This window comes from Microcebus murinus, chromosome 12, assembly GCF_040939455.1.
Source record: "Microcebus murinus isolate Inina chromosome 12, M.murinus_Inina_mat1.0, whole genome shotgun sequence".
Taxonomy (NCBI): Eukaryota; Metazoa; Chordata; class Mammalia; order Primates; family Cheirogaleidae; genus Microcebus; species Microcebus murinus.
The window spans coordinates 30,978,519-31,050,607 of NC_134115.1; the positions used below are offsets into that span (position 1 = coordinate 30,978,519).

Genomic DNA, 72,089 nt, shown 5'->3' on the forward strand with positions numbered 1-72,089 from the left:
TTCAGTCTGTAAACTCTCTCTTGCATGGTACTGAGCATGCATATGATGCAGAGAAAACCAAAAACCTATGGTTCATAACACGTTGATATAAAATCAACATGACAGATGTAATTGAATTTTAGGTCCATGGAGGGAAAAAGTAAAAGTATCCAATTGCCTCATATATAGCAGACCTCTCAGCCAGAACATTGAAGAACAGCAGCGTGGGGTAGGCATAGACCTGCCTGTAATCCTTGTGGGAACCTATTGTCTGTGGCCAGCCTCCCCCTACCCCCATACAGATAGGTAACTGAGGATAAAGAGAGAACTTAGATCTATTTGTTTCAGATTTGATTAGTTATACAGTATCTTTATATTTGAAGGCAGTGTGGTATAGTGCAAAGGCCCTGGACTGTAGGGTTAGACTGATTAGCAGTTAAATCACAGGGTACCACTTTATGAAGTTGGACTAGTTTCTTAATCTTTCTAGGCCTCAATTCCCTCATCTGTAATACCTACACATGGAGTTATTGCGAAGGTTAAATTGAGCAACTTTTGTAAAGTTCAAGGTTCAGTGTAGGTACTTGCTTTGAATTTGTTCCTTTTGCTTCTTGTTGTGGTACCATGCTTGTGGGCTGGGGATGAGATGAGATGAGAGCCTGCTTTCCACCTTAAAACCCTGTAGTTATGGAGTTGTCATTGTAGGTAGATATGATATGATACCAAAGGGAAATAATAAGATCTTTGAGATATGATTAATCCAAACAAATATCTGAATTGCTTAAACTACAACAACTAGATCAGGTCTAAAGCTCCTTTCTACTGATGTGTAAGGACAAGGTGTCTTTGAATCTGGCACTGTGGCAGGTGGGAGCACCTACCATGTTTCCCCGAAAATAATACCTACCCATAAAATAAGCCCTAGCAGGATTCCTAAGCATTTTCACAATATAAGCCCTACCCCGAAAATAAGACCTAGTGACGGGCGTGGCTACTCAGTGTATCTGCACAACCCATGCATTTTGTTGCACAGCGGTGAAGACAAGCAGCCCTTCTCATCTGCCCCATCGTGACAGCTACTATCCCACAGGTGCCCAGAAGGTATGGGCAGCCCCACCAGCAAGGTCGGCTCCCCCTGTCAGGTCCCGGCCATCCTGTGCGTGCAGCAAGCTGAGGCTTTGAGGGGAAAATAACACATCCCCTGAAAATAAGCCGTAGGGTGTCTTCTTGAGGAAAAATAAATATAAGACCCTGTTTTATTTTCGGGGAAACATGGTATCTTCTCACCCAACCTTCCTCTTTATTTCATTATAGGTCATCAGTGCCTTTTTTGAGCCTGCCCAAGACTCATTTCAAATCATTTCTCCTCTTTTTTTAATCCGAGACTCACCACAGCCGCACAAGCCAGTGAGTAAAGCCTATGTGGAAGGGAGGTACAAAACCTTTCAAAGTAAATGAGGAATGGGAAACAACTCTGTCTCCACTCTCGCCGTCAATTCTTGCTGAGCGCCAGAACACAGTCCCACAGTAGACAATGCCATCTTGTGGTTCTTGTGAAAATCATTCCTTGGAAAATTCAAGAAGGTCATTGTTTAAATCTCACCACTAGTGTTCCTTCCCATCATGTTTTCGCAGATTAAACCATCATTCTCTAAGCCTTCACCTAACAAAAACAGGAGAGAGATTATCGATAAAAGCAGCAGGTCACTCTAAAATGGGAAAAATCTCATATGCTGTCTTTAAAATCCTTAGCACATTTGTGCTTTTGACAGAAAGACAGAGGCAGGCGGGCTCTGTGGTTTGTTTACCTTGGGAAGCAGTTACACATTACTCTTTTTATAATAACACAGCCCAGAATACTCTGTCCCATGCCACACTGTCATCCTGCGCGTCAGCACTTTGAGTATTGAATCATGTGCAGAAAGCCCTCGTCCACACTTGTCTGAAAATGTTTCCTCTGGGTTAAAACCCACACATAAAGGTTTCGGCAGCAGCAGCTGTTTGGGCCACTTTTTGGAGTTATGTGAGTACTGTGGGTTCAGTTATATTTCCTTGGAACATAAAAATAGGAGGTTTTGGTTTGTTACCTTTGGAACCTCAGGGAAATCAAAACCAGAGCTCATTTTAGATACTGAAGCGATTAATCCGCGGTGTTCTCTGAGTTGAAGTAATGATTTCATGCACTGAAATAGTTCCTGAAGCAATATCCTATCTCTTTTCTGTTCATAAGTGACCAGAAACAGCATTTAAAAAAATCCTGCAATAGAACACAGAATACTCTTAGGTATAATAAGCATACCAATTAATGTTTCTTTTGTTTATAACCCAATTCCAGTAGAATCTACTAAAAACAAACTTATATAAAAATGTGGTTTAAATTATTAATATTTAAATTTTAATTTGTCATACGATATTAAAACACTCTGATAACATCTATGGGAATAAGCAAACTGTGTTTTCGAAAGCAATTTGCCCTTTCAAGACCTCAAATATTTCTCACAAAATTAACTTACTTATTTAGTCAACAGATATTTTTTGAGAGCTTACTAGGTCCCAGACACTCTATAAGGAACTGGGTACCCAGAAATTAGTAAGGTGTGGCTCTTGCCTTCAAGGAGTTCACAGTGTAATGGGAGCAACAGATAAGTAAACAAGTAATTAAAAATGCACACGGTTAGTTCTGCAAAGGGCGGAATTGGGAGTTACACAGTCAAACATTGGAGCAACACAGCAATCCAACCTTAGGAATCATAGGAGGTTTTTAGATGAAAGTGACAAAATGAAAAATGAGAAAGAGTTCACCAAGTGAAAGAGTAAGAAATAGTATTTTACCCAAAGAGAAGAGCATGTGCAAATATCAAATACAGGGAGGATCTTAGGCTCAGAGAATAAGAAGCACCTGAGCAGTGTTGGGGAAAAGAGTAAGAGATGGGCATGCATCTGAGAGAAAGGGAATAACTGGACCTTCAAATCCATGTCAGTGAATGTGCTGATTATCCCGAGGACAGAGGGAAGCTATGGAGTAGTTAATCAAGCTAGAGGGGCCAACTACCCTGGTTTTCCTGGGACTGTCCCAGTTCTAACACTGAAAGTCTTTTGTTTCAGGAAACCCCTCTGTCCCAGAAAAGCCAGGGTAGCTGATCACCTTAAATGTGCCACCATAAAATTTGGTTTCAGAAATATCATCATTGCTGCAAGGTGGAGACTAGATCAGAAAGAGCATGTCAGAAAGGGGATCAGGCTGTTCAAGCAATATGGGAGAGAGATAATAGTGGCCTGAACTAAAATAGTGGTGGCGGGGATGGGGAGGAGTGAACAGGTTCAAGAAGAGATGCCTAAGATGAAGATTGAATAGAGGACTTGTATGGTGTGGGAGGGAAGGGAGTGGTGAGGAAGTATAAAGCATCTAGAATAATTCTTAGATTTCCTAATGGCTTAGTCAACTCAAGTGGGTAGAAGTGCCAAATAGGAAAGTTTCCAAAGAGGAAACTGAAAGAGCAATGAGTTTGGGGAAGAACATAATGAAAGCATTTTGAAAATATTGAGGAACTTGAGGGACCTGTGAAATTCTAAGTAGAACCATCCTATACTCAGGTAGTTTAGGTAAGAGATTCGGGATAGACATATAGATTTGAGAGTCTTCTATATATGGGTGATGATGTTGCAATGGGTGAGGTCGCCAAGGGAGTATGTAAAAAGAGAAAGAGGAAATAGCTAAAATCTACAATTAGGATTCTGGCAGTGGCAAAACAATGTACAGAGGAAACTTCCAGGGAAATGAAAAGCAGAAGAGTTACAAAAGCTAAGGAAAAGGAAATTAAGCTTTCCAGAAAGAGGAAGCAGTCAACATTATCAAATGATGTACTAACATCTAGTAAGATGAAGATCAAAAGAGCCCATTGGGTCCAATGACATAGAACTTATTGATGACCACATGGAGAGCAGTTTCAGCAGGCAGCAGAGGTAGAGTTGGGTTTGCTGGGAATTAACGACAGGGATTGTAAATGGAAGGTGAAAGTAGAGAGAGAAATTACAGATAGCTCTTTCACAAAGTTTGTTTGAGACAGGATGGAGAGAAGAAGATGGCAGCTAGAAGATGAGCAGGGATCAGGGAAGATGTTTTCTAAGATGGAAGCACTCAACCCCAGACAAATGTGCTGTATCTGAGGTCACTCCAGCAGTGTTGTGATGACTCCACAATTCAGGCAGCCCCGAGTGTGGACTGGCATACCCTGCTTGAGAACCATATGTGTTTCCCTGGAGTTTTACACCAGTGGTAACACTTAAAGTAATCCTCTCAAACTGGTATGATAACCTCTATAGCCTTTCAACTGGGTGCTCTTTCTCCAATATTTCTACCTTCAAACCCATTTTCACCCAGCAGCCTATGACCGTTTAAAAAATATAAACTATGAATCAACCACTAATGAAACCATAAAAAGAGACACACTCAAAAATACTATTAAAAAGTAAGATGGAATTCTTAAAATTGTTCAAGTAACCCACAGGAAGGTAAGAAAAGAGAATCACAGGAACAAGAAACAAAGGAAACAATTGAGAAACAACTAGCAAAATGGCAGACTCCAGCTCTAACATACAAGTGATAACCTTAAATTTAAATGGCTTAAATACACTAATTAAAAGGCAGCAATTGGCAAAGTGGGTAACCTCTTTTTAGATTTAACAACAAAAACATAATACATAAAAAGAAAATTTGATAAAGTTTACCTCATCAAAATTAAAAACTCTTGCTCTACAAAGGGCCCTATTGAGAAGATAAAAAGACAAGCTACAGAATGGGAAAAAACATTTACAAACCATATATCTGACAAATAAGTTGTATCTAAAAATATATAAAGAACACTTAAAACTAAATAGTTATTAAAAACACTATTCAATTAGAATCTGGGCAAAATACATGAGAAGACATTTAATTGAACAGGATATACAGATGGCCAATGAGTACAAGGGAACATGTTCAACATCATTAGCTATTTGGGAAATGCAAGGCAAAACCATAATGCACTAGCACTAAACCTATAAACATGACTAAATTTTTTAAAAAAATAGTTGTAACATAAAATGCTAGAGAAAATGGATCACTCATATTTTTTTTTGCAGATAACGTACTTTATTGTATATTTCAAAATGGCTAGCAGAAAAGCTCTAGACTGTTCCTAACTCAAAGAAATCACACTTGTTTGAGGTGATAGATATCATGATTATACTGTTTTTCAATCATTACACATTATATGCATGTGACAAAATGTCACATGTATCCCATAAATATGTCCAACTATTATGTGTCAATAAAAAAAGAAAGAAGGGAAAATAAATATCATTAAAAGACTAACATTATATATTATTGGCACAATTCAGTTTTTTTTTTCAAATAACATTTTTTTATTTCAGCATATTATGGGGGTACAAATGTTAAGGTTATGTATATTGCCCATGCCTTCCTCCCCCCCTCAAATCAGAGCTTCAAGCTTGACAATCCCCCAAACGTTGCACATCTCACTCATTATGTTTGTATATACCCATCCCCTCCTCCCCTCTCCCATCTGCCCGACACCCGATAAATGTAATTCCTATATGTCCACTAAGGTGTTGATCCATTAATACCAATTTGCTGGTGAGTATACGTGGTGCTTGTTTTTCCATTCTTGAGATACTTCACTTAGTAGAATGGGTTCCAGCTCTATCCAGGAAAATACAAGAGATGCTATATCACCATTGTTTCTTAAAGCTGAATAGTACTCCATGGTATACATATACCACATTTTATTAATCCACTAATGTATTGATGGACACTTGGGTTATTTCCACAACTTTGCAATTGTGAATTGTGCTGCTATAAACATTCAAGGATCACTCATATTTTGATGGAGAGAATATAAAATGGTACAGGCACTCTACAAAACAGTTTGGCAGTTTCTTATAAAACTAAACATGAAATTACTATATGATCCAGCAATTGCATTCTTGGGTATTTATCCCAGAGAAATGAAAACTTAGGTTCACATAAAAACCTGTACATGAATATTTATAGTAACTTTATTTGTAATAGCCAAAGACTAGAAGCAACTCAGATGTCCCTCCGTGAAAAAATGGTTAAACACACTGTGGTATGTTATACTGTAACGTACTATTCAGCAATAAAAAGAAGGAACCATTGCTATAGACAACAATCTGGATGAATCTCCAAAGAATTATAGTGAGTAAAATGATCCAATATACAAATATTGAATACCTAAGATTTCATTTACAGAACATTCATTAAATGAAAAAAAAAAAAAAAAAAAACAGAAATGGAGAACAGATTAGTGGTTGCCAGGGGAGAGGAATGTGGAAGGAAGCAGGAGGGAGGTGGACGTGATTATAAAAGGGCAATCATGAAGAATCATTACACTGATAGAAATTCCTGTATCTCGACTATAATATGAACCTATATCTGTGATAAAATTGCATATAACTCAAGTAATGGACTAGCATAAGATATTTTCAGAAGACATACTAATAAAACACAGTTATCCAAAATATAAAAGGAGCTCTTAAAACTCAACAATAAGTAAATGAACGAATCAATTAAAAAATGAGCAAAACACCTAAATGAATACTTCACAAAAGAGTATATATGGATGGCAAATAAACATATGAAAAGATAACATCATATATTATTGGGGAATTGCAAATTAGAACAATGATATGCCATTACACATACCTATGAGAATGGCCAATGTTAGGTTGGGAACTCATGGCACAGGCTGAGAAAGAATTGTCAACACAAAGATTAGGATAGAAAGAAGTAAAAGGTGTATTTTACTTTCCATGAGAGAAGGTTCTGGGGGAAGGGCTTGGCACATGGAAAAAAGAAAGAAGTGCTGCCCCTGAGCAAAAGGGGCTTGAGATTTTTATGGGCTTAAAGAGAAAAGAAAAGTTTATTGTTGCATAGTAATAGTAGGATATGGCTATGAAACAGCTGTGTTTGTTTTTCCTTTTTTTCCCTCTCTCTTCTCTGTGAGGCTGGCTTATCAGAGTCCTTGGAATGTGGTCTGGGGAGAGCAAGAACTAGGGAACATCATGCTCCTTGTATCTGTTCAATTCTTTTCAAGTGCTGGAAAACAAACTCAAATGAAACAATTTAAGCCACAGGTGGTTAATCTAACAAAGGGGCAGTTGTGCTATGATCTTTGTCTTCACAAAGGGGCAATTATGTGCTGTGAGTTTTCTCCTTTTTTCTGTTGGATAGTTTATTTTTCCTCTATTAGGTAGTTTATTAGTAAGGCCATCCTATCAGCCAACACCTAAAACAATAACAACATCAAATGCTGGTAAAGATGTGGAGCAGTAGGAACTCTCATTCATTGCCGGTGGGAATGCAAAATGGTACAGCCACTTTGGAAGAGAGTTTGGTGGCTTCTTTAAAAATGAAACATATCCTTACCATAAGATCCAGCAATCATGCTTCTTGGTATTTACTCAAAGGAGTCCACACAAAAACCTGCACATGGATATTTATAGAAGCTTTATTCATACCTGCCAAAACCCAGAACCAACCGAGATGTTCTTCAGTAGGTATATGAATAAATACACTGTAGCACATCCAGGCAATGAAATATCATTGAGCACTAAAATAAATGAGCTATCAAGTCATCAAAAGACATGGAGGAATCTTAAATGCATATTACTAAGTATAAGAAGCTAATATGAAAAGGTGACATACTGTATGATTCAATAGATGACATTCTAGAAAAGGCAAAACTATGGAGACTAAAAAAGATCAGTGGCTGGTGGGAGTTGGTGGAAAGGAGGGATGAATAAGCAGAGAATAGAGGATTTTTGAGCAGTGAAACTATTCTGTATGATAGTATAATGAAGAGTATATGTCATAATGTATTTTTTAAAACTCATAGAAGGCATAACACCAAGAATGAACTCCAAGGTAAACTATGGACTTCAGGTGATAAAGATGTGTCAGTGTAGGTTGATCAGTTGTAATAAATGTAGGGCATGATGATAGTGGGGAAGTCTGTGCTTGTGTCATGGCAGGGGGCATATGAGAACTCTTTGTACTTTCTCCTCAATTTTTCTGTGAACCTAAAACTGCTTTAAAGAATAAAGTTTATTGAAAAATTACATAGAACTAAACACACACATGCACACACATGAGTACAAATAAAACTGAGGGAATCTGAATATGACTGGTGGATTGTATTAACGTCAATATCCTGGTGATAATATTGCAGTGTAGTTTTGCAAGATATTACCATTAGGAGAAATTGGGTAAAGGGTTCATGGGATCCATCTATTTTATTTCTTACAACTACAATTGTAACATGGGAATCTACAATTATTTCAAAATAAACAAGTTTAATTAAAAAATGTAAACTAGATCAAGTCTCCGTCCTGCTAAAAAGTATTCCACTGTTTATTCCTCTTAGAATAAAATCAATAAAATGCGTATTGTATATGCTCTTCCATGATCTGTGTTTCAGCTTCTCTGTCTCTCTTCTCTTTCTCTCCCTTTCTCAGTAGGCTCAACCAGAATGATTTTCTTTCTGTTTCTTGGGTATGTCAGACTACTTTCCTCTCTGAGCCTTCACACTTGTTCCTTCTGCCTGGACTCTTCTCCAGATCACTTGTAGGGCTGCCTCAGTCTTATTCATTAGTTCATGTGTCATTATTTCAAGAAGGCATGTTCCTGATCATTCTATTTAAAATGGCTTGCCCAGGCATCTTTATTACTTTATTTTTTCTAGTCATAATTGGAAACTCTGTATACATCTTCATTTGCCTTTTTCCCTTTACACACCATCCTCTGCACAATGCTTGTTCCGTGTCTCCAGGAATGTTTGTCTTGTTTCCTACTGTGCCCAGAACCCAGCTCAATACCTGAATCTTACTAAGTGCTCAGTAAATAACTGCTAAGTAAATGACTTTTTTAAACGCATGAATGTATCAAAGAAGATACTCGTTTAAATATGGGGAAAAGTTAGAGAAAGTAAAAGCTATATAGCTTAGGGCCTTCACAGTGCAGCTGTTTAAATTGCAGTTGCACTGAGAAATAATAGCTTTAAAGGAAGGAAGACATACCGCTTGGTGGGAACCAAAATCAATTTCCCAGTTTTTCTGAACATATTTAGAGGTGATTTTGAAAAGTAATTAACCATGGATTCCCCACTCCCTGTGCTCTGGGTCTGACAGCAAGGTTAATATGCTCTCAGGGAGATTCATCCCTGTGGCCTCCAAAGATGAAGATCCAAGATGTGAAATAATAACAAAGTATGCATTTTGGGTACAGGGTGGTAGGATGTTTTATTCTAGTTCATTGTTAAACCTATTATTTGCCTGCTGCTTGCCTGATAGCTCGCTCATTTCACCAGGTTTGATGCAGGGAATCTATGGGAGCATAGTGATGCATGAGAGAAAGAGAAAATGTTCAACTTTTGGGAAAAAATGTGTTTACTCACCACAGCAGCACTTTGACCTGACTCCATCATGTAAAAACTGTTCAAAAGCAAAACTCAGAAGAGGAAGGCAGGTGTTTTATATCCTTGCCTCTCACTGCACGTTCTCCTGAATTTTCCTGCGGCTGCTGGGCCACTGGCTGAATTAGGGATGGCTTCTCCATTTCCTGCTGTTTTAGTCAGTTCAGAGTACTATAGTAGGATATCAGAGTGGGTAGCTTAAACAACTAAAATTTATTTCCCTTAGTCCTGGAGGCTGGGAGTCTAGGATCAAGGTGCCAGCTGATTTGGTTCCTGGTGAGGGCTTGCTTCCTGTTTGTGTCCTAAAACGTAACCAGATTATGTCCTTGTGGGATGGGGGCAAAGAGAGAGGAATCAAGCTCTTCTGTCTCTTCTTACAAGGGCTTGAATCACATTATAAGGACCACACTCTCATGACCTAATCACCTCCCCAAAGCCTTACCTCCAATACCATCACATTGGGGAGTAGGGTTTCAAGATATGAATTTGGGGGTCCACAGCACCTGCCAAACCCTTCTCTCTTCTTCCTCCATGGTGGGTTTACCAAAGAGTTATTCCTCAATCTCTAGCTTCCAGCTGGAACCTGAGAGCATGAGAAATTTATAAGCAGTGAAGCTTTAGTCAGAAACCTCAAACTTTCCCAGTGGATGGGACAGCTGTCCCTGACAAAGCCCAGAGTTCAGGAAGAATTCTCTACCAAAGGATAGAATTCGAGCACCCCCAACACCATGTCCTAAAACAGCAGGGTTTTAATATGTGTTCTTTGTCGGCGTCTTTGGATGATTCAATTTAGAAATAATTTTTGAAAGAGTTATACTTTTGTACGACAGAAGTTCGAAAGCATCTCTGGCACATTTCTGATTTTACTCCTGGTTTAATAGGAACGAGTCTTCTTTGCTGGATTTCCCCCCTAACCCAAACTTCCACGCATGGGCTCAGTCCTTGGTTTTCATTTCTCCCACTATTTGCCTGGGTATCCGTCCAGTCCCTCGACTTTAAAATATGTCATCGGCCCTGACATTGCCTCTGAACCCCCAACGTCCCCATCTGCCAGCCCGTGAAGCTTTCCCACTTGAATGTGTGTTAGACAGCTCGAGTCTAACATGTCTGAAACTGAACTCCGGATACAGCCATCCATACCGTATTCTTGACTGTTCTCCGTTTCACACCCCGTATTCCATCCCTCAGCAAGTCCTGAGTCTGCTCTGTCTTCAAAAGACACCTGTCATGTCTCACCACCTCACCACCGGCTTCCCCCTGGTCTCCTGTGATTCCCTGCTGTGGCATCCTAACTGTTGCCTTTGTTTCTGCCCCTGACCCTCTACAGTCGCCACAGAGCAGCCAGAGAAACAACTTTGAACTATATGAATGCGATCATAGCAATCCCCCGCTCAAATTCTTGAGCGGCTTCTTGTTTCAGAGTGAATAAAAATACCGGCGTCCCCAGCTCTGGCCGCAGGCCCCGCCCACGCAGGCCCCGCCCCTTCCCCAGGATTCCTTCCTGAGGCACGCAGCTGCGTGCCCCCGCCACCCAGGCCTCCCTGTGGTCCGCAGGCCCGTCCACCAGGTCTTTGCGCCAGTCTTGCCTTCTGCCTGGGCCCCGCCTCCCCCAGCTATTCACATTCTCCCTCCCTGGCATCTTCGGGTTTCTTTCTGCTCAAGTGTCCTCTCCTCAGAGGGGCCACTCCGGACTGACCCTTCGTCTGAAGTAGCAACCTCACCCTCATTCTCTGCTCCCCTCACACTGCTGTGCTGAGGGCCCCGACTCTCGATGGTTCCACGTGGGATTCTTCGACTTCAGCATGGTGCGAAAGACGTACGCATTCGGTAGAGACCGTCCTTCGAATTTGGAGTGTTGATCTTTTCCCTGGCTGGCGGTCTGCAGCACGGTACTCCCTCTAACGCTGGGCAGTGGCCGCGACCTGCTGCTCCGGGGCAGCCGCGGGGTCACGAGGAGAAGCGACCATCTCTGCAGTGCGCTCTGTTGCCACACGGTTCATGGAGACGAGGCTAAGGTACGATTCTTAGTGTGTTAGGTGTATTAAAGTGAATTTTCGACTTGGGCTGTTTTCAGCTTATAATGGGTTTATCAGGATGTAACCACATCAAAAGTAGAGGAGCTCCTGTATTTCTCTTCTTAATACTATCAAGCCTGATTATTATATTATATTATATTATACTCTGTTTGTTTATCGTCTGTCTGCCTCACTAGAGTGTTAACTTCAGAAGGGCAAGGAGTTTCTCTTACTCATTCTTTCTTCTCCAGCCCCTAAAACAGCACCTGGTATGTGGTAAGTGGTTAATAAATAGTTGCAGAATAAATGAATTCCCTCAACTTTTCAGATAAGAAAATTGAGACCCAGAAGATTAAAGCACTAAGAGGTAGAAAACTGAAGCAATTGCTTAAGATGGGTAATAATTCAGCATTTCTCTTCTTACCTGGTTATTTTAGAGAACTAGTATTTCTGGAGGCAAGAGGTACAGAACTTTATAGAGATTCTTCTCGATTTTTCACTAATGCAAGAAATGATCAAGTTGAGACAACATGCAAAGCAAAATAAAATAATTTGGAAACTGGGAATATGAAGGAGGCGGAAATTGTGCAGCAGTGTCTCAGTAATAGAAGTCCTGTTTCTAAAGTGACACACCTCTACTTTGAGATGCAGTGGTCTAAGAAGAATCCAGTTGGGAGTAAAAGGGGGTCCAAGCCACATCCCTTTGTTCCCTGTAAGCAAAAAATGGATGTGGATGCCCAAACGAAGTAGCCAGCAAAGTTTCAGGCTTAAAATAAATGGCTGAGGCTAGGTGTTTAGGGCAAAGAGTAGATATGTCTGATACATATCCTACCTTATTTGTAGTAATATATCAAAGGTTCATTTAGCTTCATTATAAGCAATGTATGAAAAAATATACATATATCTACAGATACTTTGCTCTCCTTTATAGGATAATTATTTTACAAAGCAAATAGAGTCTTTGCACTAATTTCTTCATAATTAAACAATTTTGTTTTCTTCCAATGTATTCATCCTGTGGACATTGCTCCATAGATAAAATGGCAGGAATGCCTCCAGACAGGTCAGCTGGTTGTCTCTGTTGAATCATCAATGAATCTGTTGATTTGGGCTTATCAATTTCTTTGGCCTGCAACGTTGCTCTGACTGTTAGACCATTTTTTTTTTTACAATACACCCCTCCCCACCTTCACACACACGCACGCACACACACACACACACCCTTCACACCACACACTCACTACAACTAATTTCACTTGCAGGCAATTGCTGGGACAAATGTTCTGCACATATGTTTACATCTGGTGCTAATAGAAGTCCAGGTCTTCCTAGGAAATGCTGTGACATAATGGTGGGAGTCCAAACAAGCTTATCCTGAATCATGAAGTATTGCCCTATCTAACATCTTAATTGAACTCCTGGAAGAGAAAACAATTTTCTCTTCAGCAGTTTTGGTATTTGCAAAATCTACTTACTCTTGGAAAAGAAGTGCTGAGAAACATTGTATACCATTGAACTTGACAAGGCCTGACTTTTAAAACTGGGTTTACTAAATTCTTCTATAATGAAGACAGCAGCATAAAGAGATAATGATCATGGGTCAAACTGTCTCCTTTGACATCCTTTTCATATTGTATTCTTTTTTCTTTGTAAGTTCATTTCAGTAGCCATCTCCTATAAGGAATCTTCCGACATTGTCACAAAACCATTTAGAAATATAACCAGTTCGCTTGAGCCCTGTCACTGAAGCACAACCTGTTACATTATACAGGTATGCACTCCTCGGTTCCTTATGGATGAAGGGGGCTTACCTGGCTTATCTTCCCATTGCACAGTATGCTCTGAGGGAAGGTTCATGTTAAAATCAAAATTTAAAAATATATGTAATCTAGCATTCTCTAGGACCTCATATGGGGTCTGGTATAGAAGCAATGGTCTTAACCATGGCTGCCCATTAAGATGACCTGGAAAACTTTTAAAACATGCCAATGTTTGGATGCTATCTTCAGGGACTCGGACTTAATTGATTGAGGGTAGAGGGAGTATTATTTTTAAAGCTCCCTAAGGACTTCCTATTTGCCCTAAGGGGTTGACACTACTTGGGTAGGACAGGTTTGAAAGCAATTTTCATCATATACTAAATGCATTTTTATCCTGACCAAGTTTACTTATCTTCTAAAAAAACAAAAACAATTAATGCTTCCCTAGGTGGTTATTCCCTGGATGGGATCATATCTTCCCCATTTGGAACCCATTACTGCTTAAACTCTCTACACTACTGTTTAACCTCTCTAAGCCTTGGAGTTCCCTTTTGTAAAATACAGATTTAAGTATTAACATACAGGTTTGGTGTGAGGGTTAAATTAGATAATGTGTGAAAAGTACTTAGACTAGTACTTGGCATGTATAAGAATTCTGCAGGCCTTAGCCACTCCGTGCACTGCCTACAGAGTGTCTGGCCCAGGGTAGACTCTATATCAATGTTAATCCTTTCTTCTGTTTCCCTTCCTTCTATTGCTATACTTTACCCTGAGCTCTACCCTTATAAGTGGGGCCTTTGGTATTTAGTAAACAAATCCCTCTGAAGGAGACCAAGATGTCTAAATACAATTTTGAATTTTGTCTCTTTGAAAATGATGATAAATTAAAGAAGACATGGTGTGTGCACTTGTGTGACAATGAATATACTAAATATAGTTAAGATATTACTCAGCTTCTGGCTCTTAAAGGCAAAGCATTGAAACATTGGTTAATGCTAGGCACCTTATAGGAATTCAAACACTTCTTAGGACCTTATTTCTCAAAGTGTGATCCTTGGACCAGCATCATCAGCATCTCTTGGGAGCTTGATAGGAAAGCATAATCTCAGGCCCCACATCAAATCTACCAGATCAGAATCTGCATTTTAACAACCTGCCCAAGTGGTTTTGGGTGTCCATTAAAGTGTGAGGAGGACCCTCATACAATGATGAAATGATGGCTGAGAATTGAAAGTACCCATGGAGCTAGTTTACAGAGATTTCAATATCATTTTTTCATTGCCGGTATGCCAAATCAGTTACTAGGATCACACTGTCGCATTGTCAGGCAAAGCTCTGAGTCTGAAGCAGCTCTAAACCCATACCATGCATCCAGCCCCATTAGTGTGAACTCTGGTCATGCTCAGGAGCTGTTCCTTGAACTCCATCACCTTTTGCCCATACCCAGATTTCCAGATCTGATCCTTGTCTCGTGGCCTTCTGACTCGTTGCCTCAGGAATGAGAATTCTTGTATTCCAGGATCTGACAGATGGTGAAACTCACTCCTGATTCTTCACTTTCCCCCTTTGTCTACAATTGTCTCTTCTCATTTTCCCTTCTTCTTCCCCCCTCTGGAAAGTAGCTCTACTCAGGCTTGCCTAAGGGGAGAGGACTCTAGAACTGGCCACTGAGAGAGGAAATCTGGCCAAGGAGTCAGAGTCAGGTGGACCTTTGAGGGCTGCTTTGACCCTTTCAGAGTCATCTGATCTTCAGTGTGGCTCTTCAGTGGTGCAAGGCTCTCTGGAGCAATGTTTATTAGTGTGTTAAGTTTGGGGTGGGAGAGGGAGGCTGTGAACATATTTAGAGAGTAGTGGTATTTTGATAGAGTGCTACATTGGCTGACACTACTCCCAGTTTCCTCTTTAGAAACTGCCATTTTGGAATGGCCTTTCAGGTTCTGGCCTTTTTCTCTATCTGTATTTCTGTCTCAACCCAATTGGTTAAATGAAAGACATTCTACTTTGCAAACCACAATTACAATGGGAATGAAAGTCAATAAAAGCTGCATCTGATATGTACAACAATAGATCATTCACTCAGCAGTAGCTAAAGAGAATCCACCACGCCGCCCTCGCTTGTTTTCCTGCAGATATGATATTTTGGTTTATTTTAGTGCATATTGTTTGGCATCTTAAAATTATGTATTTTTTTATTCCAGTCATTTCACAAGCAAAGCTGACTTCACTGATAATTAAATTCCCCTCACAATGGCAATTTCACCACTTATTTTCATTTTACTACAAGATGCCTGTGGATTATTAAGCGAGTGTCAGTTCTCACCCGCCCACGTACCTTCAATGCAATTGGAAAGAGGTGTCAACATTTCTAAGGTGTGCCCAGATGATATGTAGTTCCCACAATTTCATATTCACAGGCATATATCATGCTATTTATGCATATGGGCTAGCTCAATAATTATTTGGGATTTGTTTTAGAGGTTACTAAATTAATTTGGGGAGCTCTGAGTACAAAGATAAAGCTCTTAATTGGCTGTGTTCTATTAATATATAATTTTACATTAAATTAAAATATACTGTTATTTATATTATTTTAGCTTGTAAATAATATTTTGTACTCCATAAGGTCCATATAAGCAGGTATTTGACTAGAACAAATAATAGTCTATGAGACGGCAAATTCAGGAAAATGTAAGGTGGCACTTTACATTTGTAAGTTCAGTTGATGTGGTGGGTTGGCTTGACCCATTCTGTTTAACTACTCCCATCCTAATCACACTGTCCTCCACTGCAGTAACACTCACATATCGCCAGTTGAACAGATCCTTCTTTATCCAGCCCCTAATACAGTATTTTTCAAAGTGCCTGTTGCAATCCTTTAGTGAGTCATGAAAACAATTTAGTGAGTTTCATACAGTATCTAAAAAAAATAGAAAAGATCTGAATGCCTCACGTGCAAATTTCAGTGATGTGTGTGTGTGTATAATTACATGGTAATATAGATTCTATTGCTTATTGTGGTTTGTAGTAAGAAAGAAAAAAGAGTTTGAATTACATTAACAGACTTGATATTGGTTCCCTCTTGAAATGATTCCAAGATCTGTAGACCAAGGATTTTCATCTCTTAAAAAGCAGGAGTGTTTCGCTTGCTACTAAGCTAATGGCCATTGCCAGGACCAAGGACCAGCTCTGAATCCTCTAGTTAAGTAATAGTACTTACTGAGAATTATCTAATTATCAAAATCTGCAGTTCTCGAAGTGTGGACACAGCACTAGTAGCGTCAGCATCACCTGGGAACTCGTTAGAAATGCAATTTCTCCGGTCCTACCCAGACTTATTGAATTAAAATTCTAGGAAAGGGGCCAGCACCGTGTGTTTTAATAACCCTCCAGGTGATTCTGATGCATGGTGACATTTATGGACCACTGGTCTATTACTACATGTGACCCAAGTTTGATATGGATTTCGATTTGACCTTATCCGTCTGAAATCCCACCCCAAGTATTTCTTCAGGGCCTCGGGTTTCTTTCCACATGACTACATGATGATTAAGTCTATTCAGTTATTATGTGACTTCCAACAGTATTTTTCCTCTTGTCTTGCCCCCAGCCTCCTCTCCTTGGTTCTGCTGGGGCCTGTTGGGTAATGAGACTACCTCTGTCTGGGCTCACCATCTCCCATTGGTGCGATGGAGGCCCAGAGGTGCTGATGTCTGACAAAGCTACTTGGCAAAGAGCGAGAGAACACAGCATAGTCAGGCGGAAACTTATTTTATACTGAACTTTACAAGCTCATACTATAGAGTTTTGTTTTGAAAACATTGTAGTCCATCCTATTCATTGAATGCTTTTTAATAACAATTCAATGTGCCAGTAATTCTTGTGTGATATTACATCTATTTTTATGCACTTTGTGGATCTTGAACAGAGATAGCTTATTTATTAATATTTCCATAAATCCTGTGGGGACTAAGTGAGATAACCTAGATATAAGTGATTTGTATGTGTATGGTACAAAGTAAGCATTCAGTTTCTCTGTGCTAAGACAAAGGCTCCCAGCTATTAGTTTCACAAGACACAAGAATCTTCCTTAAACATGAGTGATTCAGTTTCCACAATATTAGCCCTAGGGTTTGGGGGGCCACACACACATATTTGCATGAAGTTTTCAATCTGTAGGGGCTAAGGAGAATTTTTCCGATGGAAATCCCAGTGTTTACTTATACAATCCCAGTGTTTGTTGGTATACAATTGTTCATATTTTTTTTATAATTCTATTTCTGTAAAATTGACAATAATGTCCTCTATTTTGTTTCTGATTTTAGTTGAGTCTTCTTTTTTTTTCTTTAGTTGATCCAGCTAAAGCCTTGTCAATTTTGTTGATGTTTTTAAAGAAATGAATCTTGCTTTTTTATTTTAAAAAAATTCTCTATTGTTTTTCTCTCCCCTATTTTGTTTATATCTGCTGCAATCATTATTATTTCTTTCCTACTGGTAGCTTTGAGTTCAAATTGTTTTTCTTTCTCTAATTCCTTAAGGTGTAACCTGAGGATTCAAAGGGCAGAAAAGATTAAGCCTTCAGGCCAGAGAATTGTGTCATCATACCACACCCTCCCCACCACCATAGACCACACTGCAAACATACCACATACTCACATCCACACCACACATTACCCATTACCTACCCCCACCACACCCTGCACCACACACATACTACACACCACACACCACACACACATTCAGGAGTATCTCACTTCCATGAATTGAATTCGCTTTGCTTCTGAGCCTGCTTCTCTTAGTCGCTTGAGAGGTGAAGCAGCCATGTCCTTTCCTTGCCCTCTGGCCCTGGGGACAGGTGCAAAGATATAAAGTGTGGGTTAACAAAATCTGAAAAGACCATTTACTATGGAAAAATATTAAAAATAGTTAGAAAACTAAAGAGTCTTCAAGTCTGGTGGTATTACAAAAGAGTTTTCTAGCCTGTGAAGAATAGATATTTCTCTCTATATAAATTATTCCAGAACACAGAAAAAGAGAAAACTTCCCAATTCACTTTACAAAATTAATGTATCCTAGAAACCAAAGCCAGATAAAGAAATGACAACAAAACATATCATTGTACCAATGATTACAGGTGTAAAATTCCAAAATTAAATGTTAGCAAATAGAATTCATCAGTATATTAATGAATGATAACATGACAATGTAGTGCTTTAATTGCAGAATATAAGGAAAGTTTCAACATAAAGAAATCTAGTAATATTATCCATAATGTTTGTAAAATAAAATAGAAAAATATATGGTCATAGATATATGTGAAAAAGCATTTTGATAGAAGTCAAAATCCATTCTTTTTTTCAATTTTTATTGTGCTAAATCACAAAAAAGTATATATTTTTCTATCATTCTTTTAATGTGGTATATTACATTGATTTTAATGTATTGAACTGTCCTTGTATTTCAGAAAGAAATCTCACTTGGTTATGGTATATAAGCCTTTTAATGTGCTGTCGAATTTAGTTTGCTATTACTTTGTAGAAGATTTTGTATCAATATTCATCAAGGATATTGGTTTTTCATTTTCTTGTATTACCTTGGTCTGGCTTTGGTATCAGTGTCTTGCTGGCCTCAGAGACTATTTCCTTCTCTTTAGCTTTTTGGGAAAGTTTGAGGAGGGTTGGTTTAACCAATACTCTTCTTTAAGTATTTGGTAAAATTCATCAGTGAAGCCATTGAATCTTGGGCTTTTTGTTGTTGTTGTTGCTGTTGGAAAGGTTTTGAATACTCATTCAGTATTACTAGTTAGAGGTCTGTTAGGTTTTCTATTTCTTCATGATTCAATCTTGGTATGGTGTATATTTCTAGGAATTTATCATTTCATCTAGGCTTTCCAATTCATTGGTACACAATTGTTCATATTTTTTTTATAATTCTATTTCTGTAAAATTGACAATAATGTCCTCTATTTTGTTTCTGATTTTAGTTATTTGAGTCTTCTCTTTTTCTTTAGTTGATCCAGCTAAAGCCTTGTCAATTTTGTTGATGTTTTTAAAGAAATGAATCTTGCTTTTTTATTTAAAAAAATTCTCTATTGTTTTTCTCTCCCCTATTTTGTTTATCTCTGCTGCAATCATTATTATTTCTTTCCTACTGGTAGCTTTGAGTTCAGATTGTTTTTCTTTCTCTAATTCCTTAAGGTGTAAGTTTAGGTTGTTGATCTGAGAACTTCCTTATTTATTAATGCAAGGGTTTGTAGCTATAAATTTCCATCTTGGCACTGCTTTTGCTGCATGTTGTTAGTTTTAGTATTATTTTTCATTTTCATTTGTCTGAAGATACATATATGTACATATATATATATATATATATATATATATATATATATATATATATGTAGTTGTTATTTTGTTTAAGAGACAGGGACTTACTCTGTCATCCAGGCTGCAGTGCAGTGGTGTGATCGTTGTAGCTTACTGGGACCTCAAACTCCTGGCTCAAGTGATCCTCCCACCTCAGCCTCCCAAGTTGCTAGGACTACATGCCCACACCACCATGCCCAGCTAATTTTTAAAATATTTTTTGTAGAGACAAGATCTCACTGTGTTGTCCAGACTGCTCTTGAACACCCTAGACTCAAGTGATCCTCACTCCTCAGTCTCTCAAAGTACTGGGATTACAGGCATGCGGCACCACACCAAGCCTGTCTGAAGATACTTTATAATTTCCTTTGTGATTTATTACTATTTTATTCACCCAATACTTGTTTAAATTCTCCCGTGCATTAATAACTTCCTTGTTTATCATTCTGTATTCATACCTTTTTTTCTGGAATCATTTTTTTTTTCTTCTGAAGTTTGTCCTTTAGGAGTTCTGGTGAATTAGAGAACAAACTCTATTTTAATTGCTCTGAAAATATCTTTATTTCATCTCATTTCTTAAAAGTGGTTTTAGCAGATATAGAAGTCCAGGTGTCAGTATTTTTAACATACCATGCTACAGTCTTTCATCTTCCAAATTTGCTGTGGTAGGCAGAATAATGATTCCCAAAAATGTCCTCATTCTCCTCTCTGGCACCTGTGAATATGTTACCTTACTTGATAAAAAGGACTTTACAGATATGATTAAGTCAAGGATGTTAAGATGGGGAGGTTATCCTGGATTTTTTGCATGATCCCAATAATCACAAAAGTCATTATAAGAGATAGGTAACAGCAGGCTTCCTCAAACTACAGCCCTCGGGCCACATGCGGGTGATTTTGCCTGTTTATTTTTTTACTTCAAAATAAGATATGTGCAATGGGCATAGGAATTTGTTCATAGTTTTTTTTAAACTATAGTCCGGCTCTCCAACAGTCTGAGGGACAGTGAACTGGCCCCCTGTTTAAAAAGTTTGAGGACCCCTGGGTAAGAGGATCAAAGTCAGCAGTAGGAAATGTGATCAGAGATTGGAGCTATCCAGTCAAGAAATGTTGGTAGCCTTTAGAAGCTGGAAGAGACAAGGAACAGGTTTTCCATTGGAATCTCCAGAAGGAACCAGACCTGCCGACACCTTGATTGCAGCCCTGCAAGATTCGTTTTGAACTTCTGACGTCCAGAACTGTAAGGGTATACATATGTGTTTTTTTGAGCCGCTGAGCTTGTGGTAATTGTCACAGCAGCAATAGCAAACTAATTTAATCTGTTGTCAGTATAATTATAGTTGTATTATTGATCATTTGTTTTTTTCTCTCTGTACTGTAAGTCCTCAATTTTTATTTAGTATTCTACAACTTTATTTTGATGTTGAATTTGGGATATCTTTTTATTTATCATGCTTGAAATTCACTGGGTTTCCTAACTGGTGTCTTTGATTGTTGCTGGGAAATTTTCAACAATTGCCTCTTCTAATATCATCTATCCTCTGTTCTGTTATCTCCTTCTGAAAACCCAATTATGTTTGCAGGTCTTTTCTACTCTATTTTCCCTGTAAATATGAAACCTTTATTTCACAGCTCTGTTTCTGAGTGCTATATCCTCTTTAATTTCTCAAATCTATTTTCCATAGCCCCTCTTCAGCTGTATCCAATCTTCTGTTTATTCTACCCGTTGGCTTTTTAATGGAAATGGCTGTATTTTACACTTTTAAAAGTTCTATTTGGTCCTTTTTCATATACATCTAGTCAGTTTTTGATAGCCTTGTGTTCTTTAATCATACATTCAAGATGCTGTTTTACTTATATAAACATAAAACATACTGATTTTATATTCTGTGTTCAATCATTCCATTATCTACACTTTTTATAGATCTAATAACGTGCTCTGTTGTTTCTCGTGACTCTTGCTCATGGTGGTTTGTTCCCTCCTGTGCTCAGTGAGTTTTTGAGCTCTTGTGCCTTGGAAATTTTATATATGGATTTATGGAAATTCTTTTAGGCATGTGTATGAAGTATGTTTCTCCAGAAAGAATTCTCGGTTTTTTTTGCTAAGCACCTTGGAGAATTATCAATCAGGAAAGACTTTAAATTGAATTTCAGTTTAAGATTTTGTGTGTCACATAGTTAGTATTAGTTGAAGCCCCAAACCTCTGTTTTTTGTGAGCTCGTGATTAGGGATTTTAATGGGAGACTTTAATCAGTTTTTAATCTTTTTCTGCTCTATCCAGGGGTAAGCCAAAGACACTAATGCTATCCCCTTCTGCATGGTGGATTTTTTTCCTAGGTCACCTACTGATTATGTCACATTTTCGATGACACGTGGGTCTGGGTGGGGGTTTCCAATCAGATTTCCCAAACTTCTTAGGCCCAAGGCTTTGCCTCTATCATCAGTCTATTAAAACCCAGGGCATAAGCCACCAGGGACTGGAGGATGTCTCCAGGGCAAAACAGACTAATTAATTTGCTTATCAATTACTACATTTTTACTTCTTGTCATTTCTGAGGATTCCTTTATTTTCCTGGCAGTTCATGTGCATTAAGAAAATTATGTCATCTATATTTTATGCAGCATCTTTAGGTGTGAGGTCTACAAAAATCTCCTTATCATATTGTTATAAAGCTCTTTATATTATCGTGTTTCCCGGAAAATAAGACCTCCCCATAAAATAAGCCCTAGCAGGATTTCTAAGCATTTGCTCAATATAAGCCCTACCCAAAAATAAGACCTAGTGATGGGCGTGGCTATGCAGTGTATCTGCAGAACCCATGCATTTCATCACGGAGCGAAAAAGAAGATGAGTAGCCCTTCTCATCTGCCCCATGAGAGCTCTATTGCTCGACATGAGAGATTGGGGCCAATGGTTCTAAAGGAAATAGAATGGCAAGAAATTCAGGATGGAATTCAGGGTTTGGAGATATATGATGATGTTCCAGGAGAAGACGACTTAACTATATTTGAATAAATGTAGATTGTTGTACTGTACTTAAAAAAAATAACAATCCCCTGAAAATAAGCCCTATGGTGTCTTCTTGAGGAAAAATAAATATAAGACCCTGTCTTATTTTAGGGAAATCATGGTAGTTACCCATTGCTATGTAACAAATTATCCCAGTAGTTAGCATATTCAAATGACAAACAACTATTATCTCATGGGTTCTCTGGGTCAGGTATTTGTGTGCAGCTCATCTCTCTGCAAGGCTGCAATCAAGGTATAGGCCTAGGCTTCAGTCATTTCTAGGCTCAAGTGGGGAAGGATCTGCTTCTAAGCAAAACACAGACTATTCACTTCATGGCTCACTCACCTGGCCGTTGGCAATGCTCACATCCTCACTGGCTATTAGTGGGAGACATTAGTTCCTTGCCATGTGGTTCTCTACAAGGGGCAACGTACAACATGGCAGCTTGCTTCTCCCAGAGTAAGGCCTCTGAGAGAGTGAAAGAGTAAGAGGAAGTGAGCAACATGGCAGTCACAATATTTTTGTAACCTAATTTCAGAAGTGACATCTCGTGACTTTGCCATCTTCTCTTCATTGGAAGCGGGTCACCCTTTCCAGCCCATACTCAGTGGGGGCAGGGTTGGGTAATGTGATTATACAATGTGAATACCAGGAGGCAAGGATCATCAGGAACCACTGCCTACCTCACTTCTATAAATCAGTCTTTTTAAAAAATGAACATCAAAGTGGAAAAAATATTGAGAGTGGATAGCCATTGTTTTCAAAGAAGAAACTTAGTCTGATAAATATATGAAAATGGTACAACTCTCTAGTAATCCATGCCATTTAAAATAGCAATTAGATAAAAATCTTTACTTTCAGATTGACAAAGTTTTTTTGATGTCAAGTGTTACAAGAATAAAGAGAAACTAGCATCCTCAAGCAATGCTAGTGGGAGTATAAATTAGTATATATTTTGTAGTTTAATTTGGTAGTATGTCTTAATACCCTTAAAAATCTAGATATCCTTAAAATTATATATATAAAATCCATATTAAAAATTTACTATCCCCAAGATTTCATATTGAGTTACTTACCCTAAGGAAAAATTATAAAGGCATTAAAATAGTTATGTAAACTATGCCCATTTTTATGATAAAACCATTGGATATAAATGTCTAAAAGAAATCATTGGTAAATAAATTGCCCCACATGCTCATAAGAGAAAACTATTTCTCTGTTAAAAATAATATTACAAATCTGCATATATTAACATGGAAAGATCTATCCAACATATTGTTTTATAAGTAAAACAGTATATATTGTATGACTCATTTTTATTACATATATTAATAATATTCAAATACATTTATATGTAGAGAAAAATTAGCAGGCTATAGATAATATTATTGATGAGGTCATCTATGGGTACCGGAATTATAAGTGATTTTTATTTTTACCTTCTCTGTATTGTCTAAATTCTCTATAATAAGCATTTAATATCATAATTTTAAGCAAAAGATATTTTTCTGAACTGAAAACAAAAATGTATAATCCAAGTAATTTATAATATAAGAAGATATAACTTTCTAATTATTTAGTAATTTCTTTCCTATGTTTTCATTAGAATTTCAGAAATATACATTTGTCACTTCATTGGCATCCAGGAGTCCTGCCATTAAGAAATTCCCACTCTTGACCCACAGATAATTACACAATTAATCTAAGTTTCATATTAGAGCCCCATTACCAAAAAATAATAATAATAAACTTATCATAATGTAATATATGATATGCAAAGCAATTTTCATATCACCAGTTCATTTAATCATGAAAATCCTACTGTGAGATGGAGTATCACAATCATTATCCATTTACAAATAAAGAAATGGGGACTTAAAAAGACGAAATAACTTGCCAAGGACATAATTATTAGCAAATGGAAGAGCTGAATTTAAGAATTCTGCACCACTGACTATAGATACTGGATGCCCTTTCAGCTTCTAAGATTTTGGTGTATCTGCTCAATGCCTGAGCACTCTGCTAAGTACAGGAAGCAGAGGGATGAACAGGACCTTGCTCTGTCTTTGAGAGAATCTACATTAAGGCCTGAAGGTACTCTTCTCACCTACAGGTAGTTTTGCCTAAAGATATCTGGCATAGACCATTCCTCATAATATACATACCCAGGTGCTCATACTGCTCCATTATTGGCTAAGTGTGTGCACCTTTCATGTAGTGATTTCCATAGCTATATTTTACAGCTTGCCAGAGTCTTGGGTGGCTGGATTCTCAAAGTTCAAAGACTTGCCTTATTCAGTTTTCAACACTGCACAAAGCTAAAACACCTTCCCTTGCACCAGTAACTGGAGTGGAGGATCTATGGTGCCCAACAGGTTACTGTAGCATCACAGAGGAAAACGCAGAATGGTCCTCATAGGAAAATGCATAATGTGTCCTTACAGCACTGTTCCTTGACTGCAATAAGGAGTCAGGAAATGGTACTTGGAACCCTCTGCAGAGCAATCTTAGAAATTTGAATTAGAACCATTGAATTTAGTTATTGCTTTAATTTGTATTTGATTTCCACTTTTAATATCACTGCCATTTCATGGGCCTTAGTGTGAAGTTCTATCTTCTTGGTTGTGTTTTATAACATTTCTTATCTACTTATATTTTTAAAATATCCCAGCCCTGCTTTAAGAAAACAAAGTGCCATGTGTCATTAAAAAACAGACATCTGAGAGAAAAAAATTCTGGGGCAGAATTGGAATCACAAAGACCCTTCTAAATAGCTTGGTTTGAAAGACGATTATATTAACTTGAATGTGTTTGGTTAATATATTAATTATCCTCAGCACATTTAATTTATAATCTTAACCTTCACTTTGCGATAATAGTAAGAGTAATAATAATACATGTATTCATAGCCCTGTGTTTGTTTTAACTGCTACCCAAAAGGAGGGATGAGTCCATTGTTAGGGCGGCTGTTGCACAGGGTACAAGGGAGCAGGATATGATTCAGGTGATTTATTGGAAATAACAAGAATCCTTGTTCCCCGACTTACCAATTGTGTGACTTTGGATAAGTCACTTAGGCTTCCTGAATCCGCTTCCTATTTGGAAAATATGGGTAGTACTGCTTATTGAATTGCTGTAAAGATCAAACAGAGGCCGGGCGGTGGCTCAAGCCTGTAATCCTAGCTCTCTGGGAGGCCGAGGCGGGCGGATTGCTCAAGGTCAGGAGTTCAAAACCAGCCTGAGCAAGAGCGAGACCCCGTCTCTACTATAAATAGAAAGAAACTAATTGGCCAACTGATATATATATAAAAAAAAAAAAAAAATTAGCCGGGCATGGTGGCGCATGCCTGTAGTCCCAGCTACTCGGGAGGCTGAGACAGAAGGATCGCTCGAGCCCAGGAGTTTGAGGTTGCTGTGAGCTAGGCTGACGCCACGGCACTCACTCTAGCCTGGGCAACAAAGTGAGACTCTGTCTCAAAAAAAAAAAAAAAAAAAAATCAAACAGGATAATTCATGTAATGATACGAGCTTATATTTATTGTGAGCTAATCTCATTTACTGTGAAAATTTACTGTGTCTGGTGCTATTCTCAGTCCTTTAGGTAAATTTTATTTAATTTTCACAACATCCCCTTTGAGTAAGTACTGTTATTATCCCCCAATTCACCGAAGAAGAAACCAAGGCTCAGAGGAGATTTAATAACTTGCTCAGGGTTGCACAGCTGATAGCAAAGCCAGGATTCACACCCAGGCCGTTTAGCTCCAGTGCTCAGACCCTTAACCAAGGGGCTGTGTGACCGCTCAAGTCAAATTGCCCATCGGGTTCTAGCTCATAATGGTGCGCGGTGAAAAGTTCTTATTATAGTTAATGTCTGTAAAATGTGGTTATCAAAAACCACCTTGCAGGGCTATAGTAAAGATAAATGGGACTTGTGTATGAAATTACATGGCACAGACCAGCCTCTTAATATAGGCACAGCATCATTTGGATTCCATTCTTTAAAGCACAGAGTGAAAGAGAAGAATAAAGCTGAGTCCAGAGGCCAAGGGCTGCATCATGGGGTGGCAGCAGGGCAGACACTTGGGGGCATTCTGGGATTCAGAGGGGGAGATGTGAAGGCTTCTGTTGAATTGCTCAGGTGCCCTGTTCTAGGGCCTCAGCAGATGGAAGCCCCAACTTCTAGCTATTCATCAAAAAGATCTTCTCTGACCTGAGATTGCTGCGGCAGGCAGGATTCCATGGTAGAAAATGTCTTGTACAAGCTGTGGAGGCAAAGGAGAATGCTTAGATGTGTTTCCATGCTGAGAGGACAGAGCCAGTGGAGAGAAGGTTGTTGAAGACACAGAAAGGAAAGGGGTTAGTTGAGTACTGTGGTTAAAACAAAGGGCTTTGGATTCTGATGGGCTTAGATTCTGTCTCCAGCTCTGTCACTTGCACTGTCTCATTACATTTAGACTCTGTAAGCTGCTACTTGTTTATATATAAATAGGTATAATAATAGTTTCTATCTCCTAGGACTGTTGAGAAGATAGTGAACTAAAAATCCTAAGCACACCCTCCCCCCTCTTTCCACCCTAATTGAACAGACCTCCTTTTGGCCAAAGGGATCCCAGAAAAACCTTGAAACTGAGTTCCTGGCCATTAAGGGAAGGGAGGGGAACCTACCTCAGACAATAAGACACTAAATTACTAACAGGACCTAAAGCCATGCAGAGCAAAGGTTAAATCATCTGTAGGCCATCAATTTGCTTAACAGATCACTTGAATCTCTTATATTGTGGCTTGTCTCTGATTAACAGACTTCCCTGTCTTAAAACATTCCAAGCCTTTAGACAAAGCTTCATTTCCTTACCCAATTACAAAACAAAGAATCTTTGAATCTACCGATAACCTCATAAGCCCCCCAGTTTGAGATATCCCACGTGTTTGGACCAAACCAACGTACACCGTCCAGGTATTGATTTATGATTTTACCTGTAATCCCTGTCTGTCTAAGGTGATAAAATCAAAGAATCACCCAACCGCCTAGGGGCCACTTGCTCAAGACTTCTTGAATGTGGCTCCCTGGGCCATGGTCACACATGTTCAGCTCAGAATAAACCTCTTTGAATTATTTTGTAGAATTTGGGATATATTTTAAAGGGAATATTGCACCTAAAACACTTGGTGCTGTGGCTAGAACACAGTGAGAACTAAATAAATATTACCTCTTGGAAAGTGTGGAGGTTGGAGCTGCCTGGCCTTTGGGCCTGGACTATAAATCTGCCAGTCAAGACTGATGGACCAGAGCATGGCAAAAAGTACTAAACTCTGAAAACTCTGCCAACTATGTGGGAGAGAGGCCTTGTGGGTCCCAGCAACCGGGACTGCCTATCAGAGGAAAAACCTGTATCCTAACCAGTTGCAACACACAATGATTTTGCAATGCACTCTTTATTGGGACAACCCTTGACATTTATGAGACCAAGATAGAAATCGACAGGGTAAGAGTTAGGCCCATCTTAAATTTCAGGGAGTTTGTCAACTCAAGCTATGAAAAAAGCCACCTATATAAAAATAAATTCCATTAACTTCGACGGGTGTGCATATGTAAAGGTGAAACGGGGGCCTCTTCATGTCATTTTTACATTTTCCGGCACTGCAATTTTTCTTCTTTTAAAGCATTCTTCTTAAAGACGTATGTGAACATTGACAAACTAGACAGGAAGCTTGGGGAATATGAATACGTGTAAATACCAAGTCAGACATTTTTTAAGGATGTCATTTATTCTAAAGTGTGTAAGAATTACTTCAAAGCCATTAGTGTCTGGAATTCTCTAAAGGTAGAAAAACGTTTTAAAAACACACTCTTCCAATCAGCTTTAATACTGTTAAAGGCAGATCTTTTTTTTTTTCTTTTTTTTTTTTTAATGAGAAAGAAACAAAAAAATACTGCTTTTGACCTGACAAACCATAACATTTGCCTATACGCTTTTCATCGGGATCTCAAATACGACATCTTGAGGTATTCAGACACAGGGAGTTATTCTGGTTAGAAATTTCAAGGAAAAAAATTGTGCTGCTGACTTGAGTACTATAGATTCTATATTTTGGGATGAGTCAAAGCTGGAATAGCATTTATTGTTTGACTTAGATTATTGCAGATTTTGACATGTTTCTTTTATGTTTCTTCTGCTATCCTTGAAATCGGAGGCAAAGGATGCACCTTTCTTCTTTCTTACTTCCACCCATCTTCAAATTATGTGTTGAGAATTTGTGCATTGCAGTATGCTGTAGATGGCCTTGGGGGTGACACAAACAAGGATAAAATATTAAAGGGTCTAGTATTGAAGATTTTAAGTAAGTCATTCAAATCTGCCAGCTTTTAAGAGCAAACCTCTTCACAAAAGAATGATTTAAAATAATGAAGGCAATGATGGAAACTCCCCATTGCATTTCATTCCTAGTAGTTTTCACCAACTTCCTTCATCTCCTCGTGCTTCCCTTCCCAAATATTTCAGAGAAAGTAAATATTGGTTCTGGACTGACACCTCACGCTGTGAAAACTTAATGGAAACTTTGCTTTCTGCATTTACAAGCTTTGTTCTTTGCTTACTCTCTGAAACATTACAATCTGATGGCAATTGCTTCTCATTGTGGATGAGAAAAATGGGTTTGGAAGGAGGAGAGACCCTTGTTGGATTGAGACTTTTGCTTATTCTGGGAACTGGTCTGATTTGAAGTTGGAAACACTGAAGTAATCTCTCTCTCTCTCTCTCTCTCTCTCTGATGTGAGAAGAATATGAAGGAGTAAGTTCATCAGAAAACTCTCCCCCATCATTTTTACATTTGAAATACAGGAGAGATTTTGTTTCATGGCACCAAGAAGGAGAAAGAGAAATCCAGAGAAAGGACAATAAAATGAACAGAAGGGAAAAGTAGAAAAACAATGTGCCAAAACTCTGTGTCTCCAGCCTCTGTCCCAATGACGTATTTACTCCTTCATTTGAACATGTACCTTGGAATTAGTGTTAGTGTCTGCCGACAAAGGAGAGCAAGCAATCCCTGGATGATTTTAGGCATATATTTCACTTTCCCCTTAGTCTGACTTGTAGAATAAGTGGAAAATAACTTTCAGACCAAGCAACTTGTTGGAAATGACACTTCTGTACATCTGAACTTTTTTTTTTACCACTCTGTGTGAAACACTCTTGTCAGCAAGTGGCCAGTTTGTGAGATGAGGTGATAATTAAAGAATATTTCTATTGCTCTGTTGAAGTGTTTGAAAGTATGTGACATGCAATATGACCGTGGAAATAGAGACAAATTATAATTACTATAATACAAGTTTGATATACCCATCTGAAAAAATACCTGAGGATTAAATGAATTAATCCATGGGAAATACTAGAACAGAGGGTGGCACTTAGTAAGTGTTCCTTAGCTATCATTGTTATTATCTAGGCTTTCTCTTCTTGTCAAATGCTATTTTGCTTTATAAACTTCATGTTTATAGATATTAGAAGAAACTGGAAAAAGAAGGTGAATTTAAAAGGAATCTGAATGATTAAATTGTCCCAGGAGACAAAAATAAGTTTAATCATCCCCATACTGAAAATCAAAGTTTGCATGTGCTCTAATCTCATTTCTGATTCACATTCAGTGAAATGAATACTAACTTAAAGGTATGATGAAAAGGATATCAGATCTGGAAACAAACTCACACTCAAATCCTGCCATGTTCTTTGTGACTGGGGCAGCTACTTTCTGTGTAATCTTCAGTAGAATCATTTGTGTAATGGGAATAATTGCCCTGTGGTTGGAGGAAAGATAACATGAAAACAAATATGAAAACTAGTTATAGTTTAAAATGGATGCATTTTAATCAGTTATGACATAAGCATATTATTTGTCCTTTGACAAATAATTTGAAGGATAAGAAAAAAATCACTGAATCATCTGGAAAGGTAGCTTAGTACCTCTGACTTGACTTGACTTCAACTCTTAGCTCCCTCTAGGATCTTTAACAAGTCTGTTGATCCATTAGTTTATCTTTCCCTATGAAATAACGTGCTTTCCTTCAGTAGCTTTCCTCCTACCCCGAGAAGGCCTTGGGAATTTAAAGGTGCACAGGGATGAGATTCCTGCCCTGTTGAGTGCTAGGGAATCAGTCCACATTCCAACATGAGAAGAACTCTATTCTGGACATGCACACGGAGACACTGGAGGATGAAAGAGTGCAACTGAAACTGCCTTTAGCAGTCTGAGAAAGGTTCAGGGAGGAGGGTCCACAGAAATCCTCCTTTCATTTAGGAATGAATGAAATTTCTCCCAGCAATGAAGAAATTTCATTGGCTAATAGGGCATAGTGCAAAGCTGAGGCCTGTGTGTACCTATTTCCTAGCAGGATTCTTAATCAGAAAACATTGGCTTAGACCAAAAAGCCATCTATCATAATGAGATAGTGTCAGTATTATTCAAAAGCAAAATAAAAATGTTTAGAAATTTCACTTCCAATATGAATGATAATATTTATTGCTTACTAAATAGGAGGCTTTTTTCCTACGTACATTATACGTTTTAACTTACTGAGGATGCTGTTATTATTATACCCATTTGACAGAGGAGAAAACTGAAGCACAGACATGTGCAGACACTTGCCAACGATTACACATCTAGAAAGTGAAAAAGCAGAGATTTGATCCAAGACCGTCTGGCTCCAGAGTCTAGGCTCGTATCCATTACACTCTACTGTCTCTACAGCAACAATCTGGAAGTTGAAATACCAAGGCGTTATTTCCAACGCTTTAAAATATTATTTACACTACAAACTAGTCTAGGTGATTTTCTAAAAACAGGCCTTCACAGTTTTGCAGTCATTGCCAAAGCATGTAAAATGTGAGTTTGGGAGGTTTACTAAGAATTTGAAAATCATTTTCAGATTCCTTTGTAGAATTCCATGGGAACAGGGAAAGAGACTCCAGGTTCTTAATTATAAGCATTTGGCGTTTCACCCATCCACAGTAGGGAGGACACTGAGCTAATCTCTTTCTTACTGACTTCAGTTAGCCGTTCAGTCAATCAATCTATAGCCCATGTTGCAAAAGGCAATTTGGTTGGATTTATGTTAAAAATTAACAGTTGTGAAAATCAGAGGGAAGTTGGGTCCAAATGTTTTCCTCCTTTGAGAGTGACATCATTCTCCTAGGTGACAGCTTTTGAGCTCTCCGCCCCATTTATAGCTGAAGAATGTGGCTTGCCTGTTGTGAGATTCAGGTTGTCACATTAAAAATATTATTATTATTATTATTTAATGACTTCCTAGGTCTTGCTTTATGCTTGCTCAAATCCAAGGTGATGAGCTCACTACTCTGAGCAGCCTTGCTCTGGCCGGCTGCCCACCTTTGCGGGTGCCTGGGACTCTGCCCCTGAAACACCAGCATCTGGGAATTCTCTGGGGAGGCCCTTCTCTTCCTTTCTCTGGCCCTCGTTTTCCTCCTTTTGTTTCTGTCCTTTCTCCTCTGCTCCCTTTCACCTATGCCTCGGCCCCAAAACGCTCTGTTCTGCTTTTGGTTTTAAGAATGGCCTTGATTGCAAATGCCTGTTCAGGCAAGCCCAGCCTCCCAGAAAGAAAACCCGCCCCGGCCTTGGCGGCATCTGAGGTGGCACTTCGAGTGGTGCCAGGGACACTCAGAATCTGCTGCAGTTCTTGTCTCTTTATTAGGCCTCAGAGCCAAGGCTTCTAGGAGGAGCCTCACTTGTCAGCTGTCAGTCAGGAGGCAGCCTGTTCCTCCCAGGCGCTGCCCCTGCCACAGGGGGGTGACCAGACTGTAAAAATGAAATAGACTTCAGTGGGATTCCTGAAATTCATTTTCTCCCTCGGATGCTTTCATCTCACTCATTTCACTGTGTTTACAGGCCCACAGGTTTCCTGAGGGCAGCCATGATTTAGATTTACAGTTCCCCAGGCAGTCTGATTCTGAGGAAAAGTTATAACACCTGTAATGTATTACTGTCTCCTGGAGGAGCAAAGCATGTCAGGGGCTGTGGAGGTTGGCTACCCCAGTAACTGCAGACTCTCTCTGCACTGCAGCACTGAAGAAACACAGGCTGGCTGGACAAGCCTTCGCCTCTCACTATTTCCCTGCTCACGGACACACAACACTCAGGTTCTCAGAGATGTGTGGCATGTGTGTTGGGGGGGCATGGTAATTTCAATGTGTAGTTCTAACAAAAGTCCAGCAGCCATGCCACAGACTTTGGACATGGCAGAGAGAGTTCAGGTGTAAGATACAAAACCTAGAGTGGGTTTCAAAAGGATTGAAAACACAAGACCATCCGGCTGGGATGGGGAAAGGGGTTGCTGTTAGCAAACACAGAAGCTCCCTACAAATGTTTTCCTCTCTTGTTGATTCATTTCACTTACAATTTGGTGCATCTTTGCTAAGACAGGGTAGAACCAGCATTAAGCTGAGCCTGGAGGGGAGTCGTCACATGGGTGCCTGCAGGGCCCCAAGCTGAGTGAGAAGGAGTGATGAGCCCCGCCCTGCAAGGTGCCAGTCTCCTTAGTTCTCTGGTAGGAATTCAGCTTCCTTGAGGGTCTGGCTGCTGCCACTCAGCTCCTCACCCGCTTAGGAAGCAAAATCACAACAAAATCACTTTCTGAAACAGAAGGGGCCAGTGGGCATTTGACACATTGAGCCAGGTTTATGGGACAGCTTGCCTCCAGCACAGGCTCTCAGACGTGGAGATCCAAAGGCTTCGTTGTCCTTCCTCACGGTGCCCTGTCCTTGTTCTCGAAGATCAAGTCTGAGTTCAATTCACTATTCCTGACATGTCTGTGTTGCTCTCGCTTCCCTAAGGGTAGCCGATGGAGTGTGACACTAATTTGCTTCTGCACCCCCATCTTCTTGTTTCGCTCTGCTGTCTAAGGTGCCAGAGGGGCTATTGGCTCTCACTGTGAGCTACTCAGGTTGGTCAGTATGTTCATGAGGTGAGTAAAGGCATGTTTGAGTCACTGGGCAGAAACCTACACTTATCCATATAGCTAAAGGCAGCCTATTAATAACAAACATTTGTTTAGCATTTAGGAGACCATATCCCCCAAAGCCCAGTGATAATCTCAAAGCCTGGAAGGACATGATGAGCTCTGATGTCAATATTCATCTTGCCCCTGCCCTGAGGCCAACGTGGCAGTGGTACCCACCATTACAAGTTCAGTAAATAATTTTTCAATTGGTAACTGGACTTACTGTTGGACATGATCTGGAGTACTGAAGGAAAAACATCAGTGACCCTTTAAATTTTAACCTTTCAGTTAGGGTTAGTTATTAATTTTTAAAAAGTGGAGTCCTTTGAAGGACCAGCTAAATGCTTCAGTATCTTAAAGGGAAATTGTACCTTAAGGAGGGCCAAAGAGTAAATGCCAAGATGAACAACAGAAGGAGTCCAGCACCCTAGTGGGCTCAGCAAACCCTCTTTCCATTGCATTCTAGAAACACATTGCCTAGCTTCCCTTGCAGTTAAGTGGAGCCACATGATTATCTTCTGGCTAATTTCCAGGTCTGGTCTCATGTCCTACATCTGTGCTTTTCTTTTCCACTGGGTGCATGCAGAGGAGAACCAGGCCCTAATAGATGTGGAATCACATGACTAAGGAGCCTGGTCCCTGAATTACCCTGTGGAGCAGAGACCTCACTGTGCCCTTCTCCTCTCATCTACCTGAACACACACCTCCATCCCACTTTAGCTTCTGACGTGGGCAAGAAAAAAATTCTTATCATGTCAAACCACTGAGATTTGGGGGTTTATATGTTTTAGCAATTAGCACTACTTATCCTAATTAATACATCTCTCTTTTGGGGCTCTGGATTCTGGACCATGAAAATTACATGAAGTGTTTTTATTTTCAGTAATTTATCTGCACACCATGACCTTCTAGGGTATTATTTTTAATGTTATATTAGAAAAATAGCATTTTCTTTCAATATGAGATTTTTAAAATTTATTCTACTCTTAAACTATATTGGTTCATAAAAATAAAACCATTCCAGTTTAGTCAGGTAAGTGGATGAATATTTATTCATTCATTTAAAAAATTGTATATTTCCTGCCTATATTGTGCCAGGCAGTGTTCTAAATGCCAGGATAGGGCAATGGTGACTATCATAAAGTAGGAGCCTGCCTTCATGGTGCTTACATTCTAATAGGAAAGCCAATAATTTGAAAAATAAATAAATAAATAATTTTTAAAAGTGGTAAGTGTTGTGAACAAAGTAAAGCAACTTGATAAATAATAAAGCAATGTGATAGAAAGTGCTGGAAATAGAGAAAGGAGCAGCACCCCTCTTCCAATGGGCTGGAAGTACATTGTGGAATTGATCTGAAGGTCTCTCTATATGAATTGTGATTTCAAGGTCTTCTTTCTTTTAAATGCTCTTAATATCTATGACTAAGTGGTAATTGTATTTGGAGAACCTCTAGGATCTTTGTAATCCGAGGGGACCTTCTCTCTTGAGGTAAGCCTAGGACATTTGTTTTTTCTTCAGTGGGCCTAGGAAACAGCTGAGTTCTCAGATCATACCCAGTCAGCCAGTCATGGCTGCCCTGAGGAACCTGATCCTACTCTAGAGAACACAACAGCCCCTGTGGCCTTCCAGACCCAGCTGTGAGGAGAATGGGCACAGCAAGGCCAGCTGTGTCCAGGTACAACAAGGGAATGCTATTTTATGCTGGATCAGAAATTTACAATACTTCAAGAGATGGCAACTCTATTATGTACACCCTCAAATTTTCTCAATTTTCAAATTTTAGGAGAATAAAGTGAATGACCAGAGTCTGAAATGTGTTCAAATCTCTGCTATCCCACGTGTTTAATCAAAAGAGCAACTTTCAAAAGATAGCTCTCAGTTAAAATAAAACAAAACATCTCATTATTAGAGTAATCTACTTAAATATCTACTCTAACCAAATTCAGAAAAGAAACTTTAATGGAATACCTTACTGGTTTAGCATTTATCTCATACAAAGATGATATAAATCAAAAGGTTTTGCTTTTGCTTAGAAACAGTTCAGGAATTTCATATCTTGAAAACTTCAACATACCTTTCCCACCCCTCCCTGACACCCATCTTTTGTTGCTAGCAAGCCTTTTTTTCCCCCATCACCAATGCTTTTCTTTGGTTAAAGAGGTTCAACTTGCCAAAGAAGACAGGCAGGGTCATCAGTTTGTATAAAGACCCCTAGAAGGATGTGCCAATTTGTGAACATTAATACAAAGTAAGTGTTCAGCAGGCGAAAGTAAGATTAAATTAGATATGCTTTTGCTACCATTCAGTTCAGTTTAGAATATTAATAATCTTAAGAAGAGCATCTCCTCTTCACTTATATGCCATAAATAAATAAATAAAATGTTCTAAAGATACTATACAGCACTCTTAAGGCAAAATTGCAGGTATGAATAATAAGAGCTTACATTTATAGTAGGTTTAATATGGTCCAAACATTGTGCTAAGCACTTTACATGAATTATTTTCTTTAAAGATGAAGAAATGGAGTCCTGAGAGGTCATATAACTTGCTTACATTTAAATAGCTAGAAAGTGGCAGATCCAGGAATCCAGTAATCCAAGACAGCCTGGCTCCAAAGTCCACTTTCTTAAATACCATATTTCCCATAATGAAAGATCAACAAATGTCAAGTCATCCTTATGATGAATGGTTCATTCTGATTATCTATATGGGAAAAAAAATCCATATTTCTAGACCAAAAATCCACTCTACTTTCCTTTTCATAACGAGGGCCTTTGAAATAGCAAATGCATTATGGCTACTCTATATAGGACTTCTGACACACAGATGTGTAATCAGTTCTGAATCCCCACTGTTGATTTTTCTTCCCTAGGGGCATGTTGCTTGTGATTTATGTGATTTTTCTGTACCATGTTCTACTGTGGCCGAATCCCACTTTGCCTGACCCTGTTCTCCCAAGCCTGCATTCTATGATGAGAGCAAACCCAGGGAGAAAGGGATGTTCAGAGAGAGACGTTAGGCAAGTTTCCTCAAGATTCAGCTTTGATTTTTATTCTTCCTCAAGATGTTACTGCCATGATAGCACTCTGGTATGGCTTGGGACAGCTACAGCAGAATTTCTTGCTGTTCCTATATTAAGAATGTGTTCTCAGAAACAGCTGGTGTGTTACAAATGCAACTGAGTGCCTTAAGAAGTGGGATGATTGGAATCCCACTCCTAAGCACGCAGGCTGTCGATGTTTGAGAGTTGGTAAATGAGGTAGCAGGAAGGGGTATGAGGGGACCTGAAGGTGAGAGTGGGAGCCAAGCTCCATGCGTCTGCTGGCTTTGTGAACCTGTGTCTTTCACCTAATCATGACCGTGGAGGACTGTTGTGGGAAGCAGTTAGTTTATATTTGTCAATCAATTCTCAGATCTTTGCAGTAAGCTGTTGGCTGAGAAGAATGCTTTATGACAGTCTTCATGGACAAACTTGGATGGCATATGGGTAACTGTGAGCAGTCATTCTTCATTTCTTCTGAGATAACATGGTCAAATTAGTGTGGGAGGGCTTTTTGTTCAGTTAGATATTAGGGAAATGTCTTAACCTTTAGGGATGTATTGGCAGTAGAGGCTACACATCTCTTTTTAAAGTAATCACAACGAACAATGATAGAATGAGATATAGTTTTCAATTCAATTTCATATGCATTGTCCAGTTGATCTTCCAGAAAACAGTTCAGTGGGTAGAACAAGTATTACTGTTATCATCCCCAATTAAAGATGAAGAAACAGAGACTTAAAGAGGTTGAGTGACTTGCCCAGTCTACCTGCCTAAGAACTGGTGCTACATTTATTACTTCTCTGCCCTTCCTCTCTTCTAAATCTCTATTTTGGTTAATAGGACAGTGTGTTCTTGGTTCTTCATTTACCATTTGATCATTTTTCCTTAGATTATTATTTTTTTTTCTGTCATTGTTGAAATACTGGCATTCTAGATCTTTGTTTGCCCTTTCCCTTCTTCCCCTTTTTTGGTAAGCTGTCATTGGAAAAACTCATCGACCCCCTTTAGAAACCAATGATTAGTTTGCTGCACATTTACTTTAATGTCTTTCTATTGTGTCTTCCTATACAGTAGAAGCTGGAAAGTTAAAGATACATTTCTCAGACTCCCTTGCAGCTAGGTTTCAGGGTATAGAATAAGTTTTGCCAATTAGAAAATATGTACAATTTTAACATCTTTATTGAGATATGACTCACATATCATATAGTTCATCCATTTAAAGTGTATAATTCAGTGACTTTTAGTACATTCACACAGCTGTGTAACCACCACCACAACCAAGAAAATATGTGAGTTTTAAAAGGAAAAGTAAGGCCAAGGCCATCTATTTGCCACTTTTGATTGTCACTGCTGGTACGCACAGTCATGTGAGCATTGGGTTTCTCTGCAGCAGCTTTTTAGTATCCAGTAACTGACTTCTTGTATGGCAACAGGCAGTTGCTGCAGCAGCCGTGGTGGCTTCCAAGTTACTTAATTGAGCCTCCTAATTATTATGGCAAGTGTAGCTTTCCTGGCACATTATTTCTATAGCCATTTTCTCGGCATTATTCCTGAAAATCCAACTTAGATCCTGCTCCTCCAGTCTTTCCAACAATTTTATAAACACTTAATTCCCTTTATTAATTTCCTTGCTGAGTAAAGTAGCTAGAGCAATTTGTTTCTTACAAATGAACCCATTTGAGCTCAATATTTATATTTTTAACTTCCAACTTCTTACTAATCTTCTCCCAACTTGAAAGGCATCCCATAGTCAACATACCCCCAAATGAACTCATTATTCTCATTCATAAACCTTCTCTTCCTCTTGATTTTCTTATCTCAGTGAGTAGCTCTACCCAATAACATATTTACCAAGCCAATAGACTTGGAATCATCCTTAACTACTTTCTCTCCCAATTTCCCTCTCTTCTTTCACAATAAGTTAATAAGTTACCAGATCCTAAATCTTGAAATTCTCTATTGTCTCTGCAACTGCCAGACCTTCATTTTCCATTGCTTGGATTCTTATAAAGAGTAACAGTCCTTACACCTGACTGGCCCTTCTTCTACTCTCAGATCTTCCCACATGGACATGAGAGTGATCTATCTAAAGCACCAATCTCACCGTGGCATGTTCTTTCTTAAAGTCATTCAGTAGCTCCTCTTGCCTAGAGCTCCTTAACGCAGCATTTAAGAGCTTTCATGGCTTGGCCTCTTTCTAGCTCTTCAGGCTCATTTTCTGCTGTTTTTTTTTTTTTCATATTTTATACTTTGGCCATTTTAAACTATCCACCATAGCATTTCACTCTCTTATTTGTGTATGCAGTTTCCCAACCTGTTTTACTGATGAATTCTTATGTTTTAAAAATCCTATTTAACTGTCATCTCTGTGATGATGAAGACCAACTTTATTGAAGGTCAACTTTATTGACCAACTTTGCTAAATGCTCCCACCACAACTCATTCCCTCCTCTCTTCCATTCAGTGTATTGTATTATTGCAATCTCACATGTTATGTTTGCTTACCTGAATTTTCTCCCACTCATCTGATACCTGTACACCCTGGGCACCTAGCACGGAGCCTGATACAGAGCATATGCTCAGGACATACTTGAATAATTTCCCTGAAATGGGACCCATCCCCAGACCCAGTAATCTTCCACTAAATGTTCAAGATAAAGGAGGATAAGTCACATATTGAAATCAGTATGGGCTCCAGCGTGCCTGGGAGAGGAGATAGCATGGTGCAGTCAAGAAAGCACTCTTCTCTAGCAACGCCACTTCCACGTATATTCACTTCTGAGTCCAAAAGAATTGACAGCAGCTACTCAAATATTGTGCACTGATATTCATAGCAACATTATTAACATTAGCCAACGTGTGAAAACAACCCAAATGACCATTGGCAGGTGAATGGATAAATACAATGTAGTGTATACATGCAATGCGATATTATTCAGACTCTGAAAGGAATGGACTTCTGATACATGCTACAATGTGGATGAATCTTGAAGACATTATGATAAGTGAAATAAGCCAGACACAGAAAAACAAATATTGTATGATTCCACTTACATGAGATACCTAGAACAGTAAAAATTCATAGAGAAAGAAAGTAGAATAATGGTTAGCAGGAGCCAGGGAAAAAGAGGAATGGATACAGGGCTTCAATTTGGGATAATAAAAAAGTTCTGGAGAAGAATAGTGGTGATGGTTGCACAACAATGTAAATGTACTTAATGCTATTGAACAGTACACTTTAAATGGTTAAAATTGTAAATTTTACATTATATATATTTTACCACAATTGTCATGGTCTGAATGTTTGTTCCCCTCTCCCCCAAAATTTAGTCACCAATGTGAAGGTATTTAGAGGAGGCCTTTGGAGGTGATTAGGACATGAGAGCAGAGCCCTCGTGAATGGGATTAGTGCCCTTATAAAAAAGACCCCAGATTGCTGCTTTTCCCCTTTCATCACTTGAGGACAGAACTAGAAGGTGCCACCTATGAACCAGAAAGTAGGCTCTCAGCAGACACTGAATCTGCCAGTGCCTTGATCTTGGACTTCCCAGCCTCTGTGAGAAATAAATTTATGCTGTTTATAAGCCACCTGGCCTATGGTATGTTGTTATAGCAGCCTGAACACATTAAGATGACAACAACAACAATAGCACTCTTGTAATCAGGATATGTGACTCTTAGTCTCAGATCTTCCATCAAGTAGCCATATCAAATTAAACTTGGTACTCTATTTTCCTGGGATCCAGTTTTCTTATACATGTAGTGAAAAGTCTGGAGTATACTTACCTGGCAGGGGAGATACCATGATCATGAAGGTGGTTTTCCCAGGACAAGGCTCATCCATTGCACTCCGGATGTGCTGACCCCTGCAATTTCCCCAAATGTGGGAAACTCGATTGCATAATTTGTGGTAGTGGGGGACTGTGTTCACTCGCTATCCCCTGTAAAAAAAAAAAAGAAAAAAGAAAAAGAAAAGAAAGAAAAGTCTGGAGTAAATGCTTGATAGTTCCTTCTAGCAATAAAATTATTTTGTCACCTGCTGGAGGATCCACTTCTATTTGATTGATTGTCCAAGTCATGTGACATGCTGCAGAGGATCCACCACGTCACAGCCCTGAGGAACCTTTACAGCTTTTCTTCTGCGGGCTGTCGAAGTCCAGCTGAATTTCAGCAGAATGGTCCCAGCAGTGGTTGACCAGAGTGTGATACTTACACAGTACACTTAAAATGGTTAAAATTGTAAATTTTACATAATGTATATTTTACCACAATTGCTGTGGTCTGAATGTTTGTTCCCCCCGCCCCCAAAATTTAGTCACCAATGTGAAGGTATTTAGAGGTGGCCTTTGGAGGTGATTAGGACATGAGAGCAGAGCCCTCATGAATGGGATTAGTGACAAATATGTGGCCATAGCAGATCATAAATGGAGCAGAATATGTTCCCAGAATTCAATTCACCATTCATCCATCCATTCATTCATTCAACATTTATTATGTGCCTGCCATATGTCAGAGACTCTCCTAAGTGCCAGGAATATAGATATCAATAAGACATGTGGGTTCAGAGCATTTATAGTATAGTAGGAAATACTAGTATGTTAACAAATACTTAAAATAGAATAATTTTGTATTTAAATACCAAAATAGAGATACGTACAAAGAACTATGGGATTTGTAGGGTCACTTATTACCTGTGAGAAGTAAAATGTCACAGAGGAGGTTAATTTTGAGCTAGTCTTCAAGAATGAATTCATAAGTAACAATTCCTGGTTTTCCCCTTTCATGATCTACTCTCTGTGTTCATTTTGCCCCAACATGGCAGGTGAGGTATGAGAAGAATTTAGAAGAGGTTGCTATATCTATGGCAGGATGGCTGCTATAAATAGCATTTTTTCTTAAACCTGATCTCTCCTGATACATTCTCATAAATATACGCTCTCTTAATATCTTTTAAAGACCCCCTTAGGCAAAGATAAAATATTACCCACAATCTGCTATTCTCTTAATAGCTTTGCCAATGTTTGCAGTTCCAATGTCAATAGTTATTATATAGCTTGGCTTTCAATGCGGGCTTAAACCTCTTTTATTCTTGTGGTAATCAGAAAAATAATTGGATAGTTGGTGTGCTCTTTGGAATCCCATTGAAAAAGAATTCGGTTCTGCCAGATCTTGTCATGGAAGAAGAAAACAGACACAAAAGGTGAAGAAAAAGCTCCTGAAAGGGAAGTGCTGACAGGTTACACCAGTCACAAAACAGACACGCAGCACCCAAGGGTCACCAGCTTGGAAGACGTGCCAAAGTTGGCCAGCAGGTCGCAACAGGCAGGAGTTAGAAGGGAACTAATTAATTAAAGAATATCAAACACATTGTCAGGGTGCAGACAGCTGAAAATAAAATGGACTTCACATGGTTTGACCAGTAGGGGAAGAGTAAGACTGAACTCATAAGAAATTTCATCAGAAAAGAGGTAAGTTTCAACACATTTTGATGCTATCATGTTGAGAAGACAAATTGCTCTTCCAAATTCTTGCAGGAATAACGAAACTAAAAGCTTCCTAAAAGGAAATAAGAACTAACATTTACTGAGCACATACTATGTGCCAAACACTGAGAGAAGCCTTCTGGGCAAATAAGTTGATGCTTATTTGCAGGGCACACCATTTACATTGTAGTAGTATATGTGGGGTCGTGCAGTATTTCAGTGCTGGTACCATTTTGTGTTGCCTCATTTAATCCTTGTGAAAGCTCAGTGAAGGAGATGTTACTTTTACAGATGAGGAAACAAACCTGGGTCTAACTCTGTCTCCCCAGTGTACTAGCTATGTTATCATTGAATGTTACTTAGCCTTGCTGGACTTGGAAGTCCTTCCCTATCCCACTGTCCCATATGGATGCCAGATGGCAGCCATTGCAGTAAATGGCTTCCATGGAAACAACAACTAAAGAAATTGTCTTAGTCCATTTTGTGTTGCTATGGCAGATACCACAGATGGGATAATTTATAAAGAACAGAGATTTATTTCTTACAGTTCTGGAGGCTGGGAAGTCCAAAGTCAAAGGGCCATATCTGGTGGGGGCTGTCTTGCTTTATCATCTCATGGCAGAGAGCACAAGGGCAAGAGGGCACATGTGCATGAGAAAGGAAGGGTGATGAACTTATCCTTTTATCAGGAACCCATTTTTGTGATAGCTTGCCCACTCACATGGTAATAGCATTAATCTATTCATGAGAGCAGAGCCTTCATGGCCTAATCACCTTTTAAAGGTCCCATTTCTCAACACCTCTTGCATTGGGCGTTAAGATTCCAACACACATACTTTAGGGGATGCATTTAAATAATAACATTCTGCCCCTGGCCCCCAAAATTCATGTCCTTCTCATATATGCAAAGTATATTCATTCTCTCTCAATATCCCCAAAGTCAAACTCATTCTAGCACCAACTCAAAAGGCCGAAGTTTGGAATCTCATCTAAATTATTAACAGATAGAGGTGAGATTCAAGACGCGATTCATCCTGAGGCAGTTCTGACTATGAACCTGTGAAATCCAAACAAGTTATGTACTTCCAAAATACAATGGTGGGACAGGCGTAGGATGGGCATTCTCATCTAAAAGAAACAAATAGGCAAGAAGAAAGAGTAACTGGTCCCAAGTGAGTCCAAAACTCAACAGGGAAAACAACATGAAGTCTTAAAGATAGAGACTAATTTTCTTTGCCTCCTTGTCCTGCATCCTGGGCACACCGGGGTGGAGTTGGGCCCCCGGGCCTCAGACAGCCCTGCTTTTGCTCAGCAGCTCTCACAAATTGGAGTGTTGTGCTTACAGCTTTTCCAGGCTGGGGTTGCATGCTGGTGGCCCTATAGTTCTGCTGTCTCAAGGGTTGTCCCATTGCTGTGGCTCCACTGGGCATTGTCCTAGTGGGAACTCTATCAGTGGCCCTGCTTCTACAGCTCCACTGGGCATTGCCCTAGTGGGGGCTTTCTTTGGTGGCTCTGCCCCACTGACACATCTCTACCTAGGCCCCTAGGCTGTCCATGACTTCCTTGGAAATTTAGAGGGAGGAAGCCATGTCCCCACAGGTCTTACATTCTGTGTGCCTCAGTATTAGCACTATGTGGTTGCCACCAGGGATTATGGCTTGTCCCTTCTGTGAGCAGTGGGTTGAGCCCCAACCCGGCCTACTTGAGCCATGGCTGGGGTGGCTGAGGGGTGCTCTGCCAGAATGTGGGGGGCAAAGTTCCAAGGCAGCACAGGGCAGCAAATGCTGAGTTCCTGTAAGCACCTCTCTGGAAACCTTGCCTTTGGGGTCCTAGCTTGCCTCGAAGATCTCTGAAATGCCTTTGGGGTCATTCTCTCATTTTCTTGATGTATAGTACCTTGCTATCTTCTGGCTGTACTGATCTTTTTAACAAACAGTCCCTTGGCCAAACCCTTAGTTTACTCTCCTAAAGATGCCTTTTTACTCTTTACATGGCCAGGTCATGAATTTTCCAATTTTTTACACTCTATTTGTCTTTTAATTATAAATTTCATCTTTAAGTCATTTCTACCCTCTAGTGTCTTGCTGTATATAGTTAAAAGTACCAATGCTTCTCCTTCAATATTTTGCTTAAACATTTCTTCCACCACATATCCTAGTTCATCACACTTAAAATTTGCTTTCCATAATACCTTCAGGCATATACACAATTCAGCCAAGTTCTTTGCTGCTTTATAATAAAGATGTCTTTTATTCCAGTTTCCAATACCTTATTCCCCAGTTCCCTTTCTCATCAGAATGGTCTTTACTGTTTATATTTCTACCAATGTTTTAATCATGAACACTTAAGTAATCTCTGAGAAGTTCCAGACTTTCCCTACATTTCTTGTCTTCTGAGACCTCAGCAAAATTACCCTTAACACCCCATTCATGGCAATCTACATTTTTAATTGTCTGCTCCTTCAAACTTGTTCACTCTCTACCCAATACCCAGTTCCAAAGCCACTTTCACATATTCAGGTATTTGTTATAGCAGCAGCCCTGCTTCTCAGTACCAGTTTTCTGTGTTTGTCCATTTTGTGTTGCTGTAACAGAATAGCACAGGCTGGGTAGTTTATAGAGAGCAGAGATTTATTTCTTACAGTTTTGGAGGCTGGGGAGTCCAAGCTTGAGGGACCTGAGTCTGGTGTGAGTCTTCTTGCTGCATCATCCTGTTGCAGAAAGCAGAAAGACAAGAGAGCACATACATGCAAGAGAAGAATGGGGTCTAACTTACTCTTTATCAGGAACCCACTCCCATGATAACGAACCAACTCCTGCTATAATGGCATTGACCCATTCATAAAGAAGGAGCCCTCCTGACCAAATCACCTCTTAAAGATCCCACCTCTCACCACTGTTGCATGAAGATTAAGTTTCCAGCACATGAACTTTAGGGAACACATTCAAACCACAGCAGAACCAGTCTTAGGGCTCTGCTGGCCTAACCAAAATGCTGACATGGACATAGTTTTCCTCAACCCTTCTTTTTTTTCTCCTGAAAAGTTTTCTCCTCAAGGTATTAGTCTTCTCAAGCCTTCTTCTCCCTCCATTTGAAACCTGCTTTCAAATCCTGTCTTCAGGTCAGGGCATGAAATTCCCAAGAATCTTTTTTGGTGTCAACCCTTTGCAGAATATCTGTATTTTAACAGGGAACTAAGCATTGACCTAGAGTCCCTGATTGGCATCTGTCTGGAGACTTTAGAATCTTACCTGAAAGAGTGAGTGTTCCTGGCAGGTTTTTTTTTGTTTGTTTGTTTGTTTGTTTGTTTTAAAGCTCACTATTGGCATGGTGTCTCCATTTGTGGCTGCTTCTAGAGTAAGGCTCTTAGATTTACATTGTCACCAGGGAAGAAAGCTGTAGTGTGTCTGTTGCATCCATAGGCAGGTTTCTGACTCTATTTGCAGATTGTCCTCTTCCATATCTTTACATTTGGTGCTCTCTTTTGGCCTCAGTGTAAGGTTATAATCACTGCTCACAAGATGAAAGAAGGAAGAACAGGGAACTTCGTGCCCACCCAAGTGAGACTACTCTTGTAGTCTCTTGTTATGCCTTGTTTCTATGGTTTGTGAATTTCCATCAGAAATGAAAGGAACCATTATTAGGCTAGGCTCTCTTTCGTAACTTGGTCAAACGCAGCCATTTCTCTTAATATGCACCCTACTGCCAACTGGTCTTACAATTGTAGAAATGAAAATAAATAAATGAAATAGTTGCCCCTTGCAAGAATGTTGGAAATCCCTGCTTTCAACCAAAATAAGAAAAATACAGAAGATAGATGTTTAGGCTTCAAGAAGTTGTTAAAGGACAGAGGAGAAGGGGAGTTGGTGGTTCATGGTAGTTCTTCATGCTTTAAAATCACTCTAGCAAATATTCAACTATTCCATTTAACTTGAGGCTATTCTTGCTTAGATTGCATTAATAATTTCTCCCTTAAACAGCGGGTACCATTGACATTTAAATTATTATAGGACCACCAGGTTTGTGCCCGTTGCATGGTAACAGGCCACTACACCAAAACAGCAGGAGTTGTAGCAGGGAAAGAGTTTAATGATCTAATGGCAGCCAAGTGAAGAGGTGGGAGGGAACCTCAAATCTGCCTCCCTGAGGAGTTTTGGACTGGATATTTTAAGGGAATTTTGGTGAGTAGGGGGCTGAGGAGCTGGGGGTTGCTGACTAGTCAGGAAGTGAGGGGTGAAGTCACAGGACAGGGAGGTGAAGAAACAGCATTCCTGGGCTGAGTTGGTTCCTCAGAGAGGGTCTTTAGACTGGCTGCATCAGTGGCCCTATTGGAATGCAGGATCTGGAAAATATCTCAAATGGAAAACTTGAGCTTTCTTAATGTAAAAGATGTTATCTATAGAAGCTAAGATCTTGTGATGGGGCTATGTGACTTTTAAGCAGGAAGCAGCTATAAAGAAGTGGGCTATAGGGCAATCTGGTTAATACTAAGCTATGCTTCTACTAAAAACCTAGGAATTTAGTTGCATTCATTTTATGAGGACAGTTTCAAAATAATCCTTATAGGGATGATTCCTGCCTTCCCTCTGGCTGCTGTTTGTTATATTCTCCTTCAGGGAGCTTGGGAAAAGAGGTTTTCATTTTGTTTCACCTCTTGAAGGTTTTGAAAGAACTGGAAAGAGAGACAGACAGACATAATATCCACTGAGCACCAGTTATGTACTTGGTTCTTTGTATAAATGACTTCAGTGAATTCCTCATAATAATACTGCAATGTAAATCTTTTTATTGCCATTATACAGTTGGGTATACTAAGTCCCACACATTGTGCTAAATTTATTCAAGCCATTCACTATGAGTGGCAGAGCTGTGAAATGAGCCACTTCCTCATACCACTGCCCTGTACTATCGCCCCTGACACTGTCAGTCCCAGTCCTAGACTTCCCTGGTTGTCTACGTCATGTGGGAAAACTGGAGGGGACTCATGTTCTACAGCAGTCACCTTGGGTAGCAGATTTACTGCTGCTGACTCTGGAAATCATTGCTGATCCTAATCCCAAGCTACAAAACTGCTCAGGTCAGAGGGAAACACTAGAAAAGCTATGAATCAGCAACACCAAGTCCCAGAGCTGGATCATTTTGTTTTTTTTTTTTCCCACTTTGGAGATAAGGGGCCCTGAGGCCCAGAGAGAGACTGATGTATACAGGGTCACACAAGGAGTTAAGCTCAGTTTAGAATCCAGATCTTCTAAGGCTGGTGCTTCAAGGCACACCCCAATGACCACACCCAGAGTTCCCTCTTCCACACAGCTCCAGTTTCCCATCTCCGAGCCTCCAGTGAGGTACGGATGTAGCCTTTGAGGGCATGCTAAGAAAACATAATTCCGAACACCGCACTGCTTCAGCATATGATGTCATCCAGTTAAGGAACCTCAACATTCATGGGGCAAGCAACCTCAATGACGAGATACATCCAGTGCCGAGATCAGGGTAAGCAGTGCAAGTCCTAGCACACGGCCCCTGGGTTGTTGTGATTTATCTATTGTCTAAAAGATGATCCAGAAGTTGGGCACTACTTCTAAATCACCAGGTTTTTCATTGTAAGTGACAACCTTTGCATTTTATTAGCGTGGTCTACTTTTTAATAAGCCTTTACAGGACCAATATATCACAAAAACATCATTAAAACCATCCTCTCTACTGGTTATAAATTGCCTTGATGGTGCTGTGACTACATCTTCCAGAGCACCTTTGACAGAATGAGCCTTAGGATCCAGGCATGTCATTGTCACAGCAGAAGGATGACATTGCAGCCCAGCCTGACTCTCCTCTGTGGGGAAAACACATATGAGGGTATCAGAAAAAGAGACAGGCAACTGTCTGGGGTGCCACTGGTGTGTCTGTCGCTGACGAGCTAGCTGTTAGACTTTGGAAACCCACTGAACTTATCTGGGCCTCTTTTTTATCTGTGAAATGAAATCTTCTTTGTCTAGCTCACAAGGTTACCATGAAGAGCAAACGAGACAACGTATATGAAAGCATTTTGGGAGCAGGTTAGCTCTTCAGAAAGCAGACTAAGACAGATTTTAGAGTGCAGGATGTTTATTGGAGAGTGCCCTTGGGATCACACGTCTGGAAGAGAAGGAGGCAATGCTGAACAGAGGGAGAAATGTGGTAATTATGCAAGCCGGTGACAACCTCAGCCACCCCCATGATAAGATCTAGAGCTAACATGGCCTGTCAGCATTGTCTCAACTTTTGCTGAAATGGCCAAGCCTTTACAGCTGGCATCAATTAGTCATTGGATGTCATTCGCCTCAGGAAGGGGTGCGAGCTCAGGCTAGGTGGCTCTCTGTGGGCCGAGGTATGATAGGCAAAGGCTGTCTGCTGATTGAATTCCTAGCAGCTGGGGCAAAATTCTTCCCTTGGAAAGAGAACTTGGTAGTGTATCACAGTGTCTACCATGGTCTACGCCTTGCACTGTCCAAATCCACATCTTCATATACATTGAGGGAGCAGCTCTTCCAGGAGTCTAAGGATCTTCTTTTTCTAGGAGGAAACTTGAAAAAGGAGGAGAAAAGGACAAACTATAGTCCCTGCTACTGCAACTGGTCTTAGGCCCACAGTAGATACTTTTGCTCACTGTCCTCCACTGTCTGTTTCAGGTTCTTCTCATCTCTGCTAGCACCTCTGCTTATCTCAGTTGCTGTCCTGGGTATGGTGACCCAGACCCTCAAGCTTGATGGGTTTGAACACCTGGTCCCAGTGCCCTTCTCAGGCCAGGCTTGTGTTACCTGCCCATTTCTTTACGTCATTAGGCTAGCAAATACCAAGAGGCACCCAAGTGGATCTCCCAGGCACCAAACATATTCATGCCTACCCCTATTGTGTAAAAGCAGCTATCTAATAAGGGTTAGTCCCTAGACACAAAAATTCCATAATGAGCAGATGGAAGCTGCAGCTTATTCCATGCACTTATTGTACTTTAGCTGTGTTGTCTGGCTGAAGTGCTCCCCTGTGGGAGCACTAAACCCACATAGCCCAATGTTGTGAAGATGAGAAGCATACATTTCCTAAGTGGGTCGTTAGGAGTGATGGTAACTGGAGCACCAGACCACTTCTATCCTTTGATTCACATGCCTGTGTATTCTGACTATTGGAGACAGAGCCCCATGTACAGATCTTTGGTTCAAGGTATCTACTGTGTCCTGAAGATTGGCACAGCATCCTTGTAAAGTACCACTTCTGAGCTGGTGCTTCAGCTGTGTCTTCTGCAGGCTGTTTCAGTACTTTGTCAGGCCAGCTGTATCTGAATGGTGAGATATGTTGCATGACCAGTGCATTTCATGGTCTACATTCTCTCACTGTCTTCGCTGTAGAGGGTCCCATGGTCTGATTCTCAGATATATAGCACACCATGCTGGTGGGTCAGACACTCTGTAAGCCCCTGGATAGTGCTTTTTATTGAGTCCCCAGGGGAAAGAAAGGTACACTCATACCTGACACTGGGTCTATTTTTGTCCAAATGAATCTCTGCCATTTCCTAGAGTTAAGGGGTCTAATGCAGTCAGCTTGCCACCAAGTAGCCTATTCATTTCCTCAAGGAAAGGAACTGTAGCACTGGACTTAGCATTGGTCTCAATTTTTGGTAGGTTGACATTCAGTGGCAATAGTTCCTAGGCTACCTTTTGTAAATGGAAAGCTGTGCTTTTGGAATACAAACAGTCTCCATCCTTGCTATTATTGCCACTTTGCTCAACTGCCCATCATACCAAAACCAGGGTGGCCAAAAACAGAGGTGGCTGACATAAACTAGCCAAGTCATTTTGTCTACTTGGTTATTTACTGTCTCTACTGCTGTAGAAACTCTCTGATGGGCATTAATGTGCAATATAAAGATTTTCACACTCTAAATCTACTCCCAGGCATATGTGCATGCCAGCCCCAGGTCTTCTAATCTTTCCCTTCCAAATCCATCACCAGCCACCCAAGTTATTAACTATTGTACTTTCTGTGAGTCTATATATTCAGACTTCAGACTACTTCTCTTCCAACATTAGTCTTCTTCTTCCTCCACTATCCATTGCATATTCCTTTCCCCTCAGCTAGCTCTCCTACTGCTCTTGCTTGCCTATGTGCTATGCTGACCTAAATCCTCAAGCAGGAAGTGTCTTAGCACCTGATTTTGGAGCCCTTCTCAGGGCAGAGAAGAGTGGATGATCAGGTGTACTTCCAAAAGCTTTGCCTTTAGGAATGTTTTCTTCACAACTTTTTTCCAAGGCCAACCCGAGTGAAGATGTAGTAAAGCCATCCACTTTCAACTTTGACACACGGAATAAGCCAACCCATTTATCTGTATTACATAAGTCCTTTTCTCCTCAGTCAGCTGCTCATAAGGGACCTCTCCTGCCCCATACAGCTGTGACTGTGAGCTGACAGGGTGATGCTAATGCAACGGAGGTGGATGATACTGAAGTCTGGGCTCCATGCAGCTGACTTACATCTTCCCTTTTTCCTGCTTGTGCTTTATTCCAGATGTCACTCCCATCTCACCGTGTGTTGTTGCTGGGCCAGCCTGACTTTATTGACTTGTTGGACCTGACAGAACCCAGTTCATGGTAGGCCATTCTGGATGCATAGTCATTTAATGTTCCATGGTCAAATGCCTTGTATCTGTTAGGGATCAATAGCATGCCAGAAGTTGTTTTTCAAAAAGTGGGTAATTCCCCAGTGCAAATAGCATGGGCTCATTCCAGAAGCTTAGGCATCTGTATTGCTATTCTCCCCTTTGGGCTTGCCATAAATTCCATAAGACATCTTTTCCCACCACTGGTACCTTTAATACAGTAAGATCTTCAGGATGTTTGCACTGCATCATGAACTGGCTACTCAAGATCCTTTACTGCATTGGGCTACCTACAAATGAGCAGCCTTCTTTAGGTGGACTGAAGCGGTATTGGTGTGGGTTATGCTACTTTCAGAACATGAAGAGTTCTAACAGGCACTGTTTTTCCTTCTTTGTAGTAGGAAAAGCGTGTGAAATAATTTGACTTTTACTTTTGATGGGATGTCTCAGCATGCCCACAATCACTGGACCTTTCACAATTTTAGTAATGTTGTCAAAATGATCTTTGTAGGACGTATCTAAATGCTGGAGCACATGTGTCTTACTAAGGCCTCCAAAGTGCTAGCCTCTTCTTGTTCAATTAGCCTAATAAAAATGATGTTACCAAAGTACTGGATTAATGCAACATTCTGTGGGATGTCCAGATGGTTGAGATCTTTTCAAACTATAATATGACAGATGATGGGAAGAATTAACATAACCCTAGAACAAAACTATAAGTGTATATAAGTGTACGTTAGTGTTTATTTCATGTGAATTCAAACTGTTACTGGTATTGTATTTAATATAGAAAGAAGGTGCCAGTGACTTTTGCATGGAAAAAAAAAAAGAAAGAAGAGAATGCATTTGTAAAATCTTTGCCGTATATCATGTACCTAAGGTCATGTTAATTTGCAGAGATATCACATCTGGCTCAGCAGCTACAATTGGAGATACTATTTAGTTGTGTTTGTGGAAGCCTCTTGTCAGCTTCTAGTATGCATCTGTTTTTTTCAGGGCCTACACTGGTAAATTCAATGAGGATATGATGGGTACCACTATTCCTGCATCTTTTAGATCTTAAGGGTAGTGCTAAATTTTGCCATCCCCCTAGTATAGAACATTATTTTTATTTATTATCTTCTCAAAGAGAGTGGATAGGGGAGAGGTTTCAAAGATTTATATTTGGCCTTTCCTTTAAGGTAAGGGCTCATGAGCCAAAGGACCCACTGTGGGAGCTGTGTTGAACACAAGCTAAGTGTAATATAATTATACATTTGCAGAGTGGGTAAAAGACTGAACATATGGGCTTGAGGACCTAATGGAACCTCTGTGAGCTGAACTTCTAGCAGGATTCAATTTATTAACTTTCTCCTGTAACAGAGGGGACATGTTGATACTTCAGGTCTCCAGCCACTTTGACCACATTGATCTGAATGTTTGTTTCCCTCCAAAATTCCTATGTTGAAACTTAACCCCCAAAGTGATGATATTAAGAGGTGGGGTCTTTGGGGGGTGATTAGGTCGTGAGGACAGAGCCCTCATGAATGGGATTAGTGCCCTTATAAAAGAGGTCTGATGGAGCTTTTTTGCTCCTTCCACCATATGAGGACACAGCAAGAAGTTGCCATCTATGAGGAACAGACCCACATCAGACACCAAATTTGCTGGTGCTTTGACCTTGGACTTCCCAGTCTCCAGAATTGTGAACAATACATTTCTATTGTTTATAAATTATCGAGTCTGTGGTATTTTTTTTTATAGTAGCCTAATGTACTAGGACACCAAACTTACATCCAACAATTCTAAAAATGTTTGGATCTCTTCCTGCCCTAGTATTCAGTTACCTGGGTAAATGGCTAAGGTTTTTTTGGAAAAGACTGGAGAATAATTGTTATGCATACTTGTTATCATGTAGTAAATAGAGTCCTTCTTCTTATGGAATTAAGCAATGGATTCTAGACTCAAAAACTATATCAAATTTAGAAACTGGGCAAGGGATTGTGACATTTTATTGAGGTGACTGCACTCAGACTTCTGATTATCTATCCCTGATTTCTTCTGATGGTGGAAGTTGAATAGTGTCCCCATTGGCTGCCTGACTATTTTGCCTGTAGAGATGCTGTATTCTGACCTTCTTCCTCATTGCGATGACACATCCATTTGTCTTCCAACTGCAAACACTGCCTCCTGACTTCTATTGTTTGGAATCCTGACATCTCCGTTGCTTCAGTGAGCCTAGTTTTGTAATGACTTCACCTACCAACATCTCAGGTCTGTAGACAAGGGCACCCCTGAGCTGTTAGGTAGTGCCCGTGCCCCTCTTGCAGGGGCATATCTATGGCCTTGCCAACTGGTGTGTCCTTCTGGGTTTCCTGTGGTGCACAATCATTTGGTGGGTTGTCTGGCTTTACATAATACACCTGCTCCAGCTTGCCCATTTCCCTCTGCCTTTCATTCCCTTCCTCCACCAATCACATGAGAATTCAATGTTTGAACCTCACTCAGAGTGAGCCAGCACTTCTTCTGAGTTTCCGGAGTCTTCTAGCAGCAAATTCACACTATCTCCTGGGGTTCTTGTCAGGGTATTAAATCCTGCTTCTCAGGAGAGCACTCCCAAATCTTTAAACTCTCCCTAATTCAATTTAATGTTCTTGTCCTTTTGATCAAATACCTACCTCAAAATCCAATTCCATATCCTTTTTTGGATCCTGCCTTATGTGGCTTCTAGGTTTTAAAACTCCTTTGAAGTGTAGTCCCTTTCCTCCCTTAGCAGGTCCAGGGTGTACCCAGTTGGGCTTTGCTGTGATTAACCCTAGAGGGCTGGAGAAGAGGCAGGCCCTGGGAGGAGGAGCACGTTATCTTGCATGAAAAAGGCCTCTTCATGGTCTTTAAGCAAGGAGGTGGTGCTAGATGTTAATAGAGAATGCTAGGCCACATCTGCAGACTCAGGGAGTTTAGGGGAACTTAAGTATTCAAGATTTGCAGAGCCACCAATGCAGATATTTCTATCCCATATGTCAGGGTCCCAGGGTTTCCCAACCAGGGTCCTGACTGTGAAATAGCAGCCCAGCCTTTGTTCAGAATTTAACCTTCTTTGGAGGTTGGCTCCTCTTATAATTAAGTTCTGAGCCTGGTCCTAAGCTTTCTCTGCCCTTTCATTGCAGAAGAGAGTGTCTTCATGTGTCAGCAAGGTAGCCCTCTCATTTCACATTTGGCTTTCCATTGCCTGTTAATTGCTCTCAGCCTTTTGTTATCTTTTTCCAGAATGTCATCCAAGCTGAGTTTAGTATTAATCATTGAAATCTATTGTCACTATAGTTACTTTCCCCTCACAGTTTTCAAAAGCCTGGTACATTGCACCAGTCCATGAACTCCCTTCTACCTGTATAACATCCTCGTTTACCTCCAAGTGAATTATTTCTATTTGCCAGACACTGTGCGACATGCTTTACATGTTGCCTGTTTCAGTTTTCCCATCAACAACGTGAAGTTCGAAAGTGGGATCTTCCAAGTTCTAGGTTAAACCGAGGCTCTTTATTTTTATTTTAGACACAAAGAAGCAGGAAGACCCACCAGAACTGTCGTGCTATTACTGACATACAGACTCTGAAGTCAGTTCTCGCTTCATTTCTTGGAAAAATGTAGTTACGTCTGTAGAGCATAAATCTGTAAAAACACAAAATTAATACATCAGATCCATCTTCAAAGTATCCACATTTGGGAATTGGGAAACTACAGTAAGTATTTTTCCTGCAACAAATCAGAGACTAAGCCAGACACTGAAGCCCCAGAATGCACCTGTGTTCGACAGTCCTATCTGGGGAGTAACCCTGCGTGATCTACTGCACCGGCTCTTTCAGAGAGAAGCCTCAGAAGGGAGGAGAAGAATGTCTGCGGGTTTGTCTAGGGAAAAATAAAAGAAATAATTGTTCTAAAAAAAGGAGAAATTGGTATTTCACGGGCAGCCCAAGTTGCACAGGAACACTTTAAACTTCTGTGGCTGGTATCCTTCATCTGAAAATCACCAACTTGTTTAAAAATCCCTCATCTGGGGGTTTGGCTGCCTGCAATCACGCAACCTGAAACTGAGTGTGTCTAGGTACCCATATGTCCACAGCAGGGGGCCCCAGGGTACTCTGGTGGGCTGAAGCCTGAATTCCTGTCACCAGCATATATATAGGAAGCAGCTAAACAAGAGTCCATTTTGGACATGAGTTATCAGCCATTAAGAAGAAGGAGCCATGTCAAAATGAGGTCATGATTTCAGTGGGCCTTGGGGCTTATGGTAAAGGGAGCATTTCTGTCCCAGACATGGCACTTGACCACACTGTACATTGTCCCCAATCCTGGCTCTCGTAAGATAGAGATAACATGACATTGTCTAAGAACAATACAGGTGGTCATGGTGCACAGTTTTGGTGTGTGTGTGTCTGTGGGTAATAAATCTAAAACCCTCCCTCCAGACTGAGTTTGGTTTAATGTTTTTCTGTATGCACCTACATACAGTATTTAAATTCTCTCTCCTTTTATTTAACTGTGAAATCATACTCTTTCATTGGTAAGCATTTTGGCATGTTGCAGGGATAAACAGCATTGTGGAAATAAACCTGACTTATGTTGTAGTTAGAATATTAAAGCAGCTTGGAGAGAGGCTCAGCTGCACCTGGCATGGTGGGTGGCAGTGTGGACTGGGAGTCAAGGACCTGAGGGCTTTTCCTCATGCTACCACTGCACCAGTGTGTGACTTTAGCCAAGTCATTTGTCTTCCCTGGGTTTCTGTGTCTTTATTGGCAAAATGAACAGAATTGTAGGTGGTCTACAAGATAGATCTCTTTCTATTTCAGCAGATTCTGATCACCATCATTTTGCAGAAATCTTTTATTTACCTGCAAATGTTTCCCTTCAGGAATAAATCATCTATGGTCCTGCTCCCATAAATTCACAGTCTAATTCAGGAGGGTCAGCAGCAGTGAGGAGCGTGACATAAACACGTATGGAAAGGAAACAGCACAATAGCTGTTGAGGGTATGGAACACCGAGGACAGAGTGGTTAATGCTGTGTGGTGGAGGGGCGGATCATGCCATGATTTGCCAGACAAAATAACATTTGCCTGGATCATAGGCAGGGAGTTCACCAATTAAGAAGAGTGGGGTGGGAAAAGATCATTCGAGGCTAGAGAAAACCCATGTGTAAAGGGGCATAAGCAAGGCATAGAATGGCATGTTTATAAGACAGCAGAGAAACCAAAGGGGGAATGCTGGGCCGTGATGCTGGCAAAAGATACAATGGGTTTACACCATGCCTGGCCATATAGAAAATAGGAAAATAGTTATTGGCATATGATATGTACAATACAGATTTAGAAGAGGGAACATTTATAGAAATTGTTGGAAAATAGAATTTGATGTAATGGTTGAGGGGAAAAGATAAAATAATGATGATTCCTGATTTCCAGGCTAGTAGCTAGGTAAATAGTAAAGAATACTTTCCTGTGTAAGTGACAGAAAGTCCAACTAAATGTGATTTGAGCCATGATATAATTAATTATTTTCTTAGTAGGAAACATGGAGTGAGATGGTTTTGGAAGGTAATGTTTGACTTTGGAATCAATGTTGTCATCAGGATCCAAAACACTTGTTCGTTCTTGAAACTATGTTTTGGGTGCAGATAGGTTAGGTATTGTGTATCTGCCTGGTGGACAGACTTCTACATTATTATGAAATGACCTTCTTTAATCTCATTTTTGCCATGTGTCTAGTATTTTATATTTAAGGCATATCTCTACCACACAGCATATAATTGTGTTTTATTATTTTATCTAGGTGGCAATATTAATATCTTGTATAGATTAGTTAATTTAGATGTAATGTAATTACATATGTATTTAAGATTTTATCTACTATCTTAATATTTTATTTCTTTTTGACCCACCTGCTTTATGTTCTTGTTCCTCTCTTTTATTGGTTTCTTTCAGAATAATCAAATATTCTAAATGTTCAATTTCCCCTCTTCTAGATGTCTAGTTATATATTCTTTTGCAATTCCTTTGGTAGTTGCACTAGAGATGACAACGTTTATCATTGACCTGTCATAGTCTAAAACTGTGGTCTCCAACCTCCAGCCTCAGAGGGACAGTTTCATCAGTGTCCTGTTAGGAACCGGGCTGCACAGCAGGAGGTGAGCAGCCAGTGAGCCAGGGAAGCTTCATCTGTATTTACAGCCACACCCCATTCCTCACATCACCGCCTGAGTACTGCCTCCTGCCAGATCAGTGGCAGCATCCTATTCTCAGAGGAGCGCGAACCCTACTGTACACTGTGCATGCGAGGGATCTAGGTTGCAGGCTCCTTATGAGAATCTAATGCCTGGTTAGCTGAGGTGGAGCTGAGGCGGTGATGCTAGTGCTGGGGAGCAGCTGCAAATACAGATTATCATTAGCAGAGAGGTTTGACTGCACAATAAATGTAATGTGCTTGAATCATCCTGAAACCTTCCCCCCTACCCTGGTCCATGGAAAAATTGTCTCCTCGTGCTAGAAAGGTTGGGGACCAGTGGTCTAAAACACATAATTACCATTTCTTTTTGTTATTTAACATTTACTGTTTATCCCCTCCTGCCTTTTGTGTTATTATTATCACATGTTTTAATTTACATGTATTTTAAATGCCACAGAATATTACTCTTATTATTTTGTATAATCAGGATTTATTTATATTTACCCACATTTATTTATATTTACTCTTTCTGTTGCTCTTCTTTCCTTTTTATGTTTTGTGTTTCCTTCTGAGGTAATTTTCCTTCTCTTTCCATAACTGTTTTCCTATTTTTTCTTTTTTTTTTTAGGGAAGATTTGTTGGTGATGAATTATCTTACTTTATGTTGGCCTTAAAATGTCTTGGTTTAACTTTTAGTTTAGAAGGATGCAATTCTAAGTTGTTAGTACTTTCATTCAGCACTGAAGATGTCATTCCATTGTTTCCTGGTTTTCATTGTTTCAGTTGAGAAATCATCTTGTTTTATTGTTACTTTATTGAAGGTAATAGATCTCATTTTTCTGACTGCTTTTATGAGATTTCCCTTTGTTTTGGCATTCTTTCTACAATGTGCCTAGGTGTGGTTTAAGTTTATATTTATGTTGACCTCTCTTTCAGTTCACTAATCCTGTCTTCTGCTATGTCCTGCTATGCCTGTTTGGTGTTCAACCCATATAATGAAGTCTTAATTTCAAATTTTATTTGTTTCAGTTCTAAAATTTACATTTGTTTCTTTCATATAGACTCTAATTCTCTGGTAATGTTAATGGACTTTTATCTATCTTCTGCATTTTTTCACCTATTACATGAATCATATGCCATGATTATATTAAAGTTCTTTTCAGTGAACGACAATGTTTAAATTATCTGTGGGTCTTGTGTGTGTGTGTGTGTGCATGGACACACACATGCACATGCATACACACGTATGTGTTTTCCTCTTGGTTTTAAGTCATGTGGTCTTATCTTTTGTCAGGCAGTTAGAGTGGCAACTGATTGCCTCCCTTAATCCAGTTAGAGACAGAGCTAAATCAAGTTTGACTATCTTTGGTTCACCCTGGCCCTCCAAGGTTTTCAACTGAAATCCTGCTCTATTCTTTAAGATCCTTCCTTTTGGTGCATACTGTATTCTAATATTTGTCTCCTGAAACTATTCAACATACTACTACTCTTTTCAGAAGTTTTCTGGTTACTTCTTTAGCCTCTTTCCCAACCCAGTCCCAGAATTCAGCAAGTGTTCTTAAGGAAAAACGAGTTGCATGCTAAATTCTACTCCACCACCTCACCCCATGTCTCAGCCAAAAACTCTGCCAGTTTCTTTATTCCCTAGCAGCAGTTGGTACAAATCCCAGAATCTAAACCTCTTGCCCAAGCTCAGAATCACTAAATGCCGCCAGAATAAAAATGGTTGCAGAATTCAACTCACCTCTTTGAGATCTTCTCTCCAGATCTTTAACACATACAGCTCTCATAGCTTCAGCAGCTATCCAATGCCTTTAAACAGATGATTGCTGCATTTCCCTGACATTTGTAGCTGTCATAAGTGGGAACACAGGTCTGATGCAAGCTATTCCAGCCATCCCAAAGTGGAAGTCCTTCCAGGCCCTTTACGTACTTCTACTTTGTCTGTCTCAGGGTGAGAGCTTTCTACCCTGTGCTTTTTGTTGCCTGGTTGCAACTTGAGATAACTACTTATGCCAGTATCCCATTATGATAGAATGGAATACATAGAAAAGAATCCTTTTTTTACTTTCAGAAACCTCCAAACATGCTTTTCTGCATATCTCAAATATAAGAACTAAGTCACATGTTCCTACTTCTGGTTATGAGGGGGATCTAGAAAAGTGTCTCAAAAAGGGAAACGAAATTGTCACTGTTGATTTACATCAATTGTGGTTTATTTCCAGGAATGAGTGTTTTGCCACCCCATTCTAGATCAAGGTTCTATTCTTAGAGAAGAAGGGTTATATGGAATGACCTTTGGGTGAACAGTCACATTCTATTTCACTGTAGTTAAAAGAGATGAGACTATAGACAAAGGAATATACTAGGTAGTCAGCACTGGATTCCTTGAATAAATAAATAATGTATGAATGACAAGATATTCATTTTGGATTGAATGAATGGAGAGCAACAGATAAATATGCCCAATGAGTCTTTCCATTTTTTTTTTAACTGAGTTACATGTCTACTTGTGTGCCCTACAAGATTCAATAAAGGCAGAGATTATGTGACATCATTTTGTAGCTAATATGTTGTCACCTAAAAAGTGTTCGGTTGTCATTTGTTGAAAGGAACTTTAAAGATTAGAGAGAGACTATGCAAAGATAGTTCTAGAGGGGAGTGCAACAGTATGGCATGGGTGTATATGTGTGTGTGTGTGTGTGTGTGTGTGTGTGTGTGTACGTATGTAGGTATGTATATGTGTGTGATGGGAATGGGCAGTTGTGAGGACTGTGTGAGTGTGGCGCATGTAAGGGCTGGGCAGTGTGTAATACCCTAGCTCTGCTGGAAAGTCCATGTTGGTAATAAATGAGGAACTATCTACCAAGGCTGAGCTTTTAAGAGCTTTTATACAAATAGGATATGGAATGACTTCACTGGGCATAAAAGGAAACCAAAGAATAATAAATGAGCCAGCCCAAGGTCATAGTACCTAAGATAGAATCTATTACATAGCCCAGATAGCCACCCCAACTCTCCAACCCTCCGTTAAAATGAAATCCTTCTGATGAATTTTAGGGAGTTTTGAAAGACATTCTTTGACCTAGACACCAGAGAAGTTATACACAGCTGAGCTCCACTTAATTGCATAATGAATGAATCAACTCCTTTAAATCACTTTACAAAATCCCATACACTATAACATTTCCTTCCTTGTTACCAATACCTGTTAAATGCAATCCTAATAGAGAAATAATTCACTTCATTGTATTTTAAAAAATGCCCAATTGGAGTACTTTAAGTGTTGCAGTTCTCAATTATCTCACCCCAAATCCACTGTGAAGTGATAATTAGGGGCTAAAAGCTAAACCTATTACTGCAGAATTTTCTCCTGACAGCCATTTAATAGCTAATCAGGTGTTAAATCCCCAAATTATGCATTTCTCAGCAGCACACTGATCACAATAAATTTTAAAAGTTTGAGTTATCAACTTATCTTTGACAACTTTGCCCCAACACACCGAAAGTAAAGGAATTGTCTATGTAGAGGACTCAAAATCCTTAACAATTTATTCTATTTCTCTGTGTAGGATGTTTGTTTTGATTAATGGTCACTCTTAAATCTCAGTCTGGCCATAGCACTTTATCATAAAAACTGCCTTTGCCCCGTGAAGAATGCCATATCTCATTAGTAGCAATATATTTGTGTTGCCTAATTTGCATATACATGAAACCTACAACCAGATTGGGGGAGTCAGTGTATGCACTAATGATATATAGGACCATCATATATGGCTTTACTAGCTTTAAATGCCCCAAGTTTTCACAGCTTTGTAATACATGCTCCTGCTACAGGGGTACAAGCTGTCCCACCACTATTCTAACACTGCAAATTGAGTCTGCAGAAACTCAGGACTTCACTCTGATGAGACCACTCATATCACATCCAATCCACAGTGAGCACTTTGACACCAAAAAAGAGAGCGCGAGAGAGTGAGAGAGCGATAAAGAAACAACCATATCTACATGGCAATTAATGAAATGGACCATCACATACACCCTCCTAATATTAAGGAACTGTGGCCTTCTACCCCTACCCCAATAAAATGAGGGAGGTGAATTAATCGGAAAGTTTTATTTAGATAGCTCAGATGGTTTATGTATGAATATTTCACACACACACACACACACACACACACACACACACACACACACACACATATAAATACAAATAAAAGTAATGTACAAGGCTACCCAAGGTCAGTTTCTACATTTGCATGTTAAAACCAGTGGAGTAAATGTAACACATTTCACTCTAGGTTTTCAACCAATGGAGAGTCTTCTCCCCAGAGAATATTTGGCAATCTCAGAACACATTTTGGTTGTCACTATTTACACCTAGTGAGTGGAGGCCAGGGATTCTGCTAAACATTCTACACTGTACAGGACAGCCCTCAGCCAACAACAAAAAAAGAATATTTGGCCAATAATTCCAATAGTGCCAAGGGAAGGTTGAGAAATCCTGGTTTAGCTTCTCGACTCCCATAGCTCTGACACTCTAATACATCTGTATTTTCCAAGGCTTAGGGACAGATATGGTGATGGTGGGACAGGGGGACAAGTTTCTGTAGATCTTTTTGAGTTCCCATTTGGCTCACCATCTTTTGAGAGAATATTTAATTCTTCTATTTAGCCCCATCATGTTTTTCTCCCATTTTTCTGGTCAATATTAATTCTTTTCACTATTCACCAAAATGCCTCCTCACTGCCTAGGTGCATTGTTAGTTTAGTTATGTATTTACATATTCATTTGAATATGTAAATGCACACAATGAATAATTTTCAAGTGCCTATTGTGTGCTGTGTATGGTCCCTGACTTTATGGATCTTAATTAGACATTAGTGGTCAATACCAAGAAAGATGTAATAACTATAAAATGTTAAGAAAACATGTATACCAGATCACATATATTTGTGAGTCCTAGTGGGAATCATTTTATTTAGACTGAGACTTTCTTGAGGTAATAAATAGGAAGAATCACATCAAAGAATAAAAATTGGAAAATGACCTATTTAAAAGGAATAGCTACAAACATCTTGATTACATTAAAAAAAAAAATAAATAAAAGGAATAGGTTTAGAACCGGGACAGTTCAACCTAAAGCCAAAATACAATGTCACAAAATCATAAAAGTCCCAATTATTTTCTTCTTTAATTTCTCTTCTTATCCAAATAGTACATGTGTTTAGTAAGTCAAACCGTAATCATCCCTAATAAACAGCAGTTCAGTTTCCTGCCAACCATTCCTGGGTCTGGACACCTGATCACCAAAAGTATTCGCTTTTACTTATTTTACTTGCTTCTTGTGACATTTAGTGTGACATTTATAAATAACATGCTTATGCTACTGCTCCTTGGTTTTTCCTTTAAACCGTAGCAAGAATAACCTCATACTTTAGAGGGCCCCGCATGTCACAAAGACACAAAAACAACCTATTATAAAGCACACAGGCAGCTCTATCACTCAGGATCGGTTGCTCAGTATTCACACAGAACAAACTATTATTCTAAACATTGGCACCCATGCCTACTACTACTCAAGCCCTAGGGAAGTACTTCTTAACATTTCTTTTCCTTGTCTTAAAATCAAAAACCCAACATTTGGTGGGCTGTGACACTATGGATGCACACACATCACCTCATAGTGTGGCAATGATCTGAGTGGCAGAAGCTTTTAGAAAAGACAAAGAACAAATTAGTTAACTTGTCAAATCCTTCCTCTCAGATTCTTGGATAGGGAAGACTCACTTCCCAGGAATTCCTAGTGTCCATTTTCTAGTTCCCAACTCATAGTTCTGTAAGTAATCACAAATAAGCACAATACTTACAATCACACATGGTGACTAAGGAAAATGTTTCATTATTAAACAATTTATGTTATCCTTCTTCAAATTTGGGAAGCTTTAAAAAATTCGATAGACCTTAATTTTAGTTTTTATTTACCTTTAGTTTTGGGAACAGTCTCAGATTTACAGAAAAATTGAGCAGTTAATACAAAGAGTACCTTATAACCTTCTCTCTCACACACAATTTCCCCTGTTATTAATATCTTACATTAGTGTGGTCCATTTGTTATAATTAATGAACCAAATACTGATATATTATGATTTACTAAAGTCCAGAATTTATATTAAGGTTCATTGTGTTGTACACTTCTGTGGGTTTTGACAAATGCATAAAACAACACATTTACCATTATAGTATCATACAAAGTAGCTTGGCTGCCCTAAAGATCCCCTGTGCTTCACCAGTTCATCCCTCTCCTCCCCCCCCCCCCCAAATCCCTCAAACCACTGATATTTTTACTGTGTCTATAATTTTGCCTTTTTCAGAATGTCACATACTGGAATCATACAATAGATAGTCTTTCCAAACTGGATTCTTTTACTTAGCAATGCACATTTAAGCTTCCTCTATGTCTTTTTGTGGCCATAGCTTTTAAAAAAAAATCACTGAACAACATTCCTTTATATGCATATACTGTAGTTTGCTTATCCATTTGCCTATTGAAGGACATCATGGTTGCTACCAATTTTTGGTGATTATGACTAAAATTGCTGTAACCATTTGCATATAGGTTTTGTGTTTTCAAAAATTATTTCTTCAATTTTTTTTTAAGAGATAAGGTGGCATTATGTTGCCTAGGCTGGCCCTGAGCTCAAGTGATCCTCCCACCTCGGCCTCCTAAGTAGCTGGGATGACAAGCACATGCCACTGTGCCTGGCTATTTCTTCAGATATTTTTAGTTCCCTTTCTTTCACTCCACTCCATTTATAATTCTAGAGATATGCATGCTGGACAGCATTTCACTTCCCCGCAGATATGTAAGACTTTCTTCATTTTTCAAATTTTTAAATTTTTTCTATTCTTCAGATTGTGTAATTTATTGATCTTCATGTTTACCGAGTCTTTTTTTAAAAAAATTCAGAGTATCACAGAGGTACAAATACTTAGGTCACATAAATTGCCTTTGTGCAACTCAAGTCAGAACAAGTGTGCCCATCCCCCAGATAGTGTACATTGTACCTGTTAGGTGTGAATTTACCGAAACCCTCCTTCCCCCCACCTTCTTGATTTCCAATGAATGTTATTTATGTATGTGCATATAAGTGTTAACTGATTAGTTCCAATTAATGATGAGTACATGTGGTATTTGTTTTTCAATTCTTGTGATACTTCACTTAGAAGAATGGGCTTCAGCTCCATCCAGAATAATACAATAGGTAGTTCACCATTGGTTTTTATGGCTGAGTATACTCCATGGTATACATATACCACCTTTTATTAATCCATTCATATATTGATGGACACCTGGGTTGTTTCCACATCTTTGCAATTGTGAATTATGCTGCTATAAATATTTGAGTGCAGATTTTTTTTTATAGAATGTGGTTTTTTTTCCCTTTGGGTAGATAAACAATAGTGGGATTGCTGGATAAAATGGTAGTTCTACTTTTAGTTTTTTAAGGTATCTTCATACTATTTTTTTTAAAATCACAAATCCGTTGAGACTAGTGAATTTTTTTTATCTAAGTTGTTGTACTCTTCAGCTCTAGAATTTCTACTTGGTTCTTTTTTTATATATATAATTTCCATTTCTTTGTTGAGATTTCACTCATTAATGCCATATTTTCTTTGACTTCTTTGGACATATTTTCTTTGAATCTTTGAGCATACTTATAATATCTGATTTAAACAATTTTTTTGATAAATACAACATCTAGGGACACTTGATGTCTGTATTTATTCCCTCTTTCCTTGATATGAGTCAGCCTTTCTTATTTCTTTGCATCTCTAGCGATTTTTGGATGAAAACTGAACATTATAAGTAATATACTATAGTGATTCTGAAGATGATTGGGGTTTTTGTTCTAATGTATAGTTAGTTACCTTATCTAGACTCAAACTATAAAATCTGAATTCTCATGTACAATAGTTTTTTTTTTTTTTTCAGCTTCCATCTGCTGGTGGTTTTTAAGCTGCCCCCCTAGTTATCTTTCCTGTACCTGCATAGTTTAGCAGTCAGTCAAGAACAATCAGGAATTTGGGTAGATTTATACTAAGACTTTGGGGCTCATTCTCATTATAATTCCTTTACCTCTGTGGTTCTTCCTAAATTTCCACTTGCTTCTTCAAACCAGAGACTTCCTCTGACATCTCAAGCGTGGAAAGCCTCCACTTTTTTGCCACTCACACTGTATCTGTGTATGGAATGCACTCAGTCAAAGGCATAGAACATTTACAAATCTCATCAGGAATAGTATTGACTTTCAATTGTAGACAATCCTTTAGTTTCTCCTTGCCTTTTTTTGTTGAGCTCCCCAGGGTCTCCTGTGTACATGTGTAGTTTAGCAGTCAGCCAGAGACTTGGGCAGAGTTTATACTCGGATTTTGGAATTCAGCCTTTCTGATCCTCTTTCACTTCCAAAGATTGCTCCCTTAAATTTCCTGCTGCTCTGATGATCTGAACTTTGTTATCTGCCACCGCAAGTTGACAAGGCTACAATTTTCTGTCGCCAGAGCTGGGATAGGGGTTTGAAAAGATGTTTAGGCAACAAAGCCACAAAATCATAGTTCTCACTCAAAGCAATAAAAAATCTGTCAACAGTATACTTTTCTCCATTCTCAGCCTGCCATTGATCATTTTCCAATGCCTTCAAATAATTGTGTTATTTATATTTTTACCTAGTTTTAAAATTATTATTTGCTGGAGGTTATCTTCTTCATGCCAATGTCACTGAATATCATGCCTGTGTCACATTAAATTTTAATCTTTTATAGACTTTAAAAGAAAAAAGCATAAAAAATTATAAATCTATGTGAGTGGGTATATATTACATATATAAAGATGTAATTTATTACAAAGTTGGGGAGCAGAACTATATTGAAATAGCATTTTTGTATGCAGTTGAAGTTAAGTTGTTATTAGTTTAAAATAAATTGTTATAAACTTAAGATGTTGTATGTAATCCCCATGGTAACCACAATGAAAATATCTACAGATTATACACAAAAGGAAATAAGAAGAAAGTCAAAGTGTGTCACTACAAAAAAATTAACTTAATACAAAGAAAGGAAGGAAGGGAGAAAATAAGGGACAAAAAAGCTATAAGACATACAGAAAACAATTTAAAAAATTTGGAATAGTAAGTTCTTCCCTATCAGTAATTACTTTAAATGTAAATGAATTAAACTTCTCAATTAATATATATATATATATACACACACACACACACACACAATGGTTAAATGCATAAAATAACAAGTTCCAACAATAAGCCATCTACACTATAATATACTCATGTTTTATTTTTTAATTAAAAAAGTATTTTTAGAGACAGGGTCTTACTATGTCATTCAAGGTGAAGTGCAGTGGTATGATCATAGCTCACTGCAGCCTTGAACTCCTGGGCTTAATCCTCTTGCCTCAGCCTCTCAAGTGGCTTGAACTGCAGTTGCACACCAACATGCCTGGATATATTTTTTACTTCTTTTGTAGAGAAGGGGGTCTTGCTATGTTGCCCAGGCTAGTCTTGAACTCCTGAGCTCAAGTGATTCTCATCTCAACCTCTCAAAATGATGGGATTAAAAGCATGAGCTACTATGTTTGCCCCTAGAGGCTCATATTAAATCTAGGATGTATTAGGACATTTATAGGTTGAAAATGAAAGGGTGAAAAAAGATTTTCCACACAAATAGTAACCAAAAGAAAGCAGGGTTCATTATGTTTATATCAGACAAAATAAAATTTAGTTCCAAAATTATCACAAGAAACAGAGAGATATTATATAATCATACAAGGGCCAATTTGCCAAGAAGATTTAGCAATTATAGATGTAGATTCACCAAATATCAGAGTGCCAAAATATATGAAGCAAACATTGACAGAATTTAAGTGAGAAATAGATACTACAATAATAATAAGAGTCTTCAAGACCCAATTCCAATAATGGATAGAACAATCAGACAGAAATAAGGAAGCAAAGGACTTCATTAATGCTATAGGCCAATTGGACCTAATAGACATATAAAGAACATTCCACACAATAACAGCAGAGTATGCATTTTTCTCAAGTGCACATGGAACATTCTTCAGGATAGAACATATGTTAGGCCACAAAATAGGTCTTAATAAATTTAAAAATATTAAATCATACAAAGTATTTTTTTCTGATCACAATGGAATAAAACTAGAAATAATTCCAGAAGAAAAACTGGAAAATCTATACATATCTGGATATTAAATAACATACCCTTAAATAACCAATAGATCAAAGAAGAAATCACAGCAGAAATTCAAAAATATTTTCAGATAAATGAAAATAGAAACACAATATACCAAAACTTGTGAGATGCAATGAAAATAGTACTAAGGGGGAAATTTATAGCAGAAATGTTTACATTAAAAGAAAAGAAAAATCTCAAATCAACAACTTAAGTTTACACCTTAAGAATCTAGAAAAAAAGAACAATCTTAAAGCTAGCAGAATTAAGGAAAATTGAATATTAGAGAAGATATTTTAAAAATAGAGAATAAAAAATATATAAAAAAATAAACAAACCTAAGAGTTGGTTGTTTGAAAAAATCAACAAAATTGACAAGCCTTTAGTTAGATTAGGAAAAAAAAACCCAAAAGATTCAAGTAACTAAAAGCAGATTACAACTAATGTCACAGAAATAAAAGAATAATTATAATAGAAAACTATGAGCAATTGTACACCAACAAATTCTATAACCCAGATGAAATGGATAAATTCCTAGAAATACACAACCTACCAATAGGGAATCATGAAGAAATAGAAAAGTCTGAACAGATCAATAACTAGTAAGGAGATTGGTTGAGTAAACAAAAACCTCCCAGCAACAAAAAAAAATAAAACCCAGAACCAGATGACTTCACTGGTAAATTCTACCAACCATTGAAAAAAGAATTAACACCAATTCTCCTCACTCTTCTAAAACATTGAAGAGGAGGGAACACTTTCAAACTCATTCTATGAGGCCACCATTAACCTGTTACAAAAGCTAGACAAAGACAATGTAAGAAAACTAATGATGAATATTGACACAAAAATCCTCAATAAAATACTAGCAAACTGAATTCAACAGCATATTAAAAAGATTATAAACCATGACCAACTGTGCTTTCTTCTGGAATGCAAGAATGGTTCAATAAATTAAAATGAATCAATGTAACACTTCACATTAATAGAATAAAAAATAGATGATCATCTCAATTGATACAAAAAGAACACTTGACAAAATTCTAGACCCTATATGATAAAAATGATTAACACACTAGGAATATAAGGAAGCTACATAATAAAGACCATATATAAAAAACCCACTAGTAACATACTTAATGGTAAAATATTGAAAGTTTTATTCTAATATCTGGAATAAGACAAGGATGCCTGCTTCTTCTATTTAATATAGCCCTAGAAGTCTGGTCAAATCAATTGGGTAAGAAAAAGACAAAAAGCCTTCAAATTAGAAAAGAGGAAGTAAAATTATCTTTGTTCACAGGCAGCATGATCTTATATGTAGAAAACCCTAAAGATTCCAGATGGAAAAAAGCTATTAGAACTAATAAATAAATTTAGCAAATTTGCAGGATACAAAGTAAACACAAAAAATTTAGCTACATTTCTATACAATAATAATGAATAACCCTAAAAAAAAGTTCAGAAAATAATTCCTTTTATAAAAGCATCAAAAAAGATAAAATACTTAGGAATAAACTTCATGGAGGTGAAAGACTTATACACTGAAAATTATAAAATATTCATTAAAGAAATTAAAGGAGACACAAACAGAAAAACATCCATTAAGGATTGGAAGGCTTAATATTGTTTGGACATGAATACTACACAAAACAATCTATACATTTAATGCAATCCCTTTTGAAATCCTAGGGCATATATGTAGAAACAGAAAGATACATCTTAAAATCCATGTGGAATTTCAAGGGTCTCTGAATAGTCAAAACAATCTTGAAAAAGAACAAATTTGGAGGTCTCACACTTCTAGATCTTACAATTTATTACAAAGCTACAGAAATCAAAACAACGTAGTACTGAAATAAAGTTAGACATACAGACCAATGGAATAGAATAGGGACCCCAGAAGCAAACCTTCAAATATATGGTCAACTGATTTTCAACAAAGATGCCAAGATTATTCAATGAAAAAAGGGCAGTCTTTTCAAGAAATAGTGTGGGAAAAACTGGATATCAATATGCCAAAGCATAAAGTGGACCTTAACTTATACCATATACGAAAACTAACTCAAAATGGATCAAAGATTTAAATGGAAGTACTAAAACTATGAAACTCTCAGAAGTATGTATAGGGGAAAAGCTTCATGATATTGGATTTCCCAATGCTTCCCAACAGCACAGGCCATAAAAGAAAAGAATAGATAAATCAGACTACATCAAAATAAAAGCTTCTGTGAATCAAAGAACATAATCAACAGAGTGAAATGCAACCTATATAATGGAAAAATATTTGCAAATCACATATCTGATAAGTTAATATTCAGAATATAAAAAGAAATTCTCTAACTCAACAATGATAACAAAAACCAAATATCCCAATTACAAAATGGACAAAGGACTTGAATAGACATTTATCCAAAGAAGTTATACAAACAGCCAAAAAGCATATGAAAAGATAATCATTACCACTAAATGTTAGGGAAATGCAAGTCAAAACTACAATGAGATACCACTTCACACCCATGAGTATGGCAACAATAAAAACAACAACAGCAAAAACAACAAAAACCCAGTAAGTGTTGGTAAGGGTATGAAATTGAAATCCCTGTACACTGTTAGTGGAAATGTAAAATGGTGCATCTACTATGGAAAACTGTATGATGGTTTCTCAAAAATTTAAAAATAGAATGACCATATGACCCATCAATTGCCCTTCTGGGTAAATATCCAAAAGAATTGAAAGCAGGGTCTTGAAGAAATATTCATATACCCACATTCATAGAAGTACTATTACAATACCCAAAAGGTGGAAGCAACCAAGGGTTCATCAACAGATAAATGGATAAACAAATGTGGCATATCCATAAATCAAATATTATTCAGTTTTATAAAGAAAGAAAATTCCAATACATGATACAATGCAGATGAACCTTGAGGACATTATGTTAAACAAAATAAAGCAGTGACAAAAGACAAATGCTATATGATTCTACTTTTATGAGATATCTAGAGTAGTCAAATTCATAGAAATGGTGGTGACAGGGTCTGAGGGAAGGGGGGAATGGAAATCATTGTTCAATGGGTATACAATTTAAGTTTTACTAGATAAAAATGTCTTGGATATTCATTCCCAGAAATATTAATTATTTCAACACAGTGACCTGTATGCTTTAAAAAGGTTGTAATGGTAAATTTTATGAGTATTTTACCACAATTATTTTTAAAAAGCCCAATCCTTCCTCTTGATTTAGAGATGCTAAAAACAAAAAAACAAAAATCTTTTCTTTTAATATATTCAAACATATTTTGTTTGTTTTCAAGATATCCCTCCTACAATTATCTATCTTCCTGATACATAGATATAGACTGATCTCTCTTTAGAGAGAGATTTATTGTGTTTATTTTGTATCCTGCAAATATGCTAAATGTACTTATTAGTTCTAATAGCTTTTTTCTGAATGGAACCTTTAGGGTTTTCTACATAAAAGATCATGCTGTTTGTGAACAGAGATAATTTTACTTCTTTTCTAATTTGAATTAGACAATTAGAAAAAGAAAATTTTGTCTTTTTCTTACCTAATTGATTTAACTAGACATCCAGGACTATGTTAAACAGAAGAAGCAGGCATCCTTGTCTTACTGCAGATAGTAGAAGAAAAGCTTTTAGTCTTTCACCATTAAACAGGATGTTAGCTGTGTGGGTTTTTTTTTTCTTATATGTGACTTTTATTATGTTGAGGTAGTTTCCTTCTATTCCTAGCTTGTTGATTTGTTCTACAGCTATTGTGATACTCTCCTTTTACCATTGTCCTTGGGATTCCTTTCACTTGAATCTTTTGTTAGATCCTCTGGTTCTTGGATCCTATATGCCTTTCTCTCTTTTAGTTTACTGCACCATTTGGTATAACACTGTCTGTAGTAGCTTTCTGTGAAAGGGTTCATGAAAAGTAATTTTTTTTTTAGAACCAGCATGTCTGAAAATATTATTTTTTCCATGCTCATGGTTGATTGATCATTTGGTGGGTCATGGAATTTTATGTTGGTAATCAGAATTTTGGAAATCTTACTTTGTTCTTTGTGTTTTTTAGTGGAGTGGTTGAAAAGTCAACTGTCATTCAGATTCCTCATTCTTCTGAGATTATATATATATATATATATATATATATATATATATATATATATATATATATATGTTTCTAATTTTTTTTCTGGGAAACTCAGAGGATCTTTATCTTGTTCTCAGTTATTCTGGCCCAAGGTATTGAAACTTTAGTTATCTACCTTGGTATGTGTCCATTCCTTGGTATGTGTCCATTGTGGTGCTCATTCACCAGGCCCTTTGAATTTGAAGTCTCATGTTCTTTAATTCTTAGAAAAATTTTTTGCATTGTTTAATAAATTTCTTTTCTTTATTTTCTATTATTTGTTTTCTGGAAATCTTATTTGTATGTTACACTACACCTCTTGTTTATTATGTTTTCTCATCTACTTTCTATCTTTGACTCTTTCCCCTAATTTCTGGGCAATTTCCTCAATTTTGTACAATATTATAAATATTCTACTGGATTTTTTTTTTCATTTCTGCTATCATATTTTAATTCCAACTCCCAAACTTTAATTTTTTGAGTCTTTTCTGTGTTTCTATGTTTGTGCCTGCCTTGTGCTCCATCTTCTTTCAATAATCTGAGAACTATAGTTATATATATTTTTACTTTTCTTCTCTCCTCACGTAGTCTGTGTTTCCTTCAGCTCCTTCTGTTATGTTTGTGTGTTTTGTTTTCTGTCTTTTATGTTAGATGCTTTCCTCAATTGCCTAGTGATTCACAAGTAGTCATTCATATTTAAGAATGAGG

The 72,089-nt window shown here is 38.6% G+C and overlaps 1 long non-coding RNA gene and 1 other non-coding gene across 2 annotated transcripts; both read left to right on the top strand.

Annotated features, from left to right (window-relative positions):
* Positions 1-10,958: 10,958 nt before the first annotated feature.
* On the top strand, positions 10,959-54,641 carry LOC105856664 (uncharacterized). The gene is made up of 3 exons (XR_001147255.2): positions 10,959-11,485; positions 50,684-50,766; positions 54,306-54,641. It is a non-coding gene; the product is annotated as an uncharacterized LOC105856664 (long non-coding RNA).
* On the top strand, positions 40,444-40,609 carry LOC142874600 (U1 spliceosomal RNA). The gene has a single exon (XR_012922276.1). It is a non-coding gene; the product is annotated as a U1 spliceosomal RNA (small nuclear RNA).
* Positions 54,642-72,089: the final 17,448 nt, after the last annotated feature.